Source organism: Marmota flaviventris, chromosome 7 (genome assembly GCF_047511675.1).
Source record: "Marmota flaviventris isolate mMarFla1 chromosome 7, mMarFla1.hap1, whole genome shotgun sequence".
Taxonomy (NCBI): Eukaryota; Metazoa; Chordata; class Mammalia; order Rodentia; family Sciuridae; genus Marmota; species Marmota flaviventris.
Genome location: NC_092504.1, coordinates 54,468,337 through 54,525,704, shown reverse-complemented (window position 1 = coordinate 54,525,704; position 57,368 = coordinate 54,468,337). Strand labels below are relative to the sequence as shown.

The window sequence follows — 57,368 nt, the reverse complement described above, 5'->3', positions numbered from 1 at the left end:
ATTCTTAAATTAGAAACAATTTTGTCATTTTGCCTAATGAATTCCTTCTCGGTTTTGTGAAAATGTTTTAGTCCCAGATTAGGAAGCCTATAATTGTGGTTCTAGCATGTCCATATTTCTTTACTAAGGGTGTGTAATTCATTCTCTTTAAGGCATATAATGTTAAACCATAGAAATGCAAATTATTAGTCTTGTGTTTTAAATTGTAAAGTAAAAAAATGAGTGAAAGGATTTCTATTATATATTCTTAACGACTTCCATCTCTTCCTTTAAATTATTTTTATATAATAAACATTTGCAAGCTCCTAACATGAACTAAAAGCAGTAGAAGATATAAAGAGCAAAAATCATATTCAAACTCCTTTCAGTTCACTTGCAGAAACAAGGATCAGAGTTCTTCCTCTGAATTGTACAAAAGAGATGGAAGAATGCTGGAAAGTTCTTTCTATTAGTCTCATACATTGAATGAATATATAACTCACCATATTTGTTTACATTTGTGTCTATTATCATTCCAGATTTAGAGGATAAACAAATACATGGTTACCTCTATACCAGCTGGATTACTATGATGATATTTAAGATTTGGAATAAAGAAATGATTACACATAGTCTGTTCCCCACATTTTCTCAGATTGTGTCATATATATTTTTATATGACACAATTTACAGATATGTAAATATAAGCAACATATATGTAATAAACAGACTTATATACATATTTTCCATGCACACATAGTAGGTTTATTAAACTATATGAACTTTTAAACATTTTCACCTTCATTATTGAAAGTCCTTTCAGACACCAGGCATATGTGTATTTACATGACAACTTGCCAATAGTTGTAGGACTACAGCTTTAATCTTCCTTTTCCTGTCCAATATATTATCAGAGACAGTGGCCAAAGCAGATATCTGGCTCATTCACACCTACTGGATTCAGAGTTTTCTTTCCCAACCCTACCAAATGTTCATTTTGTTGGAGGACTCCACTGCAGACCAGCCAAACCTCTGCCCAAAGTAAACCTGTTCCCATTTAGTTGTTTCTATCTTTCTTACATCTTCATCAGGTATGATTCTCTCTTTCTTGCTCAAAATGACTCACTCACAATGTCAGAATTACCTGAAATGGATCAAAGATACCTATAAGTTTGAATTCTTGCATGTCTATACCACAACAAGTAAGTGAATTTCATTTTTGTTACAGAAGAATAGGGACTTTTGATGGGACTTTTGAGGATAGGGTCAATTAAATGAAGAATTTCTTTACTTAACACATAAGAAAATACCAGTCATTCTCTGAAAGAATATTGAAAAGGGACTAACATGACCCACAGGAAAGTGCTGAATATGCAGAAAAACAATGTAGCACAATCTCTGCCCCAAACACCCTTTCATTCTGCATTGAAAGTTAGACTGTGAGCAAGAAAGAGAAATTGTGTGAAAATTCTTGTAAGAAGGAAAAACCGGAAGTGTTTCCTGTCTACCCCAATGGTACTGGTGTTCTCAGGAAAACTTCCTGAGAGGACATGAGTCTCCATACCACAGCTGCCTGACAGAACAGTAAAAAAATGTATGTTGCACACGTATCAAGGAATACAAATTGTGCGTTTTTAATGAGTACCTATTAATTTGTACCTCTTGTATTAGTAGGCTGTACTGATTTATAATTATAAACAGATCTAAAAGCATATTCTTTAAAAGAATCAAAGAATTAATGTATATTTAATGAATATCATATCTTCATGACATAATTTGAAAGCAAGCATTTTCTACTACTTCATTACTTGATCTTTCAAAGGATGCTTTTGGTTACTTTCTTCTTAGTAGACAGAAAATCTGATTATATTCAAAGTTTAGAACCAAATATACTAATTCTCCATTCCACAAGCAGAGAAATGAATATTCTGTAAAGTCCAACCCTTGGCTAAATGATTTCTCCATTCACAATAAGTGATAATGACAGTGTCAATAGAAAAGTTAAGAGAACAGGTAAACGAAGAAAAGAAAAGGATAATTAGCAGACTAATCATGACCAATAAGAAAGGCTATTGTGGTAGTGAAATTTTGGAAACAAGATTCACATCCACATTGGCGATTGTCAGATCTATGTGAATTCTAGTTGCTACAAAGAGCTTCCTTACCATTTGCTATTAGATTCCCAGAAATTTCTGTAATTTACAGGGATCAGATATTTGGAAAATATATCAAAAATCTGAAAAATACACATTATCTTATTTATGGTATATTTTAAAATAGCTAGATGTAAGGTTTTGGAAAGGTCCCAATATGAAGAATTCATAAATGCCTGAGGTGATACAGGCATTGTCATTATATATTATATATATGTATTGTACTATCACACCAATATATATATATATATATGTATTGTACTATCACACCAATCTCCTCAAATTACATAACTGTTATGAGAAAATGAAAATTTTACAAATTGTAGTAAAGGAGAAAAAATAAAAGTGCATTTTGCCATTTACTTTACAATAAAGTTGATAAATTATAAAGAGACAAATAACTAAGGTGTACATAATATTTAGAGTAGTTAATGATAAGACAAACACTGAAAGTTAATTACATACATAATATGGAAGAGTGATGTTAAAGCTTATACTTCTTTCATGTTATTACAATCATTTTATCAAAGAATACTCAACTCCACTGTCAGCCATTATGCAAATATATTTGGAAAATGAGGGCAAATGATAAGTCAGATTATTATTTTCTAGGAGGATGAAAACCTGTATATAATAGGATTAGAGTTCTCTAAATATGTGCCTTATATATACACTTAATTGTATGAATAGAAAACAAAACAGAACAAAAACACTCATATTTATATGTGTTTGTTATCTAGAATGGAACCAGGTCCTCAGCATATTAAGCAAATGTTGAGATACTGAGCTATATCTTCAGCCTTTAAAAAATAATTAAATCAATTTGAATTTTGAACAATCAGGAGATTATTAGTAACTAATTTCCTTTTTCATAATATTTCAATACATATAATAATATGAACAATTCAAAGGATACTGAGGATCACTATAATATTGCTTGTCATAATCCATGAAGAAAGCTACTTTTTGTAGACCTTGCATTTTACAGTGAACACCTAGAAACATAGAATTTTATAAAAGGGACAAGTGTAAGAGTCAGAGCCAGGATTTAATCTGCTTTTATTTTTTTAATCACTTATCCATCCATAAAATTTCAATACATCTTCAGATCAATATGATGTCTTAATCATGTTTCAAACAGGTATCTGAAAGAAGCCATGGACTTGGTTTCTATCATTAAATTGTGATTTTTCTTTGAGTACTTGTACTCATAATCCATTAATATTTGTTTAGTAGATAATTCAAGCATTGCACTCACAAATGATAGATTTGTTGTTCTGGTTTATTTTTCCTTTGACATTTAATAAATCCAACCTCTAGGTTGGAGTTTGAGCTCTAAACATGAGCTCTGCTCTCCCATCTTTTCTGTTCATTTGTTTAAATCCTATGGATTCAAGTTCTGGTCTGTGAACTAAGATCTGTGTAATGATCACTGAAGAAAATAATGTATTTCCTTTCCACATTTTGTGCACTCATTTTCCCATATACACAAACCATTTCATCTCTATGTTTTGTAGTTCATGCAATCTATTTCTAATTGATTTTCCTTTAGCTCTAAAGAGAAGGCTATATGGTTATCAGCCATTCACAATGACCAGTCTCTGAAACACCTGGACTGATCAAGTTTGTCATGACCCACAAAAGAGTCAAATACCTGTGGCCAGCTTCTTACAACCTAACCTGGTTCCAGTACTACTCTCTGGATGTCATTGTGACTGAATGGCTTGTATGGCAACTGTGAGTTTTTCTGTCATAAAATGTCTGTTATGAAAAGACTGTGAAGCCTGGTGCAGTTGTGCACACCTGTAATCTCAGTGGCTTGGGAGGCTGAGACAGGAGGATTGAGAGTTTGAAGGCAGCTTTAGGAAAAAGTGAGGTACTAAGCAATCCAGTGAGATCTGTCTCTAAATAAAATAAAAATATAGGGCTGGGTATATAGTTCAGTGGTAAAGTGTCCCTGAGTTCAATCTCTGGTACCCACTTTTCCCCAAAAAAGCTTAGGAACAGATAGGAAAGAAGAAAAAGAGTAGAATTCTTTGATGCATATGGTCAGTATGCATGATAGGCAGACTCTCTCATTTAATTCAACCGCTCTGAATCAAAGTGTAGCAAGATTAGGCTCCATGTTCTATAAAGTTTTTGTCTTCCTGAATTTTTTTTTTATTTCTTGTTAAACATTAATGGGTATATGCTTCTATATAATGGTATATATACTTCTATATAGTTTCAAAACTCCTCAAATAATTTTATTTTAGTATTATCTTGTATATTGTCATAACTGAAAAATAAAATGAGACCACTGAAACCTTAGCTATTGATTTCAGAATAGCAGGAAACCTAATTATTTTTTATTGTGAATTTTCTGAAACATTCTCTGTTGGTATAAATTGCAATCAAATGAACCATTTGTGTGCTTTTCAAAGCCTACCAGAGCCACATCTTTGTTAAAGGTGGATGAACCTAACTTATTTAGACCATTGACATAGGGGAAAGAGACTGCAGTAAAAATTCAGCTCAACTCATACTAAAACAAAGATGAGTGAGGTTTTCATTGGAATAAGAAGGAAATCTGGAGAGGGACCAGTAAAAAGTGGACACAACAAAGAGGACTATTGAGCTATGTATAAATGGAAAATTGCAGAGGAAGAGGTAGAAAATTTCTGAAAATGGCCTAGCAGGGGGATTTAGCAATGTGTACTTTGTTCCTTGAGAGAATTTGATTTTCATGAGCACAGAGGTATCATGGATGATGAGATCATCTCTTGGGAAATAATCCATGAATTACTGCAGATGGAAGCCAGATTAAGTCTCGTCAAATCTCTTCACACATTTTTAAAGAAAATCCTCTGTGCTACAAGAGTGTTTACAGTATACATCCTCATGAAATACAAAATATTTCAATGTGGAATTTTTCTTTGTTTCAAAAATTGTGGATGATCCTAAGTTGCTTCTTTCCAAAAACTATGCAACTTGGTAAACTTTTTGGTTAGCAAGACAAAAGATCATTTCCACATGAGGTCTTAAATATTCTTGAATTGCTTTTTTTTTTTTTTTTTTACTTTCTTAATGATCCTATACAATTTAGTCATAAGAGAAAAAAATAAGAGGAGGGACTATTTCCTTTAGTTAGAAATGGGAGTTGGAGATTTGCGAGTTTGGTTCAGTCCCACCAGATTATAATGTTATATTTCCCTCCTTCTACAATAACATCTCCCATCTTTTGCCTTACCTCTCTAGTTAGATTCTTCTAGCTACTTAATACCTGGACTAGTTAGGATATGAAAACCAGAAATTTGTATTTTTCTTTTTATTTATTTTTCTCCCACAGTGCATAGAAAAATAAACAGAAAATTAAATAGAGAACCAAGTTAAATTGAAATGTGAATAAATTAAAAATTCAATAAAAACAAATAGTGTGTGCAGCAATTTTCAAAGCCTGTGCTGGACTCCACAACTTGCTGTTTAATATGTGCAAATATCATTTTTAAATTCTGAGAGGAAGGAAATTAAATGAAGAACAGTTCTTTTGCCTGACAAGAGAAAAGTTTAATTAGTTGGGTGGAAGAGAGACATAATTTTCATTTTTGACACATACAAAAGATTTTTACAGGACTATTTTTGTGCAAAAATAAGAATAATTGTTATTGAAGCTAATTATTATAATAATGTCCAGAAAAGTAGATAAGTACTAGCTTCTTTTATTAAACTTTGAATGTACCATCATGTCAGGAGCTGCCACATTGGAACAGAGTGCCCCTTAGTCTTGAATGATGAGAATATGGAGATGTGGCCAGCCAGCCAAGGGCTGTGTGTGAATGAACTATGAGCATTGAGTGCACAGGGTTGACTGAACCAATGTTGCCCCTCTGTTTGAGCAGTCAACATCAGCCTCGTTTTGCTCACTCTGCCTATGATCCCCACACAGTACATGAGATGGGCGTGGCCTTTCTAGATGTCAGTCAACCTGCTGACAGCAAGACATCATGAAACTGGACTCAACCCTCTGAAACCTGACCCCTTGCCTCATTTGAATAGCTTCTCCCCAATAAAAGCATTCAGCATGTACTCCTCACTCGCTTTCTTGCCTGCCTTGCCCCTCTTGTGGGAGCTGCAGTTGAGAAGTGGTCACTGAACCCAAAGAAAAGGTACTTTCTGTGTTTATGTCTTTATTTATTCCCCAAATTCCCTTGGAGTGACCCTGACTGGTTTATTTGTGTGATGCAACCCCATCATATCAATAAAAAGCAAAATTCAAAAAAATGATAATGTACAAAAAAAATCAATAAACTAAAAAAATCAACAAAATCAATAAATTGATCAACAAATATTTGAAAAAGTGTTCACCATCTCTAGCAGTTAGAGGAATGCAAATCAAAACTATTCTAAGATTTAATTTCACTCCAGTCAGATGGCAGTTATCCAGAAAACAAGCAACCATAAATGTATAAGTGTTGGGAGGATGTAGGAAAAAGTTTCACTCATTCATTGTTGGTGGGATTGCAAATTAAAGAACCACTCTGGAAAGCACTTGAAATGGAACCACCATTTGACCCAGCTATCCCACTCCTCAATTTATACACACACGACTTAAAATCAGCATACTATATTGATGCAGTCCATCAATGTTAATAGCAGCTTAATTCACAGTAACTATACTGTGGAACCAACCTAAATATTCCCCAGTAGATGAATGTAGAAAGAAACTGTGGTATATATACATAGTGAAATATTACTGAGCCTTAAAGAATGAAATTATGACATTGCTGATAAATGGATGGAGCTGGAGTATATCATGCTAAGCAAAGTAAGCCAATACGCACCCCCCCCCCCAAAAAAAAAAAAAAAAAGAAAAAAAAGGCCAATGTCTTGTTTGATAAGTGGAATCTGATCCATATCGGGGGGGAAGTGAAGAATGTATGAATTTTGGATTGGGTGGAGTTGATTGAGGGCAGAAAGGAGGGTGTGGTGGTAGAAAAGATGGTGGAATAAGAGATATATGTTTATCCTATGTACATGTATGATTGCATGAATGTTGTGACTATGCATCATGTACAACAAGAGAAATGAAAAGTTGTATTTCAGTTGTGTAAAAAAAGATTAATTAATTATTTTAAAAATAAAAAGGGGAAATGTAATGCATTAATATTAATATATTATTATATTGCATTAATGAATTTTTTAAAAATGGAAAATTTTGTGTATATATTATTACAAGACAAATGAGGCTCTAAAAGTTCTACATATATCAAAGTAGTTTTTATTTCATAATGAAGAAATTCTGTAAAATCTCTAATGACTTTGTCAAAATCAGTCTTTTCAATTATTGAAGTATAAAGCCAGATATATAAGTCCTTTGCTACTCATATGCAGTCATCAAAATTTTTTCACTTGTTTTAAGTTGAAAGTTTTTTTCACATAGAGCAATATTTACACATTAGGGAAATATGCAAACATGAAGTCAGACTTAACAGAGTCATATAAATCCCTTTTTATATTAAATGCCCCAAATTTAAATGTTATCCATGTGTTTGTTTCTTCAATATTGAATCTTGTAGATTCCAAACCTCTCCTTTAATATAGGAAAGTAAGAAAGCGAAACTTGTAAAACTGTTGAAATCCTGAATCATGATGACAGGGGTCATGTTTGTGGCTGAATTTGAGATCAATATAGATTCTAGAAGCTGGGTAAAAAATTAACCAGAAATTATAGGACAGAGAAGGTGAGATTTGGAAACATCTAATCGATTATAATGAGTACATGCATGATGCAAGAGTTAACTTAGAAAAAAATCAAAATAGAGAAGAACATATTTAATAAGTTCATAAGTACTTCAATGATGTATAAGATAATTAGGGCAAAGAAATCCGGGAATGCAATGGGCCCTTATATAAGGTGTTTAAAAAAAAAAAAAAAAAAAAAAAACACACACTTTCAATCAGTTAACTGGCAATTTTTAAAGTACATATGTGATTCCTATTGGGGGATCTAATAGATAAGTTTAATTCCAAAACCCAGAAAACTCACTAATTCTCTCCACTGCTGATCTTGCTCATTCTTTTGTTCATCCATTCTGTTCCATTTTATTTCATATGTTCAGTTTTGTTTCAAGTATATGAATGTGTGTTCTATTTTAGAGAACAACCCTTCAGAACAGTTGATTGCTTTTGCTGTAGCCTACAGAGATCTTCAGTTCCAAAATTTATGCTTATTTTTTAAGCAGAAAGTCACTGCAGTCTATAGAATAAAAATTTTTGTCCCTACAGTTAAGGCCTATGTTTCATTTGGATTCCAAGAACACACTAATCATTAGTGAATATCTTTCTCAGACCCATATCTGGATGGGATTGCTGTTGTACACAGCTCCTTCTTTAGGATGTGTTTATATTGGGAGTAGAAATAGTGGGAAAGTGTTGAGTCATTTAGGAACACTTCAGTCTGCTGCAATAAATGGAACTTCAAATGTATGTATTTGACAGTAGATGAGGTACATTCCTTTTTTCTCCCAGTGATTTTTTAGTTTTATTTCACTGTAGTCAGATTTATCTCATTTTAAAAATTTAAATTTGCTGAGATTTCATCTATGACCATGCCTGAGATCTCCTTTATGTTTCATTTGCACTTGAAAATAATATATGTATTCTCACAATGTTCTCTTCAACTTTGGAAGACAAATTATATTGCTTGACTTTAATATGCCTCCAAGTGCTGTCCTACATTTTTCTTCTAAAGGACATGGCAAAATTAACATCTCACTTCATTTCTCAGTGGCAATGCACATGGAATTAGAAATACTATCACCTCCGTCAACTTCCTATACCTTTGAGTTGTCTGGGAAAGACTTGGTTCCACTAAGTAGTTTTTTTTTTTTTTTTTTTTTTTTTTTCACTGTGGGACTTTACAAAAATTTACATGGATGATTTCATTCTCATTTTTAAAAATTGACAGTAGATATAAGGTAAGGTCTGACTTACAGGTTGTGATAACATAAAACCTGTACTCTAACAGGACATAGTCTATTTTCATTCTCTCCCAGTAACAAGTAAATATATAAATATTCATTTCTTTCAGAAGGAGACACAGTGCCATGTAGCTACCTTACAGATATTCTGTGATGTTAAATGTGTTCGGAGAGGAGTGTTTAAAAAATGCCAGTTATTATATATGGCCATACTCTAGTGAATATTCTTCCTCTTCTTATTCCTTCTTTTTTCTCAGGAGACTCTTGCTGTATCTTTCCATAAACCCAATACAAAAACATTAAATAATTTGTATGACTTAAAATAAAATAATGGCCTTTTCATTTTGAACCTGGACATATTCTGTCTTACCATAATCAGTAACAATGCAAAGAAGAAAGAAAGAAAGAGAGAGAGAGAGAGAGAGAGAGAGAGAGAGAGAGAGAGAGAGAGAGAGAAAGAACTCTAAAACATTTTATGAAAACTTGGCAAATAAAATCAAAGAGATTCTCAAGGCCTTCCTGAATACTTCACACCACATTAAAATCAAAGTGATCCAGGTTTAGTAAAACCTATTAATCTTTATGGGCAAGATGACCAGTATCTAAGACAAAAAAAATTCTCCAGCCTCAGGCATGATTTGTTTTTAAAATAAACCATCAATATTAGGGAAAGTATAGGAGTAGTTGGTGGTTTCAGGCATTCAGTAAATCTTAGTTTTCTGAAGGCTAACAGAATACTGAACCATTAAAAGTAGCTGTCAAAGAGTGTTCTGCTACCAGCTCTGCCATCACAAGATCTATGAGCATGAAAAATCTACACACGTGAGAGAAAATTCAAAGACTAACCACTGTAGTAGGAGAAAGATTTCATTAAAATAGTTCATCTTAAAACAAAAACCAATTATAATCCACAGAAGGAGATCTAATATCCAGAATTTCTATATTCTATTATCAAAAAAGTTTTGGGGTGGGAATTTAGTCTAATAGTACAGCATTTGCCCAGCATGTGTGAGGCCTTTGTTTTGATCTGCAGTACTGCAAAAAAGTTTTTAACAGAAATTGAAAAGACATGCCAATAATCAGGAAAGTGTGATCTTTACATCTGAAACAAACAGGCAGTAGAATCTGCTAATAGAGGGATGAGTTGTATTTAACAGGCAAAAGCTTCAAGATAGCCTGCTGTGGTCCCATCTCTCAGCCATGGCTGTTAATTCAGAGTGGTAAAAGAAACAAACAAACAAAAACAGGAGGAGGGACAAAGGGGGATTGAGAAAAGACAGACACACAAGGAGAAAAAGGTGAGGCCAAATGGAATATCACCCTCTGAAAGAGGATGAATGGCCCAGAATTAGTACAGCACATTTATTATATAGGTTTCTTCAAAAGATTATTTTTGGTAAAGTTTCAGCAAAGCAGGTAATATGAAGAATGCAGGACTGGTGAGATATTAGGTTCATCTTGTTATGCTCAGAATTCTCCATCCCTGTGAGTTGGTGCCTGAACTCAAGGTCCCAATTAATACAGCTCAGTGCCTTTGTACATAGCCTCCTTGCACTAGTGTCAGCATAACAACTGGGCCATCTTGACCTGTACCTTTCTACAGGTAGTTCCAGGTGAAAATACAGCCATAAGCAATCAGAAACCATGGTTCAAGTCACTGCTCTTCACAATAACCACTATAAATATGTTCAGAGACCTAAAGAAAACAATGTTGAAGAATAAAAGAAGTTGTAATTGGAATCTAAGATCTAATATTGAAGACACAAATACTGATAGTAATTATATTCTTTAAAAAGAATCAAAAGAAAATATTGGAATTGAAAATTACTGTATTGAAATTAAAATGTTCATCATAGGGGATCCAAATGTAGATCTGAAACAGCAGGTGATAAGTCAGTCAACATGGCAGGTTGGTAAACAGTGATTATATGACCCCCAAACAGAGAGATTTAAAAAACGAAGAATAATGTGTGAGCACTGCAGATTTATGGAACACATTTAAGCACACCAATATGTGTAAAGTGGGGGTACAAGAAGAAAAGAGAATTAGCAGAAAAAAAAAACCTTTAAAAATACCTGAAAACTTTTATATATGATGAAATACATTGATTTATAAAATCCAGAAGTGCAATGAATTCCAAGTAAGATACACACAGAGGTCCAATCACAGACACATCAAAGTAAAAGGTAATGACTAAAGAGAGAAAATTTTGAAGTAGCAAGAGAAAAACAATTCATGACACTCGAGGAACTCCACAAATAGTACCTATTGACTTCTTATCATAAACTGTGAGACCCACATGGGGCTAATATGTCATATTCAAAACAATGATAAAATTCTGTTGAAGATAAATCCTATGTACCATTATGATGTGGTTAGTTAGTTGCTTGGCTACCTCAGTCGTGGTGGGTAGAGACATGGAATCAACTCACAGACTCCGGGAGCTGGTGAGAGAACTGGCTGGAGACCCACCTCAAGTCGTCGTCCAGTAGCTCAGTTTATTTTTGGAATGCATACAATTGTTGTAGGGTTCGAGTGGGGCGGGCCATCAATCATACACAAGCAAGATAGTATCCATAAGCCAATCATCTTAAGCCTAATGTAACCACACTACAAGGATGCTCTAAATATTGCTATCATCAGGAAGGGTCTTTGTCCCTAGGGGAGGGGGTTTCTAAGTTAGGAGTTCCATGCCTGAAGCTCCTGTCTATCACTTTCCTGGCCTGGCAGCTTGGCAACACAAACCACAAATACTAAGGATGTGGCTTAACTAATGGCTCTCTGGAGCATCCCATCCTGTAGGCATTCCTATCAGGTCTGAATGAGTGTAGATTCTTCAAGCATTCTGAACTGCTCATAGCTGCTAGCTTCTAGCTGTAAACTGAAAGTTATTCCAACACCATTAAACTATTTTTTTTCCAAAATAATAAAGAAAGAAAGACATTTTCAAACAAACAAAACAAGATAATTTGTTTTACAAAATCTGCCTAACAAAAAATTCTAAATAAATTCTTCAGCTTCAACGTGAGTAAACCCAGGCTTCGATTCTTTTTTATTTTAATTTTTTTTTTCTTTTTCTCGTAGGTTCTAGGGATTGGTCTCTGAGATGCTTTATTACTAAGCTACATAATCACCTCTTTATATTTTTTGTTTTCCGACCATTATGTTTTTGAAAGTCTCACTAAGTTACCCAGGCTGGTGCCAAACTTTCAATCCTCTTGCTTATATGCCTCCTGAGTTAATAGAATTACAGGCATTCACCAATGTACCTGACTCAAACTCCAATTCTAATCCACATGATAAAGAACAATAAATATAATTTGCAATTATAAGATAGAGTAAAAGTGTATATTTCTTCTAATTCTCTTAACAAATCAAAAGAAAGTAATATGAAGCATATATTTTATACAGATGACATATATGAACCTAATGAAAATATGGTTAAATAATTTTTTATTTCTAATTTGGTCTTTGAAATGACACTAAAAGCAAAAATGACCAAATAAAATTGATAAGTTGGACTTCATTAAATTAAAAGTTTTATTCATAAAAAGATATCAACAAGAAAATAAAAAGACAAATCACAAGATTGCACGATATATTTGCAAATCAAATATTGAAAAAAGTTGAGTATAAATATGTGAAGAAATATTTTTTAAAAATCCCTTAAAACTCAAACATAAGAAAACAACACAATCAAAATGTTCTGAACTATTACTCCAACTCTGGGACTGGTATAAAAGAGTTTGTGTGGCAAGGTCATTTATAAGGAAGTACTGAATGAACTTGGCCTGACAGGCCATAAGGTGCTTTTCTTAAACTTTCATCTTCTATTTCCTTTGCTCTCAACTAACTATCTACTATTCAAATTTTTCTATATTTCATGCTAGGGGAAAACTGAAGATATTCTTTTCAGAAACTGCATGAAAATGTAAATAAATTGTCTATATATATATATATATATATATATATATATATATATATATATATATATATATGTTTTAATAAGCATGTGTTCTAGAATAAAGTTAAGGAAGATTCTAGAAAATACAAAGAACTCAAATGTTCATGTTCACAGAACTAGAAAAAATATCTAAAATTCATATGAACGTATAAAAGATCCTTAATAGCCCAAGAAATCCTGAGCAACAAGAGCAAGACAGGGGGCATCGTAATACCCAATTTCAAAATGTTACTACAAAACATAGTAATAAAAGCAGCATGTTATTGACATAAAAATAGATACCTGGACCAATGGAGTAGAACAGAAACCAAGAAATAAACCCATGAGGCTATGTTATCTAATTTCTGTCAAAATTGCCAAAAACATACATGGGAGAAAAGATAGCTTCTTTAATAAATTTTACTGGGAAAGTCATATATCCATACGTAGAAGACTGAAACTTGATCCCTCTATCTCATCTTATTAAAAAATCAACTCAAAATAGAGGAATGACCCAGGTATGAGATCATTTATGAAATGAATGATTCACGATTTCATGAATCTTGAATCATGAATCTTCTACTAGAAGAAAACAAAGAAGGACATTTCATGATGTAGACACAGGCAATAGTTTTCTGAATAAGACCCGTATAGGAAAAATTGACAGATGGAACTGCATCATATTAAAAACAATAAATGGGCAAATGAGCTGAACAGACACTTCTCAAAAGAAGTAAAAATAGCCAGTAAATATATGAAAAATATATTCAGCATCTTTAGCCATCAAGAAAATGCAAATCAAAACTTCATTGTCCTTCCATCATCTGCCACATGAGGACAAAGCATTCCTCCTCTCTGGAGGAGTGCTGTGTTCTTAGTGAAAGCACACACCACTGAACAAAAAATTTGCAAGTGCCTGGCTCAAAGACTTCCCAGCCTCTGAAGTCTGAGAAATAAATTTTCATTCTTTAAATATACCAAAGTAGTTATTTATAGCAACAAAAATCAACTAAGAATATTCTGCTTTCAGGTGCCACCGATTCCTGTGGTGAACAGCTGGCTAAAATACTTGAAACACACTTTGTGTACAATGTCAGCTTCTTTCCTGGATGTAAACTGAAGTAGTAGAACAGAGGAATTTTATCTTTTCCTTTTGACGTGGTTGCTTTTATCTAAGATTTAAGTGGCAAAATGGTATTTATGGAGAAGGAAAGAATATGACGCATGTACATTATTTTGTGTTTGGGTCTACACATTTAAGAAGAAGTAGAATCATTTTTGCTTTTGAAATACTAAATGAATTATAATTTCAGTTGGTAGCATGAAGTCATAACTTTCCTCATTTGAAGGTGAGTGTGAAGGAATATTTGAAATCAGAGAAATTTGTACAGGTGATATTATAAAAGGGAAATATAAAATCATTGATAAATCTCACAAAGATTTAAGGCTTATTTGCAGGGTTATTTAGAGCTCTGTGGCCATCACTCATTAGGCATTCCAGAATATCCTCATCCTACCAATTGAAGACCTTAGAATTTCTCTAGAAATTATACATTTATTTAATGCTATTTTTAATTTCATTTCCAAAATAACAAGTATAAACCTCACTGAATGTCTTTACATAGTTATATAGGTGTGGAGTTATGAACAGTTCTAGCACCACTTTTTGTATAGAAATGAGAAATAGTTTTCTCTCACATTGCTGTTTCCTCCTCAGAAATTAAAATATTTGGCATATTACCTAAGGAATTTCCTCATGTTTTCCTTGGAAATTTTAACTTGCTACCTTATTACAAACTAGACTAATTGTGGCAAAGTATTCATGAATATAGCAAGATCAATAAAGTTTGGAGCTACAATGGTTGCTCACATTTTTACCTCTTACTTTTAGACCTTTAAACAGAAAACAAAAGGAGTTCATAATACAGTGTTTTATTTTAATGATTTTTTAAAAATTGAATATACTGAAGTCACATAAAAAATATTTTTTCTCAAGTTAACTTTGCTTTGCTCATACACTATGTATATAATATACATATAAATTAAAATATGCATGCATATATATGAATGTGTAAGTATTCAAATATGTAAGTTTCGAAATGCTTGTATTTCAGTTCTCAAATATATAAATATATTGGTTTTATAAAACCACAGTTTATACATCTATGATTATATGATTCCAACGTTTTTTTCCAAACATTATCTAATATATTCACATGAAAATTTTCTAATTCCCTGTAACTTTTTTTTTCTTGTTTCCTTAAAGGAAGATTCACAGCATTATTTGAGAAATGAGGAAATCCAAAATGTATTTCATTCAAATCTATCACAATTTGTTATTTTCCCCAAACTCCCTCCCCTACCACCACTTTTTGATTTAGTTTTAAGACTCCCATGGAAACCAGTTAAACCCTTGTCTAAGGTCAACACATTCCTGTGTTTTGTTCTATTTTATTTGAATTTCAGTAGGGATGAATTTTCACCATTCATCCAGAGTTTTGACTCATAGATGGAGAAATATGCAAAGTAATATAAAGGGGTCTTTCTATTAGAAAGCCATGTGTTTCTACACTATCACAAATGACTGCATTTCATTATTTTTGTAGAATAAAGAGAAATACCTGAGATACTTTGAGAATAATGTCAGTTAAATTAAGTTCTTCCTTATTCAATACATAAGTATAAATTATTCAATCAAAAAATACTTATAAAGTGAAGAGTATGCAGCTCAGGTCAGTACTGGATATGCAGAGGAACAAATCAGACATTTTCTTCCCCCATGTACCTTACATAATACTTGGACAGATAGCATGTAAATACGTAATAAAATGAGTGTCAAAAAGGTTATAATAAAGGAGGAACACAATGCTAATGTAATATATCTGGTACTTAGCAGTCCAGAACTAACACTATGCATTGTCATTATTACTATTTTTGTTATTATTAATACTACTAAGTGCCTAATTTACACGAGCCACATTAGATATAATTCCTCACTTAATAGGAAATGGTTTTCCAATAGATCAACCCTGTATTCTCTAACACAGTGTTAGAGAACAGATACTTTATAGATTGGATTAAAAAGAAATGTGTTCACAGTCAAATATGCAAATAGAAATGTGAAAATACTGTAGCAAGTATTATGGGTTTTCTCAAATATCCTAGCTTATATAGAAGATGTTTTTGAGTTATTTAACTAAATATCTATTCCCCCACCATATTGCAGCCAAACTCAACATTCATTTTCTTGTCATTCATGCATTTTAACTATTTTTCACTTCAGATTCCAGGCTTTTATATCTCTGAGCATAAAAGTATTATTAATCTTATTAAAATGAATTTGTTTAGTGCCTTCCACCAAGTCTCTAGCCCATTTCTGTAAAGCTTTCTTGAGGAACATGAATCTCACAAACAAAATGAATTCTCAGAAAATGTTCATTGCATATAAAATAAATATCTAAAAATTCCTACCACCTGTACCTGAAAAATTACTCTTAGATTATAACTAAGAAGTAATTCTGTCAATATAAAGCAAGATATTCCTTAAAAAAGAACATAGATCCTAATGTATTTTAATTCAATATCACACTTTAAGACATATGTAGAAAACAAGTGTTCTATGTGTATTATTATTTAATCTTCAGAAGATTATCTTTGTCTCCATTCTTGATAAAAAGCAACATAAATAATGAGATATTGTTTAAAGAATAAACCCTATATTATCTGGAATGGAACTAATTTAAATTATTGTCACCTTTCACTAGGTACAAGACCTGAACTAAGTCTTGTGGAAGTTTTGTATAATCTAATTCTATTCATTTTTTTTTTTTTGGTGGTGGGGCAGGGGTACCAGGGATTGAAATCAGGAGCACTAAAACACTGAGCCACATCCCCAGGCCTATTCTTTGTATTCTATTCAGAGACAAGTTCTCACTAAGTTGCTTAGGTTCACCAGTACCGAGGATGGCTTTGAACTTGAGACCCTCCAGGCATGGGCCAATGTGCCCAGCTTCTAATTCCATTTTTTAAGGATTTTGTTGTTCACTTTAAGAGAAAGTGGCAGTGGCAGTTTGTGTATGGGGAGGTATGGGTAGAGAGTACAAAGAAAATGAAGATAAGGAATAAGATCAAGAATAATGCAATATCAATAATTTGTATTACCAGCTATTGTCATTAATTCACAGAAACATTTGAATTGGATTCAATAGCTGTTAATATTTCTTCTAAATTTTGTACAAAGAAATTAATCCCCAAAATATCTTGTTTTTCTGTTAGATTCATAGATAACTTCAGAATACATTAAAGAAGAGACATCTGTCAAAATTCATCAAGAACCTTAAAAATTAATATAGTCATTGGTTTAATAAGATATTCATAATAATATAGTGAAAAAATGATCAAGGTGTACAGAATACTATATTTAGCAGTTATCTATAAAATGAACACTGGATATAATGTGATTATCTTACCTTGCTGAATTACTTAAAACCTTTATCTGCATAATGCATCATTACAAAATATTTTATTCAAGAAGGTATAGTTTGCCTAAGTCAGCCTCATTATGAGTTTAGCTGGAAACTGAGGACAATGAAGAAATATAATAGATTAGTTGAAAATGTAGAAAGTCAATCTTATTTCATTTTTTATGCATTTCCACAATTTTCTCAAATTGAGCTTGTACTATTTTCATAAGGATATCACAGAATGAGAACAAATCCATGTTTGTAATTAGTTCACCAACTGAGGTTGTATTACTCTACCTTTTTTGTGTAATATCATCTACTGAATGAATAGCTTTGGACCACAAAACTGTGAGGCAAAGATTGAACATAAGTTAATGGTGCTATAGTTTACTGGAATCACACAGTGTACCTTGATGCCCCATGCAAGTCACAGAAAGAACACGATGGTCTCCTACAAGAAAATAATTATACTTTTGAATAATGCTCTGGATAATGTACAGTCGGCATGGTCAATATTTAGAAAAGTTTTAGCATGTTTATTTCTTCTCTAACATTTTTTTTAAAATATAAGCTCTCCATATTAGAAAATATACATTTTATGTTCAAAAGTTGCTCATTATTATACAGTGAAAAAAGAACAAATCATGCATATAAAATGCAATGAAGAAAAGAAAAGAAAGAATATCATTTTGGTTTTGAAAACACAAGTAGTTAAACTTTTGTATCCTCCACATTTTTCTTCCTTTTGTGGGGAGAAGGGTTTATAGTTTGAATCTTGAATGTGTCCCAAAGGATTGGTCCCTAGCTCAAGGCAACACTGGGAGGTGGTAAAATTTTTAGATTGTTAGACCCAGTGGAAGAAAGTTAGGTCATTTGGCATATGCCCTTGAAAGGAATATTGGGATCTAAGCCCCTTCTCTTCCTCTCTCTATGTCTCTTTTTTAATTCCTAGCCATTTTCTCTGCCATACTCTCCTACCGTGATGTACCCTCTCAAAATCAGCCCAAATCAATGGTGCCAACAGACTATGAAATGTCCCAAACTGTGAGCCAAAATAATATTTACTTATCAGTTCATTATCTCAGGAATTTTATTAGAGCAACAATGCAAATTAGACTAACTCACAACAGAGTTTAAATTGAATGATATGGGATTGCTGTTATATTAGATAATAATTTAGAAGTTGGTATGTATTGATGATCTGAAATAAGAATAATTTTCAAAGAATCCCAAGAAAATATGCCTTTATCAGGAGCTTTCTAAAAGTTGAAGTGATTTGATCAAAAGGTTGACCAGATCTACACTGGAGAATTGCTGGCTGAACCTCTTTGATTGTGGTATAAGTGCTCCATGTGGGACACAGAAAAGTGAAAAGAAAGACTACTCAAACCCAGTTACTTAATAGCACACTCTACCAAAGTATTAACTGGATATCAGGGCAAAAGTTGCCGTACAGAAACAATAACCTAAGAAATATGATAATTTAAACATGTACATGTATACTCCTAGATTCTAAACAGGACTCTTGGAACAGTTTCATTGAAATTCTAAACCATGACACCATAATCGTAAAAATCTTAACCTTATTGAAAGAGTCATTTAAGGGGTGGTGATTGGAAAAGTTCACCAAACTTTAAGATAAGCTATACAGATCTGAGAGATAATACAGATCTGAGAGAAAGTGAAATAAAATAATTTCATCTGTAACTTCCTTTTAGTATTCTTAAATTGAAAAACATAATAACTAAACTAAAATGTTTTTTCAGATAAGTTGAATTCAACACATTTCTTAGTAAAACAATAATTATAAATATCTAAAGGTGAGTTAAGTTCCTAAGTATTTTATTTTTTAAATTTTTTTAGTTATATATGGACATGATAAATATATTTTATTTATTTATTTTTATGTGGTGCTGAAGATTGAACCTAGTGCCTCACACATGTCAGGGAAGTGTTCTACAACTGAGCCACAACAGCCCCAGTTCCTATGTATTGTGTGCTTCTAAGAATATATTAAAAAAAAAAAAAAGTAACATTAGATTAGATTAGAATGTTTTATACTACTGTTAAAAAGCATTAACAATAACTCTTAAAAATAGTAAGGTAGACTTCATTTAAGTATCTGCATCACAGAAATCATATTTTCAGTAGGGGAGTCTTCTGGTTTGAACATAGCTTGTCACCACCCATGTTTCTGTTGAGGTTTAGTTGTACAATATTGAGAGGTGTGATTACTTTGTCAACTTTTTAATCACTGTGACCAAAATACCTAAGAACAACTTAGAGGAGAAAAAGTTTATTTGGTGTGGTGAGCCGCTTCTGCCGTTTCTGCAGACTATGGTCGCCATTACAAGATGACGCTGGCTCCGCTGTGGTCTGTGACAAACAACTCCTTATTTGGGAGAGTTGGCACATGATTTTTCATCACCCTATGAGAAAGCTCCACGTGGCAGCTTTGCATTGGGGCTTGAGATGCCTTATTAAGGCTGGGAGGGGAATCCGAGAGGAGGAAGAAGAAATATCAAGGACCTGAATAAACTGCTGAAAGAAGATTCCTGAGTTGCGTCTTCCTTGCGGGCAAGGGGTCGCGACAAGTGGTGCCCGAACCCGGGAACCAGAACTTTCAGCAGTCAGGGGTGGTGCACCGGTTAGTCCCAGGTAAGTGGGATCCGCGACCAAAGCGGGGTTAGTCCCAAGTAAGTGGGATCCGCGACCAAAGCGGGGCAGCTCCTCTGTAAAGAAAGAGAGAGCATTACATTTTATTGCAGCTGCACTGTGTACTTTCACTTCTACTTTCGCTTTTGTTTTCTGTGTTTCTTTTGTTGTGTCATTTTGCTTTTGTTTTTTGTGCTTCTTTTGTTGTTGTGTCATGGGTGCCGCATCTTCAAGTCCGCTTCTCCTGGCCCTAGATGGCCTGTTACGTTCCAAGGGCCTGGAAGTGAAACATAGTACTTTACAGAGATTTTTACAGAAGATAGATATCGCTGCACCGTGGTTTGCATTTTCGGGCAGCCTTACTGTACCTAGTTGGGATAAATTAGGCAAAGATCTTGACTTTGCTTCTGAGCAGGGCATATTAGAGGGTGGGGTGATACCCCTTTGGAAAATGGTCCGTAGTTGCCTTACAGATGGCAGATGTCAGGAAGCACTTACTAAAGGACAGGAAGTTCTAGAGCAATTACATGAGGAGAAATCGGAGATGGCAGGAAGTGAGGTGCCTCAGGAGGATGGGAGTGTGCGGAGCGTGAAACAGGGGAGGAGACGATTGTATCCAGATCTCAGTACGCTGCGCATACCCCCATGTGAAAGTGGGTCAGAGGAAGAGGAGGATGAGGAGGAAGAGCTCGGGAGGCTGTCTCATCAGCTAGAGAGTTTAGCTATAGGAGAAGGGAACAGAAATAAGCAGGGGCTCAAGAAAAGCGATCCCCCGGATCCACCGCCGTATGGTGGGGGTGTTTCGGGGAGAGCTTTCCATGCCCAAACATGGAGGGCTGTTAACGCTGAGATGGGTCTTGCTTATCCAGTTTTTCAGGATGACAATAGGGGAAGATTCCATGAACCCTTAGATTTTAAAATTGTGAAGACCCTGGCGGAGTCTGTGCACACTTATGGGGTGGATGCCGCCTTCACACTAACTCAGGTGGAGAGTCTGTCTAGATACTGCATGACTCCCTCTGATTGGGCTAGCCTTGTTCGGGCTTGTGTTTCCCCGGGTAAATATTTGGACTGGAGAGCATTTGTGCTAGAGGGCGCAATAGAGCAGGCCGCCCAAAACCATGCGGTGGGACACCCCCATTGGGACAAGGATATGCTCTTGGGGCAGGGTAGATTTGCAAATCAACAGACAGGATTTCCTCTTGAGGCATATGATCAAATTAACAACATTTGCATTCGGGCATGGAAGTCGCTTCCAAATAGAGGAGAGGTGTCTGGTAATTTGACCAAGATTCTACAAGGCCCTACAGAACCCTTTTCAGATTTTGTAGCAAGGATTGTGGATGCCGCTGGAAAAATCTTTGGTGACCCTGATAGAGCAATGCCCTTGATTAAACAACTTGTTATTTAAAATAGAAGGGGGCCACAGCCGATATTTCTGCATTGGCTCAATTGCTGGGAGCCAAAAGCTGGCTGGCTAATGTTTCTGGCACTGTTAGGGAGAGTGAACGAGGTAATAGATTTACATCTGTTTCGTTCAACTCTTTGCTATATAATGCCACATTGCCCCCTGCAATGGTCTGCGTCCAATCCCCGTTCTTGCTCCTTTTGGCTAATGACACCTCGTTGGGAATGCTGGATTGCTCTAGTGTTACCTGTCTCTTATCTGAGTGTTGGAATGGTTCTTGGACTGTAGCAGTGGTTATGAAAATTCCAACTTTTGTCCCAATCCCAGTCACTGCGGACCCAGATAAATTCCCCATTGTTGAGCTACTTAGAGTCCGCAGGGATTTTGGAATTACGGCAGCTATAGTGACAGCTGTGGCAGTGTCTGCTGCTGCAGCGGTTACGGCCGGAGTGGCCATGGCCAGTCAAGTACAAACTGCTGCCACCATTAATAAAGTTGTTCAACAAACTTCCACCATACTTGAATACCAAAATACAATTAATCAACATATTTTGTCAGGGATTTTAGCTGCCAACCAAAGAATAGATTTACTCCAAGCTCAGGTAGAAGAATTGGCCGACTTGGTGCTTTTGGGTTGTGTTGACCAACGTGCACATTTATGCATAACCTCTGTCAGATTTAATGATTCCAGGAATGCCTCCCGCATCATTGGCGAATATTTGGCCGGAAATTGGTCCATGGCAGCGGAAGACATGATCCAGTCTCAACTAACCCAGATAGCTGTCTTGAACAGTACCCGTGTCGATCCCGTGACTTTGGGTCAATTCACCGATTGGATATCTTCTGCTTTTTCCTTCTTCAAAGAGTGGGTGGGAGTAGGCATTTTTGGTGCAATGTGTTGCTTCGGTATGTTCCTCTGTTTGTGGTTTCTCTGTCACCTTAAGGCCCGCAGTGCTCACGATAAGGCTATGATCATACAAGCTCTTGCAGCTTTAGAAAATGGCAACTCACCCCAAGTCTGGCTTGCGCATCTTAAGCAGTAAACCTTTGACATGGTCGTTATACCCCAAGTTATTATAACATTGCACTGGGATCGACATGACTTTCCTTGTTATTCTCTTAGTGTTGGAAAGCCCTTGCACTCTGCCGGTCTTGCTGCCATTGCACGCAGATGGGTTTCCACACTAGTGCTTTTCTATCGTCTTGAAGTCCGTGCCTTTCTTTCAGGGTGCTGTCAACTTGTTTGTCATTATAAACAGCCACAGTTCAGCCTCAGCTATCCCCCTTCGTCCACCATCGTCACGATACAGGATGCGAGGCAAGGCACTGCACTTGAGTGATCCTTGACGTGGACCTCAAGGAGAGCATGTCCTATTGCATGCGGGTTAGACGCGTCCACGCCCCGCCCCACAAAAAAAGGCGTTGGCTGATATGGCCTCAGATCTGGGGAAGGGCCCTCCTTAGGACTGAGTCATACTATGCAGCCACTTCTGCACAGTGGGATAGGACCTCTACTCTCGCCTGTATTGTTTTAAGAAAACAGAAAAGGGGGAACTGTGGTGAGCCGCTTCTGCCGTTTCTGCAGACTATGGTCGCCATTACAAGATGGCGCTGGCTCCGCTGTGGTCTGTGACAAACAACTCCTTATTTGGGAGAGTTGGCACATGATTTTTCATCACCCTATGAGAAAGCTCCACGTGGCAGCTTTGCATTGGGGCTTGAGATGCTTTATTAAGGCTGGGAGGGGCATCCAAGAGGAGGAAGAAGAAATATCAAGGACCTGAATAAACTGCTGAAAGAAGATTCCTGAGTTGCATCTTCCTTGCAGGCAAGGGGACGCGACAATTTGGGGCTTAAGTTTTCAGAGGTCTCAGTCCATTGGTGGCTAACTCCATTGCTCTGGGCCTAAGATGAAGTAGCACATCCTGAGGGAAGTCCCAGCAAAGAAAAGCCACTCAGCTCATGTCAATATCTGGAAGGAGAGAGGGAGAGAGAGAAAGAAAGAGAGAGGGGCACCACAGGACAGATGAACCCTTCTAGGGCATACAAACTTTTATAACCTTGAGGTACTCTACCTTGTGTTTGTTCTCCTAAGTTCCACATGATCAGCCTGTACAATTGTACTCTGAAGTGCAGGAGTTATACTTTAACTTTGGATTGATTTATCCTGAGACATATAAGCCTGAGAAATTGAAGAAAAGAAGAGCTGGTAATGTAAAAGAGGCATTACATTGCACCAAGATGTCTGTGAACAGGAACTTAGTCGTTCTGCTGATACAACTGATGTGTTACTTTAGCTCTGGAAGCTGTGGAAAAGTGCTGGTGTGGCCCACAGAATACAGCCATTGGATTAACCTAAAGACAATCCTGGATGAACTTCTCCAGAGAGGTCATGAGGTGACTGTTCTGACATCAACAGCTTCCATTCTTATTAATCCCAACACAACATCCTCTATTAATTTTGAGATTTACCCTGCATCTTCAAGTAAAAAACAAATGGAAGAACGTATCACCAAATGGATCTACGAATGGATTTATGATACTCCAAAAGATGATTTCTGGCAATATTTTTCATTAGTGCAAAAAATTTTCAAGAAATATTCTGATACAATTGAACAACTCTGCAGAAATGTAGTTTTAAACAAGAAACTTATGGTGAAACTACATGAATCAAAATTTGATGTTGTTCTTTCAGATGCTATTGGCCCCTGTGGTGAGCTGCTGGCTGAGCTACTTAAAGTACCATTTGTATACACTCTCCGCTTTACTCCTGGCTATACATATGAAAAGTATAGTGGGGGACTTACATTCCCTCCTTCCTATGTGCCCATTGTTATGTCTGAATTAAGTGATCAAATGACATTCATGGATCGGATTAAAAACATAATGTATATGCTTTATTTTGATTTTTGGTTCCAGTCATTTGATGTGAAGAAATGGAATCAGTTTTACAGTGAAGTTCTAGGTAAGCTGGTTCTTTTAGTACTGTGAAACCTAAATTTCCTGTGACTTTGAAGCTGAGCTTGCATGAATATAAAATCAGAAGAACTTTCTTTTCTGTAAGTAAAAGGATGGAATGAAAATATAAGATGAACAAGTAATCTCACCAATCAAAAAGGACCCTTATATTATAGGGCCAGTTAGAAATCAGTGGCAATTACTTATTCAAAATGCTTCAGGAAATAATAACCTCCAAATTGAATCACTGAATATTTCTCTGAGCAATTACGTATCCAATTTAGTATTATTTTCATCTTTAAAAACAGTCATTATTAATCTCACTAAATGTTTTAATGATGATATATATGTACATTAATGACATACACATGTATTACTAGCACAATCATATATATGTACCATGGAGGAAATTGTTTACTTTTGAATAGAATTGTTTACTAAGTTAGAAATTAAAATAATATTTATTTCCATTGCTGTGAAGATTCCTTCACAGTTAAAAGTGTCTGTATCACAGGCACAGAAAGTTATAAATTATGATAACTTATATTTCATATTCCTTTGATAAAAACAAACAAATCATGTATTAAGGCCTAAAATCTTGGTGTAGAGTGGAACCACACCTTATAATTCTATATTTCTTAAACTGCATTTACCATTTAAGAAAATATGAACTAAATTAAGCATTAGAACCAATATCTATTTTAATATTTGTGTAAACTTTCTGGCTGTTACTTTCAAAAGTATATATTTTAACAAGTTAATACTATTAATCTCTTAATATGAGGCAAATCCAGTAGTGGTCATAAGGAATTCAGGCATACTCAGTAAATCATTACAGTTCACTTGAAGAATCAAGGATCAAGGGAATAGTTTGCTCAATGGTAAGAATTAGACTGACTACTCCTAGAAAAGATATCTCTACAGTTATGGGAGCACTGATTGTTAATGGATATCACAAAGATTCTAAAAATTTAGGTTACCTTTGCAGTTTTAGAAAATAAAATGTGTGTTTACTTCTATGGAGGCATAGGTTAATAATTTAATTATTTGTGATTGTAAATATACTAATGGAACACTAGAAAGTACCCATACAACTAGTTTATGTACATATTAACATATGTAAAACATATAAAATATAGTATGCAAAAGTGTGCTCTAAAAAACATATCAATTGTAGTATGCAAACACACAAACACACACATACACACGTGCATTTGAACACCTTGCCTACACAAATCCAACTCATTTTCAAGGCAATATATCAAGTATTCAAGGTACATGTCTCTCATTTTCTTTTTTATCTTTTCTCCATTCAGGGAGACCCACTACAATATATGAGACAATGGGGAAAGCTGATTTTTGGCTCATTCGAACCTATTGGGATTTAGAATTTCCTCGTCCATTCTTACCAAATTTTGACTTTGTTGGAGGACTCCACTGTAAACCTGCCAAACCCCTCCCTAAGGTAAATCTTCTCCTGTTTGTTTTGTTCGGTTTGATTAACATTTTTGGTAGAAGTGACTCTGCATTCTTAATTCAGAGTGTTTAACTCAGAGATATGAAAAGCAAGATAAAGAGTTCTTCCAATTATAGACCCAGGCATTTCTATGCCATCACATGTAATGGTATTTCATTATTGTCACAGAAGAAAGTAGGATATCGGGCATCCTTGAGAATAATCAGGAAAATTGAGGCCTTCATTATGTAATACATAATAAAGAATCAATCATTTCTTCTAATAAATACAAAGAATATTTATTAAGTAATTGTCATATACCAGAGATAAGTGCTGGATATAGAGAGTTATAAAGTTCACACAGTTTCTGCATCAACCAGACCTTATATTCCATCTGGGTACAGAGACTGTAACAAGTAATAAATTTGTGTGTGTGTTATCAGAAGGAAATCATACAATACTAATGAAACCTCCAGCAAAGATCATTTTAAAAAATCCTAAAAGCCTTGATAACTAAGGTGAATTCTAAAGAATCCACAGGATAGGAAAAGGGGTTGAGGGAGAGAAGAAGACACAAAAGGAAAAGCACATACAATAGTAAGGGAAACTCCCAAAAACTTCAAGAGTAGTTCAGCAGGAGAAGGCTCAGCAAAGTGCAGATGATGCTAGAGAGATAAGTGAAAGCCAGATAATTAGTAAAAGTTTAAAATATCTATGAAGCACATTGGGTAGCCAATGAAAAGAGTTAAGCATAAGAGAAATGTGAATAAAGTTTCCATTTTGAAAAATTTCAAAATGCAGTCACCAAGTTGGATTTTAGAGGGAAAGACAATGCAGAGCAAACACTCAGGAAGTGTTGCAAGACTGCGGATAACAAATGATGTAAACATGGATGAGGTTGTTCTTACATGTGACTATGCTTATTTATCTACTAATAGTCAAACTTCATATTGTGTTACCTGGAAAAAGTAGATAATTCTGATACACAATGTCCTTGGTACAAACATAGGATCCATAGCAATATTCGCTATTGTAATTATTCTTTTTTTGTTTCTATAAAACTATTTTTCCTTCTGAAAAGCTGAACTTGGTTATCTACTTTTAAAGACCCCAACTATTCCAAAAAGGTAGGATTAACACTTAGAAATAGTAGTATTTGGGTATTTTTACATTTAATTCATTTTAGCATACCCTAAACACTGCAGTATACATTAATTTGGATTATATTCTAATTGAGAGATAGAAACTCACAATATGGCTGAAACAAACTACCATAGATGTTCTCTTGTAAATGTAGACTGCCCAGGTACAGTATGATAGCTCTATTACCAATAATATTAATTAGGTAATATGTGCCAGGCACAGTGGATACAATTTCATATATAGCAGAAACTAGATTTCTGAAAAATCATCACTGTATTTTCAGCCAATGACCTAGTGAACAGATATTCCATCAATTTGCTTAAAGGTAAATGCATCAGTTTTGACAATCAAATGAGAATGTGGAATTGCTGAAATTATGTTGTAAGTGTTCAAGCTCTTCACAACCTTTTATCTTTAAAGTAATTGCTTTTCTCAGTGATATGAATGTGTGGCCCTTACTTGTCTTCATTCCAGATGTGAAAAAACTCACCTGAAAACTCAGATTACTACATCTTAGACCATGATAGGGATGTTACCTTGAGAAAGCTTTCTGCTATATGCCAATATTAGAGGACACTTCAGGAAAACTCCCTTGGAAAATTTACACCTCAACATCAGAGCTTCCCGACAGAATGAACATAGGAAATATATACTGCAAACATAATGATGACCTAAGTTTTCTTTTCATATATTTCTGAGCACAGCCCTTTAGTTTACAATTACAAAATCATTCTGTCAACAAATAGGATAATATTTCATAGGAGGAAACAGAAGAGTCTGAAACATTTTAAATAAATATCATGCTTAGAAGAAAACATTACTTGCCATACCGTTATGTGATCTCTTAAGAGTTTTTTTTTCTACCTCTTTAAGTCACCAACATATTGAGATCTTATTCAAGCCTCATATTCAATAGAATTATTTTGTTGTTTGTGATATGTTAAATACAATACAAACAGAAAACCAAAGTTAGTGAAAGTTCTGACTAAAAACTGAGACAGAGTTATTGTAAGTTTTAAACCATTAACCTCTGATCTTGAGAGATTTCCCCATTCAGAGTAGGAGAAAGTGACCAGGTCAATAAAAGTGAAAGACAGCAGGGAGAGGAGGAGGAGGATGAGAAGGTAGATAGCAGTGTGATCATGATAAGGAATAATAGTAGCAGGTGTTATTTAATAGAATAAACAAGATTAGAATACAAGCCAATATTACAAACACTGCATTCTTGATCTTTATTATATAAAGTAATGCTCCCACAAATTACTTGCCTTTCCATTAATAATTAGATTCTCAGACAATTTCTGTATTGCTAAATACAGAAAGTTGTCAAAATGTCAAAGATCCAAATGTATCAATTCTCTTAACAATGCAAATAGCCTTGGGTGTCACAGTATACCAATTGTAATTATACAAACAAAAAATCAGATGAATGTAATCTGTGTTCATGGCAGTTATTTATAGAATACACATTGGAATAATGTCTTACATTAATTAATTAACACATTAAGTGATGTCATACTTTAAGTAATGATCTTAAAAGTTATTCTGGTACATACGACATCATCACAATCACTTTATTTACTTATATATTCATTTTTGTCTCTCTTTTGGTACTATGGATTCAACTCATGTGCAGTCAACTACTGAGACATGTTCCCATCCCTATTTTAGATTTTATTGAGAGACAGGGTCTCACTGAGTTGATTAATGCTTCGCTGTTACTGAGGCTGGCTTTGAACTTGAGATCCTCCTGTCTTAATCTCCTGAGCTGCTGGGATTACCGGTGTGTACCACCTTGCCCAGTACAATTACTTTACAAATAAATCCTTAACTACATTGAGTCATAAAACAAGTTTAGTTGGAGATTAAAAGGCAAAATACTGATTATAATAATATCATTCTTTGTGAGAAGAAAAGAATTTTATATATACAATTGAATTTTTATCTTCCATTTACATTGTATATGTGCATGTATCTATTTATGTACTTACATGAACAGAAAAAAAGACTCCAATGAAAAAATTCAAATTTTGAACAAACAGTATCTCTAAATGAACCAAACATCATTTTGTCAAATCTTCTTAGACATTATATACTTTCTTCATGCTCTTCCAAATTTTCATATGATTAAATAATTTTTCCATTAAAAATAATGTTGCAGAAAGACTGGGACCTGTCTATGTCAGGGATTAATTTGTTTAAAAAAAGGGTATATTTATAAGACAGTAGCAGTGAGAAAATCTTTGTACAATATGAGATTAAGAACATTTTGAGCAGGGAGAAAATATATTGAATATATTGCTGTACACTTTGCTCTAGTTACTGGAATCACAAAAGAACTGGATGTGTCACAAGTTCCTAGGAGTAGTGCAACGTCCACTATATGTGAATGAGCTACTCAACAAGTTGACCTGTTCTATAAAAGGGCCAGAAGAAGTCCCACTGTGGTGCAAGAGCTCCCATGGTTCATAATGAGGTGAAAAATAAGGGTTCTTTACAGCCACTGATACACAGTTCATTCTCATAGAACTTCATTATCATTAAAAAATTTCAGGGAAAAAGATGAGACATATAAATAACCCAAAGATATGATTACTCAAGTACATGTATCATTCCAATGCAGTGAAAATGCTGATTATGGATCAGTATAGTTCTGGACATGTACAGGATTGTTAGGATCCTTAGAATTATGTAAAAGAAATTCCAAACCATAATATTAATCATCTGAATGCTAGTGTTTGTGCATCTCCAGTTTTGATGAGCTATTATAGAGGAAAACTTGGGAAACTCTCACAAATTATAAAGTAAGGAATGCAATGCTATAGAGATAGGAAACATAAAAATGTACAAAAATCCTATGCACAGGTAACTTTAATTCTGGGCTCACAAGGACCAAAATAAGTACTAATAATTCCAAACTAAAAAATTATCCAAATAACCTGCATGGAATAAAATCAAGTGAAGTACTATAACAATGAGAATTATAACCAATTTTTTGTTTAACAAATATTTAACATTAGTATTTAATAAAATTATGAATTAAGAGTCTACATATAATAATTTCTAACATCATCTCTTGAATTACTATTTAATGGCTCTATGTCATTTCTTACACACACACACACACACACACACACACACACACACACACTTATTTCTACAAGTAAGCCTAATGGAGCCTTCTATGACATTACACACATCTCTTTCCAAAGAAAGTGAGTGACTGGGTCAATTTAAAAGTATCCATAACTCCCAAATTCTAATAATATATGCTGTTCTCTTCTTAGTTTACATACCAATAATTTCTCTGCTTTTCCTACATTTTTATTGGTCCATTTGGTTGTACATAATGATGAGATCTGATGTTACATAATCATACATGTACACAATATAAGAGAATAATTTGGCCAATAAAATTTCCCAGGAATTTCCCTTCCCTTCCCACCTCCCTCCCATTGGTCCCTTTCTCCACTGATATCCCTTTGATTTCCATGAGGTCAACCCTCATTTTTTTCCATTTTTCCTCTCTAGCTTGCAAATATGAGAGAAAATATACAACCCATGACTTTCTGAGTTTGACTTATTTCATGTAAGAGACTCTAATTCCATTCATATTTTTTTTATAAAATGACATATTTTTATTTGTTATTTTGGCTGAATAAAACTCCATTGTGTGTATATACCACATTTTCTTTATTCAGTCATCCATTGGCAGGCACTTACACTGGTTCCATACTTTGTGTATTATGAGTTGTACTGGTATGAAATGGGTATGCATGTATCACTGTTATAAGATGACTTTAATTCTTTAGGGTAAATACTGAGAAATGGTATACTGGGTGATATGATACTTACATGCTTACTCTTTGAAAACTATCCATACTGATTTCCATAGTGGTTGTACTCATTTAAAATTCCTCCAATAGTGTAAAATTTTTTTTCTGCATATCCTCTCCAGCATTTAGTTTTCTTTTTATTCTCAATGACTAGTATTCTGAGTGGTGAAAGATGAAATCTCAGTGTAGTTTTAATTTCCCTTGTTTCTAATGATGTTGATCATTTTTTGTTTCTATATTTTGATACCTATTTATATTTATTCTTCTGAGAAGCATCTTTTTAGTTCATTTTCTCTTTGATTATTTGGATTGCTTGATTTTTTTTGGTGTAAAGTTTTGGGAATTCTTTATATATTCTAAATATTAATAATTTGTCAAAAGGTATAATGCAAAGATTTTCTTCCATTTCATAAGTTATCTCTTCACAATTCTAATTGTTTCCTTTGCTGTTCAGAAGCTTTTTAATTTGGTACCTTCCAATTTATCTACTCTTGGAGTTATTTCCTGACCTTTAGGTGTTCTATTTGAGAAAGCCATTGCCTGTGCCTATATGCTGGAGTGTTGACCCTACATTTTCTCCTAGGATTTGTATAGTATTGGTTCTAATTTCTAGGTTTTTGATCCATTTTGAGTTGATTTTTGTGCAGGGTAAGAGATAAGAGTATAGTTTCATTTTTCTACAATATTCACAGCATCATTTATTTAAAAGGCAATCTTTTCTCCAAGTATGTTTTTGGCATGTGTGTGGTTTTCTCTGTATTTTCTATTCTATATTACTTGTCAATATGTCTTATTCATGTCAGTACCACATAGTTTTTGTTACTATAGCTCTGTAGTATAATTTGACATCAGACATTGTGATGCCTCCAGCATTGCTTTTAGGGTTATAATTGCTTTGACTATTATGTGTCTTTTATTCATCCAGATGAATATTAGGATTATCTTTTCTAGTTCTGTGAAGATTGTCATTGATAATTTCATGAGGATTACATATATATATATTATGTATATTGCTTTGGATAGTTGGTGATTTTAATAATATTAATTCTACCCATCCATGAACATGGGGGGTCTTTCCATCTTATTTTATGTCTTCTATAATTTCAATCTTCAATTTTAGAGGTCTTTTAACTCTTTTGTTAGTTTTATTCCTAGGTATTTGTTGTTGTTGTTGTTATTTTGTCTTCATATTTTTTTCTCTGCAGATTCATTGTTGGTATATAAGAAAGCTATTGATTTTTGTATGTTGATTTTGTACTCAGCTACTTTGCCAAATTTGTTTATCAGCAATATCAGTTGTTTGTCGGAGTCATTTGGCTCTTCTAGATATAGGATCATGTCATCTACCAACTAATAATTTGACTTCTATCTTTCCTGTTTTCTCTCTCTTATTTATTTATCTTTCCTTGTTGCTATTTTACTGGTTTTGGAATTGATTTGTTCTTCTTTTTCAAGGGCCATGAAATGAAAAAAATAGGTTTTATGTGGAATCTTCATGATTTTATTATACAGGAACTCATAGCTATAAACTTTTCTTTTAGAAATTCCTTCATTCTGTGCCAGAGGTTGTATTACTATTCTCAGTTGAGTTTAAGAATTTTTAAATTTCTCCCTTAATTTCTTCTATAATCCATTTTTATACAATAGAGATTGTCCAATCTCCATATGTTCATATAGTTTTTGTATGTTTCTGTCATGTTGATTTTTAATTTCATCCAATTATGATCTGGTAGAATATAATAAGGAATACCACTTGTTTTGTATTTGATGAGAGTTGCTTTGTTGCTTTAAATATTGTCTGTTTTGGAGAAGATTTTCTTGAGCTGCTGAGAAAAAAGTATATTCAGATGCTGTTGAATGAATTGTTCTATAGATATCCATAAGTTCATTTGACTGATAATATTTTTCAGGTTCAAAGATTTCTTATTGATTCTATGTCTGGATGACCTATCAAAAGATGAGAGAAAAATGTTGAAATTCCCAAGAATTATTTTATTCAGGTCTAACTGAGGCTTCAATTTGACTAGTGTCTCTTATGTAATTAGTTGGATCCATGTTTATGACTTAAATATTTATAATTGTTATATGTTCTTGTTGGATTATTTATTTTACCAGTATGATGTGACCAGCTTTGTCTTTTCTGATTAATTTTGGCTTGAAATCTGTTTGTCAGATAAGAGTAGATAATCCTGCTTACTTTCTGATTCCATTTGCATTATGTATAAATTTTTATCTTGTTACGTTCAGCCTATGGCTGTTTTTCCTGTAAGGTGTGTTGTTTGTGAACAAGATATCATTAGGTCTTGTTTTATAACCCATTCTTCCAAACTATATATTTTAATTAAAGAATGGAGATGATTTATACTCAATGTCATTACAAAGAGATGTTTATTAATTCCTGTCATTTTGATTCATTTATGTTTAATGTGGTCCTCTTTTTCATTTGCTTAGCTACTCTTCCCATTTGATTTGCTCATTTGTGAACTTCAGGGTTTGTTTTTTATTTCTTCTATATGGACTCTTTCATTAAATAATTATTATCATCACGGTTGCTTATTTTCTTTACTTTAGTACTGTCTGAATATTCAAATTGGCCACTTTTTCTTTTATATCTGATGTTCTGTTTTCAGTATTGTCTACTGTAGTATAAAGATTTTCAACTGACCTTTTATTTGATTTATTTTACCTTTGACTTTCAAGATTTATGTTTGGTTTTTTTTCAATATTTCTATCTTGTTGAATTTTTCATTTATATTCTGTAATGATTTTTTTAATTCATTCAATTGATTTTCTGTGTTCTCTTGGAATTCATTGATCATTTTTATAATTCATTGATCATTTTAAAATATGATAATTTCATTGATTATAGTTTATAATAATTTACTTTTTGAACTGTATACCTGATGTTTTAAAAATTTCAATATCTTTGGCATCAGTTGTTGCTAAATTAGGAACTTTTAAGTGATTTCATGTTACCTTATTTTTACATAATTCTTATAGACTTGTTTTGGGTTTTATGCATATTTGTCTTCCATACTTTTTAAAAAAAAAATAGTTACAGATGGACACAATACTTTTATTTAGTTCGTTTTTTTATGTGATACTAGGGATCAAACCCAGAGCCTCATTTGTGCTAGGCAAGCACTCTACAACTGAGTCACAACCCCAGGCCTCTTCCATTTTTAAGGCATAATATGTACCTGCTTTAAAAAAAAATTCCAAAGTGTCCTGGAGTGATCTGGATTAAGACTCCTTTATAAGTAGGGTGCTAATAGCCTTTGAATTAATTCTCTCTATTTTGTCTGTGCAGTGGATTTCCATAGGGGGAAACCATGAACCCCACCCCAGCTGTTTCTATTTGAGGCCTTATCATTAGTTTGAGTTTTTATCTCTATTATTCTCTGTATTAAAGTATAGTTAGTGATTGAATGCCATTAATTTTCATGTGGAGCAAGGTGATCTATATTTTGGTTGAATTTATTTCAGCAATGCACTTCTCTACCCTGTAAACCTGTAGTGTCACTGTATATATCCAGCTACTCACAGAATAAGAAGAAATAAACAATAACAACATTGGATACAAATAATATACAGCATTAAAATAAATACCTGGATTCTATTATGACTTCTAAAATGTTAATTGCTACAAAAAACAGAAAAAGTGGGTCAGCAATTGCCAACAATTAATCAGTGCATAAATATAAACTAAATCTGACATTAAGACAAGAAACAGGTGTCAACTATGTCATCCACAGAAATAATAATTGCAATAACATTACCGGTGGGATCAAGAGTTATATAAACCAATTAGTTTAAAGATGGCAAAATTACAGTCAGTAAGAGGAAATAATGTGAGACAGGAAGATAGGGAAAAAATTTTGAAATTTTAAAAAGTGAACAGAGGGAATGCAGAAGAGAGAGCAGATGAGAGTTATAAGGATGGAGGAGAAAATAAGAGAAATAAATAAATGGAGAGAAAAATAGAGAATAGATTTTCACTATAACCAGGAGAATAAAAGAGTGACACAGAAACAATTAAAAAAATACAAACAAAAAATATACACAGAACAAAAAACCCTAACTCTCAAAAGACAATGCAATGAAAAAAAGCTACATTTAAAAAATGCTGAATAAAAGAAAGAAATGTATATATGTCCATAAACCAATCAGTAATGGAAGAATACACAAACACACAGAAAGAATAAGAAAATGTAAAAATATTCTTAATGATAAATGAAGGAATCATTTCCACTGAGGTGACCAAAATTGTCAGAATGTATGGTTACTGACTATACTCAACTATTTATCATTCCAATTTTTTTTAGCTATGTACTGAGAGTAAAAGCAAAGATTGGATTTTGTTATCACCTTCCTCTTTTTGTGTTTCTCTCTGAGCTACCACTTGGAATGGCCTAAGAATGAAGGTGTTGGAAATAATTCTCAGCTTCCCTTCTTACCAGTATGACATAGGTTGGAATGGGAATAAGTGTCAGTTGGAGATTTGTGTGCACAGACCAGATCTATGCACTCCTGGGGTGGGGTTGCTGCAGTGTTCTATTAGATGAGTTCTGATGGAGGAAACTTAGGTCTAATCAGACCTCAGGGGTTTTGTTTGGTATATACATACTCTGAAGAAATTAGATGGACACACACCTAGGCCCTGGCACTTGCTTATCTCTGTAGGGAGTCTGAGTCTCAGAAGCCTCCTAAGAATTCTACTCATTTCACAGGGGAGCTGATCTTCCACACATTCTGCTGTTCACCTGCACATCTTTCCTGGGCTCAGTCCCTGAACATTTCCATAAGTTCCTTGTTCAGATTCTCACCCACTTCAGCTGGTCACAAGAGCCACCAGCTCAAAGGAAAAGCAAGTTGTGCTGCCCCTTTGCTTTTCTGACTTGAATCCCCTGGGGTAAAATCTTTTCTATGTCTGTTTCACTCCCAGGTACACTCTAGGCCACACAGTACACATTCTAGCAGTGTTTGCTCAGATCTCCTCTTTCTGGTAACAGAGACTGGAGAAAGGCCACCTCAAGATGAATCCACCTCATCTCTCCCCAGGCAGTAAATAAACACAGTAAATCACATGTGCTCAGTGGAGCCTCTGGATCAGCTAAGTTCATGTTGCTTCTCTGATCTCAGGTTTTTTTCATATCAAATATCCACTGTGTTTCTCCCTTCATTTTTCATTTCTCTGTGGTAGACAGAACCATTACTACTGATTTGGCTGCTTCCACAGTTTGGTTTCAATGTAATCTTGTTTGTTTAATAAACCCAAACTTCTGAGTCTCTGAGACACTCTGACTGTCCAGTATTGAATTTTAGTGAAATCCTTCTTTCACCCACCTCACTAAGAAGCAGTATTCTCACTGCTTTTATTTTGATCCTTGGAGAAACTAAAAAGGCATCCTTCCTCTAATATGACATCTTGTATGCCCTCTCTCTTCATCTTTTTTGATGGAGCAAATGTTTTATTCACAGGAAATGGAAGAATTTGTACAGAGTTCTGGAGAAAATGGTATTGTGGTGTTTTCTCTGGGGTCGATGGTTTCTAACATGCCAGAAGAGAAAGCCAATATAATTGCATTTGCCCTTGCACAGATTCCACAAAGGGTAAGCAAAAGTGCCCTCTTAGTGGCCAAATATGTAAAAAGTCTGTTAAACTTTATAAAGGGTTTGCTTATTGAAGCATCCTTTGTGAAACATAACCTATTGTGATCTCTCTAGTTCATCTCAGAAATCATGTTTTAAACAAAAATATGTGTGGTAATTCTAAACAGCAGAGAGTGTTTAATTCATGTTAATATTAACATTGTGATCATAAAGAATATATTTTACAGGTCCATTGTGAAATTTAATTGTAAGGGTATCACAGGCATTTATTTACACAGGTACCACATTCGTCCCTGCTACTTCTTCCTTTTCCTTTCCCTGAGGGCACCATATACACCGCCAATGTTATCAGAAAGCTATAAAGAGTTAACTCATAACTTGATCACCACAATAATGCTAAGCAGGTATTGAAGAAGGCTGAATTTTATCATGATTTTAGATATCCCAGGCCTTCCCTTATTCCTTGCTTACCCTCACTTAAGTATAGGATTCTTGCCATGATATTCTATTTTATCTTTGGCTCAGAACAATGGAGTCTGCCAATACAGACTGAACTTCTGAAACTGTAAGTCCAAAATACATCCCCTACCCATTAAAAAAACTTTAAATTTATTTAATAAACTGCTCCTGGAGTTTTGAAGAGAAAGGCTACCCAAATCATTGGGCCAAATTTCCACTCAGTCACATGCATTTGTAGAAAAAAAAAAAAAAAAAAAAAAAAAAAAAAACAGCTTGCACTAGTGGACAGGATCCTGACAATGTCTGAAAATTAGAGAAAGTTTAAAGATTATTTCTGCTTTGAAATGGACCCTGTGCATTATGAAATGTACCCCAAAGGACTTTTTCTTCTAAACATCAGACTAATACCTTTTAAGAAGAAAGCAGAGAGTATAAGGAAGAGTCAAGCAGAAGCAAGACTGGCATGAGGTGAAATTCAAAAGTTCCCACCTCCATAAATGCTTTAATACCACATTTTCTAACATAACCACTCTTGTGGTCTTTGAGTGTTTTCCATCTGCTCTGTAATTTCCTATCTGATATAGGCTTCTCCTAATCACCCAATTATTTTTCCTTCTGTAGACCTAATTTTACTTTGCTGCTCCCATTGCATATAGAAGATATGAAATTATACTTAGAAATTATACTCTAGTTCATAAAGATTGCTTTTAATTTCCAGAGTCAGCTCCTTATTTTGTTCCTGGACATAAAAACATCTTGGATATATATATAATACTACTAACAAGATTTGTACTGCATCATTAAATGATTACACAGTTTTAAAACATTTAGCAACCTCACAATTTTGAACTTTATTTCAATATCCATGTAATTATTTGTAAGTAGCAAATGGGTTCTCCCTTTTAAAACTTAAAGAATTTCCAAATTCACCAATATTGATAGAAGTGTGGGTTAAGGTCCATAAGTATAAGTAAAAGGTTTCTTATAGGTAGTATTTAATAAATTGATGTCAAATACAAGTTACATGTAATTCCTAGTTAGTATTAATTTATTTCTAACAGTAGCTGACTGCACTGGTTTGCTTTTATGTATAAAAAACAGTGCAAACTGAAATAAGCATCTTAAACAATACATGTCCTGTCTAATCTATGTTACTCACAAGAAATAAACGTAATGATATTAATTTGGAAAATGAAATCTAGGATTAAAATGCATAAAACAATATAATTATGGTGTTTTAGTTTGTATTTTCATAATTCTCGTTAATAAAATTGTACTTATTTCCTTATGTGTTAAATGTTGAACTAGAAGATCTCTTTAATTTTTAGAATGCAAACATGATATAACATTAATCTTTAAATCATAGAATAAAGTGCATTCTTTACCAAACAGGTCATCTGGAGATATCAAGGCAAGAAGCCAGATAAATTAGGACCCAACACTCGAACATACAACTGGATCCCCCAGAATGACCTTCTTGGTAAGACTCTGAGATAAGTCCTAAAAGCATGAGTACCATCAATCTGGATGCTTACAATTCAACAGGAAACATTTTATTCAATACTTGTTACTTAAAAAAAATCAAACACAATGTTCAACTTCTTTTTAATTATTTTCCAGGCCCAGGGATGGTTTGAAAAAACAAAGCAAAAAGCTGCAATTTTAATATACACCGTCATTATATACAGAATCCAAGTTATCTTTATTTCTGGTGCAATTACCTCTGCAAGAATTTTCAACTCAGTTCCTGGATTGTCTCTCTGTGTTGTTGTATGTCTTTCACTTATTCTTTCTTCTCCTGCAGGTGTATTTCAAATACCTTTCAAAATGGCAGCTAGGATTTTTTTTTTAATGGACATTGACTCTTTATTTTCTCCAGAAATTGATGCACAATCTTTATTATGAAGTGCAAACACATTTTATAATGAAGTGTAGTCTGTCTTTTCTCTGAATTCAGTACCATCACCATTCTATTCTCTGCTGCTTTGGACATGCTACATAGCAAACTTAGCCACTTCAGTTTTTTAATGAGATAATATGCTAACATGTCCTTCATGACCTTATTTTCCAAAAGTGCATGTTGATTCTTTTACTAAAAAATATTGTATTTTTTCTACTTATTAATGTTGTATTCAATATTCAAGTCTCAAGTCATGTACTCTCTCTTTCATGTAGTTTTCGGTTAGCACTCTAGTGGACTAAGGTGCTTGTTCCTTTGATATATGAAAACAATAATTAATGCAGGGTCATGTTTATAATAATTTTTCATCTAAAATACACACTGATCCCTTTAATGTCTTCTAATACACATGTCTCATGTTCTTTCTAAGATTTACATTAATAATTTTTCTGACATTAAATCAATTCTAGGTCATCCAAAAACCAAAGCTTTTATAACTCATGGTGGAGCCAATGGTGTCTATGAGGGGATTTACCATGGGATCCCTATGGTGGGCATTCCTTTGTTTGCGGATCAAGCTGACAACATTGCTCATGTGAAGGCCAAGGGAGCAGCTATTAGGTTGGAATACAGAACACTGACAAGTGCAGATCTTCTCAAGGCCTTGAGGATGGTCATTAATGACCCTTTGTGAGTACAACAACTTTGACATTGGGTAGTATTCATAGAAGGATTATCTTTTCATCAATGAGTATAAATTTTAGCCCATTTTGAGGAGGGTAATTTTTTAAATTAATTAATTAATTTATATATGACAGTGGAATTCATTACAATTCTTATTACACATATAGAGCACAACTTTTTATATCTCTGGTTGTGTACATAATGTATTCACACCAATTGATGTATTCATACCTGTACTTTCGATAATAATGATCATCACATTCCACCATCATGAATAACCCCATGTTCCTCCAACCTCTGCCCTATCTAGAGTTCCTCTATTCCTCCCATGCTTCCTCTCCCTATCACACTATGAATCAGCCGTCTTATATCAAAGAAAACATTCGGCATTTGGTTTTTTGGGATTGGCAAACTTCCCTTAGCATTATCTTCTCTAACTCCATCAATTTACCTGCAAATGTCATGATTTTATTCTCTTTTATTGCAGAGTAATGTTTCATTGTGTATATATGACACATTATTTTTATCCTTTCATCTATTGAAGGGCATCTAGGTTGGTTCCATGGTTGTGCTATTGGGAATTGTGCTGTTGTAAACATTGCTGTGGCTGTGGAGGAGGGTAATTTTGAAAGAATCATAAGATTCAATCCATATTAAATCTATTTTCAACCAGTTTAACCATTACTATTTCATAGTTATATAAAACTTCAAATATCATAAGTATTTCAAAGTTGCATTGATCTTATAAATTACATAGGTAAATGATTACTGCACCATTTCTATACATACACAAAATGTTTGCGATATAGAGCCATTTGCAATGAGGATTTAATTTTTAAATATGACAGGATCTACACAAGAAAAGAATGATAAACTTATAGAGATATGACAGTATCTTAAATCCATACTTAAAATTTCTGCAACCATAAATTATTTTACTCAAAAATTATTTCATTAGTATTAATATTTTCACAGATTCTAATGATATGTAACACACAATATACCATTTATATCTGAATTAAAAAGTGTGAATTCAAATTCAAATACATTTGATGTTTCCATAGTTATAAAACTCTTAAATACTATAATTTTTGTAAATTTTATCACAACAGAGAAATGTGACAATGCATTGAAGTCATTTCTTATTGCCTCCTAGACTAGGCAAACTCCATTTATTTTTTATCTCTATAGATCATCCTATTCTGAATATTTCACATAAAAAGATAATAAAAATTATTGTCTTTTTCAATGGTTTCATTCACTAGTATTGTTAGTTTCATCATACTTTGCCAAGGGTCAGCCTTTATTGTTTTTTTTATTGTTGAATAACATTGTGTGGTTGGAAATATTCAAAGTAATTTATCAATTCATCAGTTTATAAAGGTTTCTGTTTTCAATTTTGATTATTATGAACATTGTGTATAATTTGTATGAACATAAGTATCCACGTCTTCTGGTAATTTCTAGTTTTAGAACTGTTAGGTCATATGATAATTTTATATGTATTAAGATCTGCCAAACTATTTTTCAAAGTAGTTGCAAAAATTTTTGCAGCATACAAGCAATATAAGAGAATTTCAATTTTTCCATATTATTTTTAGCATTTATTATCACCTGTTTCTTTTATTGTAGCTATCCTAGTAAAAAGGATTGTAGCTCACTGTGGTCTTGACTTGCATTACATGATAGCTAAAGAGCATCATTTTATGTGCTTTTTGGTCATTCACTTATCTTCATGAGAGAAATGTTAGTTTCAACCTTTTGCTCACTTTTAATCAGGTTATTTATGTTTTAATTATTGATTTTAATATTTCTCCATATTTTATGGATATAAGTCTCATCAGGTATATGGTTTGCAAATATTTTCCAAACATTCCATATGGTTGATTTTTTTAACTTTGTGGTAATATTAGAAGCACAATAAAATTTTTTTCATGATATTTGATAAAACAAAACTTCAATAATTAAACTTTTCCATACTGCAAAAGGAAATTATATGGAATACATATAGTTTCAAGTAGAATGACTGTCTTCAACTCAACTCTCATTTCACCTAATGCTAGTATTATTGTTTAAGGAAGGTATCACTTAAAGGACAAGTTCAAAACTACATTTCCAATAAAAAAATCGTAACACAATGAATAATAAAAATACTCTGAGAGAAATTAAGAAAGAATGGGAAAAGAGACATAAAACAACGTATAAGTGAAAAAGCGAATACAGATTAAAACATCAGACTTAAATATGAATATATCAGTTTTACATTATGTCCTAAAAGACTTTCATTTCCTTAACAATCTCTCCTCCTTCTCCCCTGATCCCTTTCCTCTTGTATAATAGTCTTCCTGTTACTTTTATATCACCTACCCTGCCAGATTCCACATGTGAGGGGAAACATGAAATATTTGTATTTCTGATTTTTTTGCTTATTTCACTTACTACTGAAATGTATACTTCCATCTATTTTCCTACAAATGACATATTTCCTTCTTTATGGTTCAAAAATATTCTCTCTCTCTCATGTGTGTGTGTGTGTGTGTGTGTGTGTGTGGTGTGTGTGTGTGTGTGTGTGTGTGTGTGTGATATCACATTTTCTTTATCCATTCATCTGTTGATGGAAACTTGGGCTGGTTGTATAATTTGGCCACTGTAGATTGTACCATGAAGAATGAAATATGCAGGTATCTCTATAGTACGATAACTTTAAATCCTTTTGGTATATACCCAGCAGTGGTATATCTTCATTAATTGGTAGTTCTATGTTTAATTTTTTGAGGGAATTTCACCCTAATTTCTATGTTAGCTGCACTACTTCCAATTTCCACCAACAGTATATAAGTATTCCCTTTTCCCTGCATTTTTGCCAACAATTATTTTATTTGGATTCCTGATGATAGTCATTCTGACTGGGCTGAGATGGAATCTCAGCATAGTTTTAATTTGCATTTTCTTGTTGGCTAAAATGTTGAAATGTTGAACGTTTTTAAATATATTGGTTTATAGTCAGATTTTTCCCCCTGTGGCCAAAATACCTGACAGGAATAATTTAAATTACAGAAAGAAAATTTTATTTTAGATCATAATTTTAGAGGTTCAGTTCACAATCAGCCAATTCGATTGCTCTGGGCCTATGATGAGGTAGAAAATCACAGCAGAACATCACCACAGAGGAAAGCTACTCAGCTCATGGGAACCAGGAATCAGAGAGAGAGAGAGAGAGAGAGAGAGAGAGAGAGAGAGAGAGAGAGAGAGAGAGTGTGATAAGGATCCAGGGACAAATATAATGCCCAAGTTTACACCCCCAGTAATCTCCTTCTTCCAGCCACACCCTAGGAATAGTTACCACCAGGAATGCATTCACTTCCATTCAAATGAATTAATCTGCTGATGAGGCTGTAAATCTTATCATCTAATTATTTCACCTCTGAACACTTCTGCACTATCATATGAGCTATGCGGGGGATATCTTATATTCAAACCATAACTTGTCTGTTCAGTTCATTGGCCAATTTATTGACTGGTTTATTTGGAGAATATTTTGGTATTAAGCCTTAGAATTCCTTATGTAGTTTGAATATTAATCCTGTCAGAAGAGGAGAGGGCAAAGTTTTTATCCTATTCTGTAGGCTGCCTCTGTGGTGGTTGTTTTCTTTACTATGCAGAAGCATTTTAATTTGGTGAGTCACATTTTTTGATACTTCCTATAAGTTTCAGAAATATAGGAGTCCTATTCAGGAAGTCATTGCCTGTGCCTATATCTTGAAGTGTTTCTTCTTGTTGGTTCAAAGTTTCAGGTCTTATACCCTGTTTGTGTTCATTCTTGTACAGGGTGAGAGTTAGGGATTAAGCTGCAGTCTTCTACATATGGCTCTCCAGTTTTAACAGCACCATTTTTAGAAAAGGCTATCTTTTCTCCAATGTGTATTTGGGGCACCTTTCTCAAGAATCAGATGGCAATAGCTGTCTGGGTTTATTTCTTGGGCTTTTATTATATTTCATTGTTCTGTGACTCTTTTTATCCCACACTATGTTATTTTTGTTACTATGCCTCTGTAGACTATTTTAAAATTGGAATTGTGATAATTCCAGCATTTCTCCTTTTGTTCAGAATTGCTTTGGATATTTGGGGTCTTTGGGGCTTCCATATAAATTTTATGATTTTTATTTTAGTTCTGTGAAGAATTCCATTGGTATTTTGACAGGGATTTTATTAAATCTGTAGATTGGTTTCAGCCAGATGGCTATTTCAACAGTATTCTTTCTGCTGATTCATGACTTTCCATCTCCTAGTATCTTCTTTCTTCAATATTCTATAAATTGTATTTACAAAACTTACACTTCCTTGATTACATTAATTCCTACTGATTTTTCTTTGAAGGTATTGTTGAAAAATGTTTTTCTGATTTCTTTCTCACTGAGTTTTTGTTTGTATATTAAAAAAGCTATTGTGTTTTGTGTGGTGATTTGTATACTATTACTTTTCTGAGTTTGTATTTCATTATGAGATTTAAGTCTTCTAGTTGATTCTTAAGGATCTTCTAAGTGGCATTACATATGACCTGCAAATCCTGAAATTTGATCCAATAGTGGGTACATAGGTATTCTTACTTCACCATCCCTGCAAGTTAATAGTGATACTTTCAGGTGATCACTTAGGATATGCTGTGTATTTCTTGTACTATTGGGGGGCTTATTTTAGAAAATGTCATATATTTTGTTATTAAGAAATACTTTTAAAACAACATAAAATAATGGAAGAAATGCCTAGGGCTGCTATGCTAATATGGCCAAGAAAAGTACCTCTGAGGAGTGACATGATGGCCAAGACCTTAGCCATGAGAAAGAAGCAAGACTGGGGGTATTGTATGAAAGGATGCTCAAGGAAAAGCAAGATGAGATTATAAAGTATGAAGGTGTCAAGGGAGAACACATTGGTGACACTGGGGAACAGGAAAACACACATGTGCCTAAAACACTAAAAACTAGGAAAGGACCCACAATATGATTCACTTATCCCACTTCTCAGTATATATTCAAAAGATCTGAAATCTTTATACTATAGGAATTCAACTACATTGATATTTATAGTAGCACAGTTCACTGTAGCCAAGCTATGAAACCAATGTAGGTGCCCTTCAACAGATGAATGGGTAAAGAAATTGTAGTGTATACACATAATGGAGTATTGGTCATAAAAGATGAAATTATAGCACTTGCCAGTAGACACATAGAACTGGAGACTATCATGCCAAGTGAGACAAGCCTGTCTCAAAAAGCCAAAGGTCAAAATTTTCTCTCATATGTGCAATTTAATCCAAAATTATGGGGTGCATCTGGGGAGAAAGGGAAAAAAGAAGAGAGAATTTTATCAAAATAGAGGAAAGATCAATAGAGTGAACAAAGGATATTGAGGAGGAATAAGCAGGAACAGGAAAAGGGAAGAAGAGTGGAAAAAATCTGGCTAAACTTTATGTGTACATTTGTGGCGATATCACAGTGAATCTCAATATCAATTATATGCAAAAAAACACTAATTAAAAAAAGTATAAATAAATTTCAGAAAGATCAGTAGAGTAGAGAGAGTGAAGCAAGGGGAGGATATGGGAAGACAGGAGTGCTAGGGGCTGAGTTAGAGCAAGTTATATTTATTGCTTTTCCTGCTAAGGATAAAACAACCTGTTTACCATATGATCCCTGCTACACTGAAATCTTACACCTACTGAAACCCTTTTGTCTGTACTGCTATAACTAAAGCAAACCCAGGCTATTTCTAATGTTACATATAACTAAAAAAAGTCAATAAAAATAAAACTAAAAGGACACATATGCCTAAACAGAATGAGTGAGAAAAAATGATATCAGAAATCATGGCCAGTGTCTAACCCATAAGAATCTACTTGTACAAGAATAGAGTTCAATTTTATTCTATTTATGATGAGAAGTCATATGAAGATTTTGAGCAGGATGGCTTCATAATTACATGTGTATATTTTAATAATCCCAAACTGGTTACTGAGTGGAAAATACAGTAGAGGGTAAAAAAGAAGAGGAAATACAGAGAGAATAGTTAGGAAGCACTGCACACCATGATATGATTCCTCTTTAAAAGCTTCAAGGTGATCTTTTACAAATTATGTGCTTTCTCTCTCACTTATTGGACTCAGAATTGTTCATAACAATTTCCTCTGATGGAATGAATTTGACTCACCTTCTTGAAATTCCATGGGCACTTTTGAAATATTTATACATCAGAACATAAGTTAAAATCAGACATTAGATGGTGACAAAAGAAAAAAAAAAACAAATCATATGCAGGGCAAGTCTTTGATAATTTTTTTAAATCATCCATATGGCACGTGTGAAAAACTTTCATTGACTTCATGTGCATAGACAGATTAACTTACTTTCAATTTTGATCCTTTTATGTTTCACCTTTAGATATAAAGAGAATGCTATGAAGTTATCAAGAATTCACCGTGATCAGCCAGTGAAGCCTCTGGACCGAGCTGTCTTCTGGATTGAGTTTGTCATGCGCCACAAAGGAGCTAAACACCTCCGGGTGGCTGCCCATGACCTCTCCTGGTTCCAGTACTACTCTTTGGATGTGATTGGGTTCTTCCTGGTCTGTGTGGCAACTGTGATGTTCATCATCACTAAATGTTGTCTGTTTTGTTGCCAGATGTTTTCTAAAACTGGAAAGAAGAAAAAAAGGGAGTAATTTTATCTAGGCCTGGCTCCTCCCGTTGCTCCCATTAGAGGAGGTTATATGGCCAGGGTCCTACCTATCCTAACACTTTTCACAAATCACTTTGTCAAGTCAAATTTTATCTCCATGATATTCATTCCCTGTATAAGAGACAGAAATATTTCAGTTCAAGGAAAAGTTATTTGAGAAAATAAAATTAAACCATATGTGTTTATATTGCCATTTGTTTCTGTTTTGTAGCTTTCACCTCTTTGAAGACAGAGGTCACAAATTAGAGTGTTGGGATTTGCCTTTCCATTGGTTTTCCAGGAAACTGGAAGTGATGCTTACCTTTCATTGTACATTGAGCCCCAGCATCCCTCTTTCCTGAAAGATGTAGAAAAGAAAGTCATTTGTCAGTGGCTTTAGAAATGTAGTGATGCCTACCTGCTTTCTCTTATCAAATGGGAGTATGTGGGAAATATTTGGTTTCATGAGATCATTCATTTTTGCTCTTAGCCCTTTAAAAATGTTCACCTAGATGTTCTCATTTTCATTCCTTCTTTTGGTTTATATATAAAATATCAATTTTTTGATTTTTGATTGAACAGAGCAGAAGAATCTGACTCTAACAAAGAAATACCCTGCATTTGCTTTAGTTATAGCAGTATAGACAAAAGGGGTTCCGTATGTGTAAGATTTCAGTGTAGCAGGGGATCCTCTGGTAAACAGGTTGTTTTATGCTTAGTAGGTCACGGCCATCTCTGCCCACTTCTGGGGAGCTGTTGTTTGATTAGGACTCTGAGCTAAGGCAGAGAACATGCATGATCAGTTGTTTGGGAATTTCACACAGGAATTCCCAGAAAAGCAACTTCCCAGCCTTATGTTGGCTCAAAGAAACCCATAATTCATATATGGCTTCCAAAAAATCTTACAAAATTATGAAGTCATAGTGTTAACTGAGCTGGGAACTTCTGAGACACTGAGGCAATGCAAAGACCCCATTCAAACCCTGAGTCTGGTGATCAGTTCAGAATAATTTCAGACATGTCACTCAGAGTAACAGGAATGAATTTACTGAAGGGATATAGCAAAAGGGAAAGGGGACACTCTCAAAGGAGAGAATTGTTCCTCTCAGAGAGGAAAAGGAAGACATGCCTCTCCTGCACTTGGGTTTCATTGGGAATCCCAGAGAAGTTTCCAGTAAGTTCTGCCCAGGTCCACCTTTGGATTTTGACTGAGAGCAGGGTGACATCAGACTTTGAAGAACTGACTGTCATGGCAACTATAGGTCACTTTGGCCCATGCTGTTTAGTTCCAATTGGATTTTGTTGTTATTTTACAACCTGGAACTGAACTCAGTGCACTTGACCACTGAGCTCATATCCCTAGCCCTATTTTGTATTTTATTTACAGGCAGGGTCTCACTGAGTGACTTAGGCCCTTGCTAAACTGCGAAGCCTGGTTTTGAACTCATGAGCCTTCTGTCTCTGCCTCCTGAGTCCCTGGGATTATGGGTGTGCAGCCTTGTGCCCAGCTTCTAATTGGATTCTTAACCACATATTCTTACATATTTTACATTGAGGAAGAACTATTGTTATCTTCCAGAGTTTCAGGATCTTAAGACAAGTGTCTCTTGGGTTCCTCCCATTAACATTATCTTGAGTCTCCATTTTCCTGCAGTTAACAGGTATTTTCCTGAGGAATGTGACATATCCTGTCGACTTAGGCCAGGCAGGGCTACAGGTCAATTGCTTCTTGGAAAATAAAGCATGTTCAGGGTCAGCACAGTGAGCCAATTTTAGAGAATCATTCTCTCAACTTTGTGTTCCCATTATTATCATATTTCTGTTCCCTAATGAGAAGAATTATTTTTAAAACTTTCACTTAATAAACTCAAAGTATGGAAGAAAAATGTACATTGAAGTGTCAGAAAGCTTTGGCCATCACTTGTATAAGACACACCAGGGATGCATATACCCAACACATGGAACTCTGAGGACTTCCTTAGGCAACTGAATACAGTTTACTATTGCAATGTTCACTTTCTTTATTTTTGAAAACTAATTTTAAACTTCAGGAAATGTCTTGATGAATATAAGCACAACGATTGAGGACTTATGCACATATTTCTCTAGTACAACTGTCTATGTAGCACCCAGAAAATTGTTTTCCTTTAGTTCAATCAGATTCTTAAATTAGAAACAATTTTGTCATTTTGCCTAATGAATTCCTTCTCGGTTTTGTGAAAATGTTTTAGTCCCAGATTAGGAAGCCTATAATTGTGGTTCTAGCATGTCCATATTTCTTTACTAAGGGTGTGTAATTCATTCTCTTTAAGGCATATAATGTTAAACCATAGAAATGCAAATTATTAGTCTTGTGTTTTAAATTGTAAAGTAAAAAAATGAGTGAAAGGATTTCTATTATATATTCTTAACGACTTCCATCTCTTCCTTTAAATTATTTTTATATAATAAACATTTGCAAGCTCCTAACATGAACTAAAAGCAGTAGAAGATATAAAGAGCAAAAATCATATTCAAACTCCTTTCAGTTCACTTGCAGAAACAAGGATCAGAGTTCTTCCTCTGAATTGTACAAAAGAGATGGAAGAATGCTGGAAAGTTCTTTCTATTAGTCTCATACATTGAATGAATATATAACTCACCATATTTGTTTACATTTGTGTCTATTATCATTCCAGATTTAGAGGATAAACAAATACATGGTTACCTCTATACCAGCTGGATTACTATGATGATATTTAAGATTTGGAATAAAGAAATGATTACACATAGTCTGTTCCCCACATTTTCTCAGATTGTGTCATATATATTTTTATATGACACAATTTACAGATATGTAAATATAAGCAACATATATGTAATAAACAGACTTATATACATATTTTCCATGCACACATAGTAGGTTTATTAAACTATATGAACTTTTAAACATTTTCACCTTCATTATTGAAAGTCCTTTCAGACACCAGGCATATGTGTATTTACATGACAACTTGCCAATAGTTGTAGGACTACAGCTTTAATCTTCCTTTTCCTGTCCAATATATTATCAGAGACAGTGGCCAAAGCAGATATCTGGCTCATTCACACCTACTGGATTCAGAGTTTTCTTTCCCAACCCTACCAAATGTTCATTTTGTTGGAGGACTCCACTGCAGACCAGCCAAACCTCTGCCCAAAGTAAACCTGTTCCCATTTAGTTGTTTCTATCTTTCTTACATCTTCATCAGGTATGATTCTCTCTTTCTTGCTCAAAATGACTCACTCACAATGTCAGAATTACCTGAAATGGATCAAAGATACCTATAAGTTTGAATTCTTGCATGTCTATACCACAACAAGTAAGTGAATTTCATTTTTGTTACAGAAGAATAGGGACTTTTGATGGGACTTTTGAGGATAGGGTCAATTAAATGAAGAATTTCTTTACTTAACACATAAGAAAATACCAGTCATTCTCTGAAAGAATATTGAAAAGGGACTAACATGACCCACAGGAAAGTGCTGAATATGCAGAAAAACAATGTAGCACAATCTCTGCCCCAAACACCCTTTCATTCTGCATTGAAAGTTAGACTGTGAGCAAGAAAGAGAAATTGTGTGAAAATTCTTGTAAGAAGGAAAAACCGGAAGTGTTTCCTGTCTACCCCAATGGTACTGGTGTTCTCAGGAAAACTTCCTGAGAGGACATGAGTCTCCATACCACAGCTGCCTGACAGAACAGTAAAAAAATGTATGTTGCACACGTATCAAGGAATACAAATTGTGCGTTTTTAATGAGTACCTATTAATTTGTACCTCTTGTATTAGTAGGCTGTACTGATTTATAATTATAAACAGATCTAAAAGCATATTCTTTAAAAGAATCAAAGAATTAATGTATATTTAATGAATATCATATCTTCATGACATAATTTGAAAGCAAGCATTTTCTACTACTTCATTACTTGATCTTTCAAAGGATGCTTTTGGTTACTTTCTTCTTAGTAGACAGAAAATCTGATTATATTCAAAGTTTAGAACCAAATATACTAATTCTCCATTCCACAAGCAGAGAAATGAATATTCTGTAAAGTCCAACCCTTGGCTAAATGATTTCTCCATTCACAATAAGTGATAATGACAGTGTCAATAGAAAAGTTAAGAGAACAGGCAAACGAAGAAAAGAAAAGGATAATTAGCAGACTAATCATGACCAATAAGAAAGGCTATTGTGGTAGTGAAATTTTGGAAACAAGATTCACATCCACATTGGCGATTGTCAGATCTATGTGAATTCTAGTTGCTACAAAGAGCTTCCTTACCATTTGCTATTAGATTCCCAGAAATTTCTGTAATTTACAGGGATCAGATATTTGGAAAATATATCAAAAATCTGAAAAATACACATTATCTTATTTATGGTATATTTTAAAATAGCTAGATGTAAGGTTTTGGAAAGGTCCCAATATGAAGAATTCATAAATGCCTGAGGTGATACAGGCATTGTCATTATATATTATATATATGTATTGTACTATCACACCAATATATATATATATATATATGTATTGTACTATCACACCAATCTCCTCAAATTACATAACTGTTATGAGAAAATGAAAATTTTACAAATTGTAGTAAAGGAGAAAAAATAAAAGTGCATTTTGCCATTTACTTTACAATAAAGTTGATAAATTATAAAGAGACAAATAACTAAGGTGTACATAATATTTAGAGTAGTTAATGATAAGACAAACACTGAAAGTTAATTACATACATAATATGGAAGAGTGATGTTAAAGCTTATACTTCTTTCATGTTATTACAATCATTTTATCAAAGAATACTCAACTCCACTGTCAGCCATTATGCAAATATATTTGGAAAATGAGGGCAAATGATAAGTCAGATTATTATTTTCTAGGAGGATGAAAACCTGTATATAATAGGATTAGAGTTCTCTAAATATGTGCCTTATATATACACTTAATTGTATGAATAGAAAACAAAACAGAACAAAAACACTCATATTTATATGTGTTTGTTATCTAGAATGGAACCAGGTCCTCAGCATATTAAGCAAATGTTGAGATACTGAGCTATATCTTCAGCCTTTAAAAAATAATTAAATCAATTTGAATTTTGAACAATCAGGAGATTATTAGTAACTAATTTCCTTTTTCATAATATTTCAATACATATAATAATATGAACAATTCAAAGGATACTGAGGATCACTATAATATTGCTTGTCATAATCCATGAAGAAAGCTACTTTTTGTAGACCTTGCATTTTACAGTGAACACCTAGAAACATAGAATTTTATAAAAGGGACAAGTGTAAGAGTCAGAGCCAGGATTTAATCTGCTTTTATTTTTTTAATCACTTATCCATCCATAAAATTTCAATACATCTTCAGATCAATATGATGTCTTAATCATGTTTCAAACAGGTATCTGAAAGAAGCCATGGACTTGGTTTCTATCATTAAATTGTGATTTTTCTTTGAGTACTTGTACTCATAATCCATTAATATTTGTTTAGTAGATAATTCAAGCATTGCACTCACAAATGATAGATTTGTTGTTCTGGTTTATTTTTCCTTTGACATTTAATAAATCCAACCTCTAGGTTGGAGTTTGAGCTCTAAACATGAGCTCTGCTCTCCCATCTTTTCTGTTCATTTGTTTAAATCCTATGGATTCAAGTTCTGGTCTGTGAACTAAGATCTGTGTAATGATCACTGAAGAAAATAATGTATTTCCTTTCCACATTTTGTGCACTCATTTTCCCATATACACAAACCATTTCATCTCTATGTTTTGTAGTTCATGCAATCTATTTCTAATTGATTTTCCTTTAGCTCTAAAGAGAAGGCTATATGGTTATCAGCCATTCACAATGACCAGTCTCTGAAACACCTGGACTGATCAAGTTTGTCATGACCCACAAAAGAGTCAAATACCTGTGGCCAGCTTCTTACAACCTAACCTGGTTCCAGTACTACTCTCTGGATGTCATTGTGACTGAATGGCTTGTATGGCAACTGTGAGTTTTTCTGTCATAAAATGTCTGTTATGAAAAGACTGTGAAGCCTGGTGCAGTTGTGCACACCTGTAATCTCAGTGGCTTGGGAGGCTGAGACAGGAGGATTGAGAGTTTGAAGGCAGCTTTAGGAAAAAGTGAGGTACTAAGCAATCCAGTGAGATCTGTCTCTAAATAAAATAAAAATATAGGGCTGGGTATATAGTTCAGTGGTAAAGTGTCCCTGAGTTCAATCTCTGGTACCCACTTTTCCCCAAAAAAGCTTAGGAACAGATAGGAAAGAAGAAAAAGAGTAGAATTCTTTGATGCATATGGTCAGTATGCATGATAGGCAGACTCTCTCATTTAATTCAACCGCTCTGAATCAAAGTGTAGCAAGATTAGGCTCCATGTTCTATAAAGTTTTTGTCTTCCTGAATTTTTTTTTATTTCTTGTTAAACATTAATGGGTATATGCTTCTATATAATGGTATATATACTTCTATATAGTTTCAAAACTCCTCAAATAATTTTATTTTAGTATTATCTTGTATATTGTCATAACTGAAAAATAAAATGAGACCACTGAAACCTTAGCTATTGATTTCAGAATAGCAGGAAACCTAATTATTTTTTATTGTGAATTTTCTGAAACATTCTCTGTTGGTATAAATTGCAATCAAATGAACCATTTGTGTGCTTTTCAAAGCCTACCAGAGCCACATCTTTGTTAAAGGTGGATGAACCTAACTTATTTAGACCATTGACATAGGGGAAAGAGACTGCAGTAAAAATTCAGCTCAACTCATACTAAAACAAAGATGAGTGAGGTTTTCATTGGAATAAGAAGGAAATCTGGAGAGGGACCAGTAAAAAGTGGACACAACAAAGAGGACTATTGAGCTATGTATAAATGGAAAATTGCAGAGGAAGAGGTAGAAAATTTCTGAAAATGGCCTAGCAGGGGGATTTAGCAATGTGTACTTTGTTCCTTGAGAGAATTTGATTTTCATGAGCACAGAGGTATCATGGATGATGAGATCATCTCTTGGGAAATAATCCATGAATTACTGCAGATGGAAGCCAGATTAAGTCTCGTCAAATCTCTTCACACATTTTTAAAGAAAATCCTCTGTGCTACAAGAGTGTTTACAGTATACATCCTCATGAAATACAAAATATTTCAATGTGGAATTTTTCTTTGTTTCAAAAATTGTGGATGATCCTAAGTTGCTTCTTTCCAAAAACTATGCAACTTGGTAAACTTTTTGGTTAGCAAGACAAAAGATCATTTCCACATGAGGTCTTAAATATTCTTGAATTGCTTTTTTTTTTTTTTTTTACTTTGTTAATGATCCTATACAATTTAGTCATAAGACAAATAATAAGAGGAGGGACTATTCCCTTTAGTTAGGAATGGGAGTTGGAGATTTGCGAGTTTGGTTCAGTCCCACCAGATTATAATGTTATATTTCCCTCCTTCTACAATAACATCTCCCATCTTTTGCCTTACCTCTCTAGTTAGATTCTTCTAGCTACTTTAATACCTGGACTAGTTAGGATATGAAAACCAGAAATTTGTATTTTTCTTTTTATTTATTTTTCTCCCACAGTGCATAGAAAAATAAACAGAAAATTAAATAGAGAACCAAGTTAAATTGAAATGTGAATAAATTAAAAAATCAATAAAAACAAATAGTGTGTGCAGCAATTTTCAAAGCCTGTGCTGGACTCCACAACTTGCTGTTTAATATGTGCAAATATCATTTTTAAATTCTGAGAGGAAGGAAATTAAATGAAGAACAGTTCTTTTGCCTGACAAGAGAAAAGTTTAATTAGTTGGGTGGAAGAGAGACATAATTTTCATTTTTGACACATACAAAAGATTTTTACAGGACTATTTTTGTGCAAAAATAAGAATAATTGTTATTGAAGCTAATTATTATAATAATGTCCAGAAAAGTAGATAAGTACTAGCTTCTTTTATTAAACTTTGAATGTACCATCATGTCAGGAGCTGCCACATTGGAACAGAGTGCCCCTTAGTCTTGAATGATGAGAATATGGAGATGTGGCAAGCTAGCCAAGGGCTGTGTGTGAATGAACTATGAGCATTGAGTGCACAGGGTTGACTGAACCAATATTGCCCCTCTGTTTGAGCAGTCAACATCAGCCTCTTTTTGCTCACTCTGCCTATGATCCCCACACAGCACATGAGATGGGTGTGGCCTTTCTAGATGTCAGTCAACCTGCTGACAGCAAGACATCATGAAACTGGACTCAACCCTCTGAAACCTGACCCCTTGCCTCATTTGAATAGCTTCTCCCCAATAAAAGCATTCAGCATGTGCTCCTAACTTGCTTTCTTGCCTTGCCCCTCTTGTGGGAGCTGCAGTTGAGAAGTGGTCACTGAACCCAAAGAAAAGGTACTTTCAGTGTCTATGTCTTTATTTATTCCCCAAATTCCCTTAGAGTGACCCTGACTGCTTTAGTTGTGTGATGCAACACCATCATATCAATAAAAAGCAAAATTCAAATAAATGATAATGTACAAAAAAAATCAATAAACTAAAAAAATCAACAAAATCAGTAAATTGATCAACAAATATTTGAAAAAGTGTTCACCATCTCTAGCAGTTAGAGGAATGCAAATCAAAACTATTCTAAGATTTCATTTCACTCCAGTCAGAATGGCACCTATCCAGAATACAAGCAACCATAAGTGTATAAGTGTTGGGAGGATGTAGGAAAAAGTTTCACTCATTCATTGCTGGTGGGATTGCAAATTAAAGAACCACTCTGGAAAGCACTTGAAATGGAACCACCATTTGACCCAGCTATCCTACTCCTCAATTTATACCCACAGGACTTAAAATCAGCATACTATAGTGATGCAGTCACATCAATGTTTATAGCAGCTCAATTCACAGTGACTATACTGTGGAACCAACTTAAATACCCCCCAGTAGATGAATGTAGAAAGAAACTGTGGTATATATACATAGTGAAATATTACTCAGCCTTAAAGAATGAAATTATGACATTGCTGATAAATGGATGGAGCTGGAGAATATCATGCTAAGCAAAGTAAGCCAATACCAAAAAAAACAAAGGCCAAATGTCTTGTTTGATAAGTGGAATCTGATCCATATGGATGGGGGCAAGTGAAGAATGTATGAATTTTGGATTGGGTGGAGTCGAGTGAGGGGAGAAAGGAGGGTGTGGGGGTAGAAAAGATGGTGGAATGAGATATATTTTTATCCTATGTACATGTATGATTGCATGAATGGTGTGACTATGCATCATGTACAACCAGAGAAATGGAAAGTTGTATTTCAGTTGTGTAAAAAAAAGATTAATTAATTAATTTAAAAATAAAAAGGGGAAAAGTAATGCATTATATTAATATATTATTATATTACATTAATGTATTTTGTAAATATGGAAATTTTGTGTATATATTATTACAAGGCAAATGAGGCTCTATAAGTTCAACATATATCAAAGTATTTTTTATTTCACAATGAAGAAATTCTGCAAAATATCTAATGACTTTGTCAAAATCAGTCTTTTCAATTCTTAAATTAAAAAGCCAGATACATAAGTCCTTTGCTATTCATATGCAGTCATCAAAATTTTTTCACTCATTTTAAGTTCAAAGTTTTTTTTTTTCACATAGAGCAATATTTACACACTAGGGAAATATGCAAACATGAAGTCAGACTTAACAGAGTCATATAAATCCCTTTTCATATTAAATGCCCCAAATTTAAATGTTATCCATGTGTTTGTTTCTTCAATATTGAATCTTGTAGATTCCAAACCTCTCCTTTAATATAGGAAAGTAAGAAAGTGAAACTCGTAAAACTGTTGAAATCCTGAATCATGATGACAGGGGCCATGTTTGTGGCTGAATTTGAGATCAATATAGATTTTAGAAGCTGGGTAAAAAATTAACCAGAAATTATAGGTCAGAGAAGGTGAGATTTGGAAACATCTAATCAATTATAATGAGTACATGCATGATGCAAGAGTTAACCTAGAAAAACAATCAAAATAGAGAAGAACATATTTAATAAGTTCATAAGTACTTCAATGATGTATAAGATAGATAGTTAGGGCAAAGAAATCCGGGAATGCAATGGGCCCTAATATAAGGTGTTTTAAAAAAAAGAAAAAAAAAACAAAACACCACACTTTCAATCAGTTAATTGGCAATTTTTTAAAGTACACATGTGATTCCTATTGGGGGCTCTAATAGGTAAGTGTAATGCCAAAACCCAGAAAACTCACTAATTCTCTCCACTGCTTATCTTACTTCCACCATGCTACCAGCGCATTGGTTTCATTAAAGAGGTTCTTGGCATAAAAGTTAGCTAGCAGAGATTGAAATAAAACACACAGACTCAGTTACCTTTTTCAATGACCAGGTCTGAGATGGCACCCCTCTCTGGCTCCAACCTCGAACCACCCATAGGGCAGCAAGGATTACTCAGGGCTAGCAGGAGAGAGAGAGAGCAAGCACACCAGGGAGTAGCCTTTTATTGGGGAATAAGAATTTTAGGGGAGAATTCCATCCAATGAAGGTTGAGGGGGGCCGCACTCCAAGGTCAGGGTCAGTGATTGGGCCCCCAGGGTCAGTGGTCAGTCACACCCCCACATGGACAGGTTCTCTCATCAGGAGAGGGTCGGGAAAGCTCCAACACAGATTAGTCAGAGCGCCACAGACCCAAACCTGGAGTCTCCCAGTCACCTGTGAGAATGGCTCTCCACACTTACTCATTCTTTTGTTCATCCATTCTGTTCCATTTTATTTCAAGTATATGAATGCATGTTCTATTTTAGAGAACAACCCTTCAGGACAGTTGATTGCTTTTGCTGTAGCCTACAGAGATCTTCAGTTCCAAAATTTGTGCTTATTTTTTAAGCAGAAAGTCACTGCACTCTATAGAATAAATTTTTTTTCCCTACAGTTAAGGCCTATGTTTCATTTGGATTCCAAGAACACACTAATCATTAGACACATATCTGGATGGG

General features: G+C 34.1%; 1 protein-coding gene across 1 annotated transcript; it reads left to right on the top strand.

Annotated features, from left to right (window-relative positions):
* The first annotated feature begins 23,802 nt into the window (after positions 1-23,802).
* Positions 23,803-46,328, top strand: LOC139706502 (UDP-glucuronosyltransferase 2B31-like). Its single transcript, XM_071614798.1, has 6 exons — positions 23,803-24,526; positions 25,836-25,984; positions 36,436-36,567; positions 38,419-38,506; positions 39,397-39,616; positions 46,049-46,328. The coding sequence occupies exons 1-6, from the start codon at positions 23,803-23,805 to the stop codon at positions 46,326-46,328; spliced, it is 1,593 nt and encodes a 530-aa protein (XP_071470899.1).
* The last annotated feature ends 11,040 nt before the right edge of the window (positions 46,329-57,368 follow it).

Excerpts from the sequence above, each read along its gene's own strand:
- LOC139706502 (XM_071614798.1), top strand. The coding sequence starts at position 23,803 with ATGTCTGTGAACAGGAACTTAGTCGTTCTGCTGATACAACTGATGTGT. Across the intron at positions 24,527-25,835 it reads GTTTTACAGTGAAGTTCTAG|GGAGACCCACTACAATATAT; the intron begins GTAAGCTGGTTC and ends TTCTCCATTCAG. Across the intron at positions 38,507-39,396 it reads CCCCCAGAATGACCTTCTTG|GTCATCCAAAAACCAAAGCT; the intron begins GTAAGACTCTGA and ends AATCAATTCTAG.